This window comes from Poecilia mexicana, unplaced genomic scaffold (assembly GCF_051168715.1).
Source record: "Poecilia mexicana isolate PSO_F unplaced genomic scaffold, ASM5116871v1 scaffold_22, whole genome shotgun sequence".
NCBI lineage: Eukaryota > Metazoa > Chordata > Actinopteri > Cyprinodontiformes > Poeciliidae > Poecilia > Poecilia mexicana.
The window spans coordinates 23,047,280-23,119,368 of record NW_028263391.1 but is presented as its reverse complement, the minus strand read 5'-3'; the positions used below and the strand labels follow the sequence as shown (position 1 = coordinate 23,119,368).

The window sequence follows — 72,089 nt, the reverse complement described above, 5'->3', positions numbered from 1 at the left end:
TACAAAAAACATCAATATTCAATTATTTGTAAGCATCTACATCTTTATGATGCACTAGAAAATAAAGAGAAATACTTGGTAAGACTTTGTGTTTTTGCAGTGAGGTGTGCAGCTTAAGAGAGACATATGGACAACCTTCTGTCAAAATTTAATCGGACGATTGATGGATGGTGATTAATTGATATTAAACCCCTCCCCACTTCCTGTGACCGGGCCAGGTGTCAGAAGATGTAAGTAAGTCTCTGTGAGAGGGGCTACTTGAGAAAAAAAAGCAAAGATTCACTGATTGAATTGTTGGTTGATAGGCAGTATATATTTGAATTTTTGCAACAAACATTGAAAGAAAAGAAAGAAACTATATAAAACCTGAATGGCCATTCAGTTTGATAAATATTTACATCATTCAATAAATCGATAGAAATCCAAGTGCTCACATCAAAACATCAAATCTAAATAAATAATACAAATTGTATTAAATATTTTAATACAGACTGATGGTTGACATTGGTCATTTATAAGTTTTAGTAACAACTACAGGTGAACTATATTTTGTTAGTGAACACACTTAAGTGTGTACGATAATGGATGGAGACAAAGAATCATTAGGGCCAAGAAACATGCAGCATTTAGGTCAGAGACAAAAGCTGTAGATAATTTTAAAGGTAACAAAACAATTTACCATGTTGGAGCAACTCTTGGAGCCTGAATATGCAATGAAAAAACTTTCAACTTTGGGGAAAACTGAAAGATAAAGATGAGCAGTAGCCTCACCTGTTTAGTCCCCGTCACCTGTTCTTAAGAAATAAATTTACAGATGAGGAACATTTACTGAAATGTATCACACTAGCAGGTGTTACGGAAATGTATCTATCAGAGTTTAAAATTTAAGTGACTGTTTTCGTAACGGATGAAGGAAATTACAAACTCAGTCAGCACTGACTAGTCGAGCTACCATAAATAAAGCAGTAAAACAGTTAAACTTGTTTTCCGTCAGAGGTATCTACCCGCTCTTACGCAGGGACACACACAAATGCTTTGGTGTGCAGGGCAAAGGTCAGTCCTCTTCCCTTATGAGGTTCTTCTTGCTGTGCTGGTCAAAAGCAGAGTTTTTTTTTATTTAACTATAAATAATGCACCGGGAGCTTTTTAACATCCCTCACATAAGTATCTTCGTTCGAGGACGGTCATATCCTCCTCACACAAATGGTGTGGTGAGCAGGGCAAAGGTCAGTCCTGTGCTAGTCAATGTGGTTAATCCATTAATTTTCTCATGCAGGGACACACACACACGCACAAATGCTTTGGTGTGCAGGGCCAGGGTCACTCCGTTTATCGCTGTGTATCAAGAAGATAATCTGTTTAAAACCAGAGGCAGTTACAACATTCCTAATCTATTTCAACTTCTCTGGGTGTAGTACTACATGTCAAATTAAAACAGTAAATGGTACACTTTGAATGTTTTCACCATCTCCACCCAACCGGCACGCACCTCGAAAAGAATCAAGCGCACTCATCCCTTTCACCTGTCAAGCTCAGCAGCCAACATTGTTTGGAATATATTTATTTATTTATTCACTGCTAACTTACAAGTAAATTATTCTGATTTTCTATTGGCTAATTCAAAGAGGTAGGGAGGAGTTTATGGAGAGCAGATGTTAAAGTTCACCTGAACTTTTGCAGCAGATGGGGGGTATCCGGTCACAGGAAGGGGGGGCGGGAGGGGCATCCGGTCACGGGAAGGGGGGGCGGGAGGGGCATCCGGTCACAGGAAGGGGGGGAGGGGCATCCAGTCACATGAAGGGGGGGAGTGGTACCCGGTCACAGGAAGGGGGGGAGGGGCATCCAGTCACATGAAGGGGGGGAGTGGTACCCGGTCACAGGAAGGTGGGGGGGAGGGGCATCCGGTCACAGGAAGGGGGGGCGGGAGGGGCATCCGGTCACAGGAAGGGGGGGAGTGGTACCCGGTCACAGGAAGGTGGGGGGGAGGGGCATCCGGTCACAGGAAGTGGGGGGAGGAGCATCCAGTCACATGAAGGGGGGGAGGGGCATCCGGTCACAGGAAGTGGGGGGAGGAGCATCCAGTCACATGAAGGGGGGGAGGGGCATCCGGTCACAGGAAGGGGGGGAGGAGCATCTGGTCACATGAAGGGGGGGGAGTGGTACCCGGTCACAGGAAGGGGGGGAGGAGCATCTGGTCACATGAAGGGGGGGGAGGGGCATCCGGTCACAGGAAGGGGAGGGGGGAGGTAGTGGTATCCGGGCACAGGAGGGGGGGGGGGGGGTTAATATGAATTAATCACAATTAATTTTTAAACCTGCATTTTGTAGCTTTTTTATGTTGTAAATTCTCTTTTACTCAGATTTTTATATGAAGTTCTTTCTTTCTGTAACTTGTTGCTGTGACTCCTGAATTTCCTCACTGTGAAACAATAAAAGATAGTTTTCCTCTTCTTCTTTATTTCCAATCCCATACTGAGCATCCGGTCCAGTTCAACCTTTAATGTGGATTTTCCAGAGACCAGTGTTTAAGCAACTTAGATAAATTGCCTGCAAATCAACTACAATGTAATTATCTGGTATTGTACCATTGTTTAAATCTGTGTTGTTTAAAGTGGAATATGCTGCGGTTCCCCACATAGTTTTCTCATAAATGTTGATTTACAAAGAGAACCTCTCAGTGAGTAATTGTGCGGCAAAGCTAATAATGTATGAGGACCGCACTGGGGTAACTCGGGGGATTTTCATACTGTCCGACGCGTGCTTCAAATAACTCCAGGCCGCTTCTTTGTTGATGCAATCATCTATTTATTCCACTTTGATTGTCTTACTTTACACTGACTGACCAGGACAAAACCGTTCAGTACTACCAACAAATAACGGCATTAAACACGGTCAACAGAAATTATGACCACCCCGGCGCACCCGCTTCCTCAAACATAATAAACCAGCACGCCAGTGTGGCTCCCATTCATACCTTCAGTGACAGCCACGCCCACCTAGACACACCCACCACCTAAGTGTCAAAGGCATGCGCTCCCGTCACCTCAATAATCATTAATTTCATTCATATGGCTCTTACATTCCGGCCCCTAATTATTACAAAATAATTATCAGAAATGTTAACATGTAAGAGACAATCCTAAGAAACAAACAATCATAAATTGCTCAATATTAATTTATCTAAATCTATCCTTTTGAATAAGCAGTCAACTAGAAACGGAAGTTACTGGTAATGAGAAAGCAGAGAACAAAGGTTGTTAAAATATTCATGTTGTCTCCGCCTCCTGAAGCAAGCACAACTTGGTAATGGGTCTTTCCAGGTAGTTTGTCTTTGTCTTGATGCGAACTGACCGCACCAATCCTCCTTTATCAGGAACAATGTTCACAACTCTACCCATTAACCAAGAGTTGCGTGGAGCTGAGTCGTCCACAATGAGGACGACATCTCCTGGAAGAAAGTTCCGTCTTGTTCTTTGCCACTTCTGCCGCTCTTGTAGTTGAGGTAAGTACTCCTTTAGCCAACGCTTCCAGAAGAGATCCGCCATATATTGCACTTGTCTCCATCTTCGCCGAGCGTAGATATCACTCTTGGAAAACACTCCTGGTGGAAATGAAGGCATGGTCTTTAACAGAAGGAGATGATTTGGAGTTAGTGCTTCCAGGTCATGGATATCAGTAGAGGCTTTGGTTATAGGTCGACTATTGATGATGGCCTCAACTTCACAGAAAACTGTGTTAAGACTTTCTTCATCAAGACTCTGTGTTCTCAGAACAGAATTTAACACTTTCCGAACAGACTTAACAAGGCTTTCCCATGCACCTCCATGGTGTGAACCAGTAGGGGGATTGAAAGACCATTTTATTCCTTTCTGAAGAAGAGTGTTACTGATGAGAGTTTGATTCCATCTTCCAATTTCTTCTCTTAACTCTCGTTCAGCTCCCACAAAGTTGGTTCCATTGTCCGAACGTAGCTCCAGCACTTGACCACGTCTGGCAATAAATCTTCGGAGACCATTGATGAAGGAATCAGTATCCAATGATGACAACATCTCCAGGTGAACTGCTCTTATTGCCATGCAGGTAAAGATGACTCCATATCGTTTCAACAGGCTCCTGCCACGTTTTATTTCAAAGGGACCAAAACAATCCACACCCACACAAGTAAATGGGGGTTTGTCTGGATACACTCGTTCCTGTGGAAGGTCTGCCATCCTTTGACATCCTGGTGCAGCATGGAGTCGTCGACAAGTTATGCATGTAGATAGGATCTTCCTAATTGCAACACTGGCACCAGGGATCCAATACCTTTGATGCAGTTCAGCAAGCATGTGATTACGTCCACCATGGCCTGTCTGATGATGTATGTTACGCAGTAGGATTTCAGAGATGTGAAGGTCTTTAGCCAATATGGCTGGATATTTAGCTTCAGCAGGCATAGCTGCTTTACTTAGCCTTCCACCAACTCTTAGTACACCACCATCAAGAATCGGATCAAGCTTATAGAGCTGGCTTGTTTTCTTCACACATTCATGTTTCTGTAAACTCATCATTTCCTCTGGATATCGCTTTCCTTGACAATAGCAGATGATGGCACTCTCAGCCTTTCCAAACTCCTCCACTGATAAGGCTCCGAATGCAACCTTTTTCTTGTACATATTCATTTCTTTCTTCAGCCTTTCTTGAAGTGTAACATCATCAAGATCAGAGTCGGCAAAATCCATCTTTAGTTGTGCTCTTTTTTGAGCTAGTTTGGACAGCAATTGCTTAAACCTGAGTAGCCACCCAACCATTGTTTTCAGTTTATCCCAAGAGGAAAATGAATGAATGAAGTCCATAATTGGATCCACTTGTTCATCGGTGCATGTCGCATTAACAGAAACTAACGTCTTGACCTCTGGATCTTCTGTATCCTCTAGAGCAAAATGACTTATGTCCTCAGGATTTTCAGGCCATTTCCATTCAGGGTCATGAAGAAACTTTGGTCCAGACACCCAGGTGTCAGCCTTCAAAAAAGACTTCACACTTGTTCCTCTGGATGCCAAATCTGCTGGATTAATACTGGTAGCAACGTGCCTCCACTGTGAGGGATTTGACAAATTGAGTATCTCTCCAACTCTATTTGTCACAAAGGTCTTAAACCTCAATCTTTCATTCTTGAGGTACTTCAAAACTGAAGTACTATCAGTCCAAAATACTGAGTCTTGTAGTTCCATCCTTAACTCCTTCTTCAACAACTTATCCATTCGGCTGGCAACCACTGCAGCTGTCAGCTCCATGCGAGGGATGGTGGTGGATTTCAGTGGAGCTACACGCGCTTTACCCATTACAAATGCACAATGCACTTGTCCATCAATATTACACTGCAACAGGTAGCTCACGGTTCCATATCCATTCTCGCTTGCATCACTGAAATGATGAAGCTGCGAACTTGTGGCTTGTCCAAAGTCCTGTGGTTTCAGACATCTGCTAACTCCAAACCGTTCAAGCTGATGAAGTCCTTCCAACCAGTTTTTCCACTTCTGGGAAGCATCATGTGGCAAAGGATCATCCCAGCCAATATGTCTTCTGCTTAGATCTTGTAGAATCCCCTTTGCGACCAAAACAACTGGTGCCAGAAATCCAAGAGGATCATAGATCGAACTTATGATGGACAAGACTCCTCGTCTTGTCAGAGGTCTGTCTTTGAGGATGATCTTGAATTTCAGCAGGTCTGATTGTACACACCACTGTACACCCAACACACGTTCCATTGGTAGCTCATCATTATCCATATCCAGGTTCTTCACCTCAATGGACCTTTCATGCTGTGGTATTGCAGTAAGAACACTGCGTCGGTTACTTATCCATTTGAGAAGTTGAAATCCGCCTTTTTTACACAAAGCACGAAGTCCTTGGTATAATGACACAGCTTCCTCTTCTGTGCTTACAGAGACCAAACAGTCATCCACATAAAAGTTGTGGAGCACAGCATCTATGACATTTGGTGTAAACAACTGTTGATTGTCCTCTGCACACCTTCTCAGTGCAAAACATGCACAGTTTGGAGATGATGTAGCTCCAAAAAGGTGTGCAACCATTCGGTACTCCACCAGATGCTGCTCATACTCTCCATTTGGCCACCAGAGGAATCGCAACAAATCAGAGTCAGATGGTGGTACTTGGACCTGATGAAACATGGCCTCAATGTCCGCTGTGATGACAACAGGTTCCTTTCTGAATCTGGTGATGACACCAACCAATGAACTGGTGAGGTTTGGACCTTGTAAGAGTTGAGTGTTTAAAGATTTTCCTCCAAATGTTGCACCACAGTCAAACACGACTCTTATCTTCTTCTTATGAGGATGATATACTCCATGGTGTGGTATATACCAAACTTTCCCATCACACCGTTCAAGATTTTCAACTGAGACTCTCTCTGCGTAGCCCTTGGAAATGATGTCATTCATGAAGTTAGTATAGTCAGAATGGAATTGAGGGTTCTTGATAAACTTCCTTCTGAGATTCAACACCCGCTGTTCAGCTACTTTCTTATTGTTGGGCATTTTCAGATCTTTATGTCTCAGAGGTAAAGCAATGGTGTAATGACCATCTTTCAACTTAACTGATTCTGTAACCAGCTCCATGAACTGATTGTCTTCTCTGGACCATCCAGGTTGTTCATCTTGAGAACATTCAGGAAAATCAACCTTCATTTGTTGTTGCCACAAGTCTTCAAGTCTTGACATAGAAATCCTGTTGACAGTAACAGTTGATTGTAGCTCTCTTGTGTCGACATCACAGTCTCCTCTGAGAGGTCCATTCACTGTCCATCCAAGGATCGTCTTAACTGCGTAGGGGCCTCCATTTTGACTTCGGATTACATCCCATGGCTCCAGCGCTTTAGGCACATTGGTCCCAATGAGCAAATCAACTCCTGAATTGATTTCGACAATCTTCAAATTTTTCAGATGTGACCATCTTTCAAGGTCTTCTTGATGTGGAATGTTGCTGTAATGAACAGGCATGCTTCTCTGTGTGAATACGTCAGGTAATTCACAAAAGATGTCTTCATTTAGCCCAGCAATCTCCAAATCTGACACAATGTTGCTTCCAACCACCTTCTCTTGACCCATTGTCCGTAGAAGGATGCTTGTATGTCTCCCAGTGACATTTAATCTGTTCATCAATTCTTCAGTACAAAATGATGCAGAACTTCCAGGGTCTAAAAAGGCATACGTTACTATTGTCTTTTGACTCTTTGTAGACTTCACTCTGACTGGTAAAATAGAGAGAGTACAGCCATGCTCACCGGCCCCAGTTAGACCACTGGACTGAGCAGAGATGGAGGCACTTCCACTTGTCGTCTCCACTTCCTTCCTCTTATGGACTGGAGCATTTTCCTTTTCTTTGGAGAAGACATGAAGCATAGTGGGATGTCTTAAGCTACACACTTTACAGTTATGTCGCCTTTTACAGTCTTTGCTGATGTGCCCAGTGCATAAACAGCCAAAACACACCCCAATTTCTTTCAGAAATGTCATCTTCTCCCCATGTGTCCTCCTTTCCAATAGAGGGCATGTGTCCAAGGAATGTCCAGCTCCACAAAATAAACAACTCTTTATAACAGCTGTCTCTCTTCCTTTCTTTACTACAGGATCAGCTTTCTTCTGCATATCTCCAACAACAGTAGCAAAACTACTTCCTTTTATCTTTAATCGCTGCTGTGATTTATAGATTCCAAAATCCTTCTTTGGTCTAGATGAAGAATCTTGGATATCACCAAAAAGTGGATCACTGGCGATCTTCACTTGTCTTTCTACAAACCGAACAATGTCACTGAAAGTGGCTCTTCTTTTGAACTTCTCCTGTAAATCACACACATCATTTCTCCACCTGTCTCGCAGTTTAAAAGGCAGTTTTTTGATAATTGTTTGCATATTGGCAGGAACATCCAACTCATGCATACAGCCATTGTTTTCCATCACATTACAGCATTCCCTGAGCAGAAAGCTGAATGCTTGTAAAGCCTTTACATCTTCTGCCTGCAAAGCAGGCCAGGATAAAACTTTATTCATGTATGCAGCAATTATTTTCAATGAACAACCAAAATGTTCTTGAAGCAAAGATTTAGCTTTAGCATATCCAGAATCATTAGGCATATGAACACAGCTTCTCACTAGGTCACGAGGCTGACCTCTAGTGAACTGCTCCAGAAAGTATAGACAGTTTTTGGCACTGTGAGCCTTTGTTTCAATGCTGTGTTCAAACGCTATGATGAATGTTTTAAACTGGAGTGGATCACCATCAAATATTGGTATGTCCCGTTTTGGCAGAAAAAATAAAGATTGTTGATTTACAAGCAAGCTTGTAATTTCATTCTGTCTTTCCAACACACTTAACAGCTGCTTATTTTCATCAGCTGACAATGAATGTTTATGATGGAATGATTGTGGCTGTGATTGATGAATCATTTGGTCTGTTGGAACTTCAACTTGTGTTATTTTTGTCTTCACCTGGTCAGTCAATGTATCTGGAATTTTAACCTTTGTGTCTTTAGGTCGTGCTCCCAAATGAGAATAAAACTGAAAAGTTGGAGCTTTATCATGGCATTCAGTTCCAGCTGCTGTAGGTACAAATGTCTCTGCATCAACATTCAATATTTGAGATCTTTTATTTTCACGCTCAAAATATGAATTCATGCCATCAGACCTAATCTGTGCAGCACTGCTTACTTGAGAACAGACTGAGCCCTGGAACACTTTAACTTTAGCCATTGAAGCTGCAATTTCAATCTCCAAATCCAGTTCTTCTTTCCTTTTTCTTAGTTGTTCCTCCTGCTCCTCCAAAGCATGTTTTTGTTTCAACAACTTGTATCGTGCCTTTAATGCAGCCATGTCTGCTTCTGCTTTAACATGAGCAGAAGATGTAGAAGACAAAGAGGACTTAGTTCTTGATGAACGACTTCCTCTACACCTTCTGCTGTCAACATTAGAAACACTGTCACTTGGCTTAACATCATCCTGAACATCAGCATTTTCATCACACTCTGAATGCTGAGAAACAAAAGGTGCATTGAGCTCTTTATTGACACAGGATTCAGCATTGGACATTTGAGCCTGATTAAAATCAGCTTCTAAAACCATTTGAGCTTCATTATTGAGTTGCTCTGCATCTGCAAGCCATTTTTCAACTTCTTGTATAAATTCAGAATTATATTTACACAAGCTTGAAAACCAAGTGGTTTGTCTTTCTTGTTCTTCAGTAGGAAACAGAGGAATAACAGACTCAAACAGCTGATTTGCATTTTCAAGCAATGATTTTAAATCGTCACAATGCGACTGAACACTCTTAAGATTTCCTTCATTTTTCATAAGCTCTTTAATAATGTTTATCTCTCCTTTAATCTTATGAACCTTTACTTTGAGATCCTTTTGAAGCTTCTCAATTTTATTTTGTAATGCTTTAACAGTTAATTTTGATTGTCGTTTTTCTTCTTTACCGCTTACAACGGAGCTTGATTTAGATCCAGCTGACTCCATTTGCCGTTGTTGTCCTTAACAATTCCTCTTCAGACAAAGCGAGTCAGTGTGCGTGTGTATGTTTCCATACCTCAGTTCCAGCGGACTTGATTGAGTTGCAGTGAAGGAATCTCATTCAATTAACTGATGACGCTGCGATGCGCTCCATGCGCCATTGCCGCTTCCAAAACTGTTCCAAACAGCAGCAAAGAATCCAGACTTGCCTTTCCAGTGAGCCGCTCATTCGATTGTCATTTCTGTTGACGATAATTGTGCGGCAAAGCTAATAATGTATGAGGACCGCACTGGGGTAACTCGGGGGATTTTCATACTGTCCGACGCGTGCTTCAAATAACTCCAGGCCGCTTCTTTGTTGATGCAATCATCTATTTATTCCACTTTGATTGTCTTACTTTACACTGACTGACCAGGACAAAACCGTTCAGTACTACCAACAAATAACGGCATTAAACACGGTCAACAGAAATTATGACCACCCCGGCGCACCCGCTTCCTCAAACATAATAAACCAGCACGCCAGTGTGGCTCCCATTCATACCTTCAGTGACAGCCACGCCCACCTAGACACACCCACCACCTAAGTGTCAAAGGCATGCGCTCCCGTCACCTCAATAATCATTAATTTCATTCATATGGCTCTTACAGTGAGTAATAAATTGCATGCATAATACACACCGCAAGTCATTCTTCCACAAAGCCAGAGCGAGAAGCCAGGAACTCCCAGAAAAACTTCAAAAATAGCAGCCCTGACAGACAGCTGCCAATAATGTTGCATAACGTTTAAAAAGACAAGAGATTAAAGGATTAATGCTGTTAAAAGTGATTATTTATGTTGTGTTACCAGCTGGGGGGAGGTGTATGGAGCTAAAATGGAGCCAAAAACTTTGTTTAAAATAAATTAAACTGAAAAAAAAAAAGATTTGTAACTGAATAAGTCATAGCCAGACCTCCAAGTGTTTTAAGTATTTTTTAACTGCAGATGCGTTTTTTGCTGCAAATGATCAAACTTTTCTGCTTAAGGTAATAAAATGTTTGTTTTCTTTTTAAAAAAATGATTTAATCATTTGTTTATGTGCATTTTTATGGGTTTTTAATATTGTACAAAATGGTCTTAGATGGTAATATGACAAACCTGCCGAATGTGTCAATTTATTTGTCCAATTACACTGCAAAAAATACAAATTCTCACTGAGTATTTTAGTCTAGTTTCTAGTGCTAATACCTTTAGTGCACTTGAAATAAGACAAATCTATAAGTTTTCAGATATAGAAGCTTGTTTGAAGTAAATTATTTCTTAATATTGATGAAAAACTACTAGATCCAATGGCAGATTATTTCACTTGTAACATGTTGAGTCACATTCCATGGGCAATGCACCGTTACCTAGCAACCCCAGCTGAGCCCGACCCGTTACCTAGCAACCCAAGAAGAGCTCCAGCATGTTTGGTCAGCTGGTTTTTCACTGCATGTAAGTTGGAAGAGACCAAGTATTTTTGGTTTAGTTTCTTTGTTTTTAAGCTGTTATGGAATTATTGACCTAAAATAAATTCTTATGGGTATAGGTGCTGAAGTACCCAAACACTGTAATCAAGTAAGATCAGCACTACTTCACTACATATTTTCACTGAAGTAAAAATTAAAAGTAGACATCCAAGAAATGACTAAACTAAGAGTAAAAAGGTATTTGGTAAAATGACTACTCAAGTACTGAGTATCAGGATGGTAACACTTTATTTGAAGGGGGGTGAATAAGACTGTCATGACACTGTCATAAACATGACATAACACATATGTAATGACATAACATTACTGCTTAAACTTTATCTTTAATAACATAAAGTTACCTAATTTTTAAAGTACAATCAGTAATACTTTTATAACAAATTCATATCAGTAATGATTTCTTGGTTAATGTCAAGTTATAACAAAGACATTTTGAATAATGTCAACTTTGTATTAAAAGTGTCATAATTTACCGAATGACGCTTTATGACAACAGTCATAAATATTCATGAAGGCTTATTCATGTTCATGACAGGTGTTATGTCATGTTTATGACAGTGTCATGACAGTCTTATTCAACCCCCTTCAAATAAAGTGTTACCCATTCATTTATTACTTAAGATTTACTACATCAGATGAACCAAAATATAAATTTAAGAGGAAATTTTGGTATTTTAAGGCCAAAAATGACAATAATCCATATAAGTAACAAAAAAAGGAAGTTTCTTAAAATGAAAAACTTATGAGACTAACAAAAACTACAGGTGTGTGTCTGGTGAATTTTTGGTTAAAACATGTTTTTTTTTATTTTACTCAAGTAAGAGTAGCAATACTTCATGATAATATTACTCAAGTAAAAGTAAAAAGTAAAGCATAGTAAAAATTTATAAACTTTTGTCAAAAAAGTTACTCCAGCTCCTGTAACTATAGTTACTACCCAACGTATAAGTTAGTTTTCTCTTATTTCCAGCGTACTAAGATATTTGCAATAGAAACTAGAGAAAAGACTTAGTAAGATTTTGTGTTTTTACTCGAGTACTAAAATACTCGGTAGTTGCAGGCCTAGTTTTTCACACACGCACCATGAGAATCTCATATCCGCCTGTTAAGTGATTCCTGTGACCTGACCTGAAAGAGCTGATCTGTAATCTTCTCAAAGCATCACTAACTCGGATATCTTCATGGTCACAGCTACAATCAAATGCACCAGGAAGGCATTAAATCAATCACATTAAATCAATGATTTCCACAGACAGAACTTAAACTTCTTTCTCCCCAATATGGCTGCTGGCTCTCTGGACAGAAGAGTCCTATCAGCCAATGATATTGTATAACATCTAAGCTGTGGCGTATCCGTGTAAATCAGGTTGACCCTTTGAAACTGAAGCTCTAGTAAACAAACAATTAAGTCAAAACCAAAGCACTAACACTGAACCAACCTCAGTTAAGAGTTATGGACTGTGGTTGATTATTTCCTCCGGAAATCCTGGAAGGATTTAACCAACTCGCACATGTGTTTGCTGCAATCATCCTTTTTTGCCTTTCTGCTTGTCTGCCTTGCTTCACGTCGGCAAAGCGAGTCCAGAGCAGTGTGTGCGCGGTGTTGTGGTGGAAAAGCTTAGGAAGGATTTAAACACTACTACTTAGAAACTCCTAACCTTACTGACCCTTTTCAGACTAATACAAATCCTGTTGAACTTGAGAATTACACTAAGCCTTTGCTTTGACCGCGAGGTCCAGAATGCACATGGACCAGGACTTTAACAGAAGAGTTTCAGTTTTCAGCTGACTGGGAAGGTTAACCAAACTTCCCATCGGGAGATTACACATTTTCTCTAATACACACATTTCTAGGAGGAAATGCATTTTGGCAGCAATTTGGACCTTAACTCACACTGCAAAAACACAAAATCTTCCCAAGAGTTGGTCTAGTTTCTAATGCCAATAAGGTAAAACCAACTACAAAGTAACGTTTTGGCAGGAGCTTGTTTTAAGTCAATAATTCATTAATATTAAGGAAAAAGTACCAGTTATAAGAGAAGTAACCAAATCAAGACATGAGTAATTTTGCTATGTTTTGTTCACATTTTTAACTGTTACTATTATTATTAATGATGTGCATTTTAGCTATGTTTAATCTTACAACTGCTAGCTGTTGCTAAATGTTGGAAGCTGTTGCTCTGTAGTTTGTTTAGGGATATTTATTGTATCTGTAAGAAGCTGCTGGACTGATGTTAACCACCAACTTGATTTCATCTCTGGTAAAAATAAATCAGTCAACCTGCCGGACATGAGACGAACAAAGAAGGGCTAAAGCTACACATGCTAACCAGACTAAAAAGGTAATAATGTTGGACTGTAAGGTTTTCTTTTAGCAGACTCAGCTTCTTACCAGAAAGAAGAATTAATTTTGAGGAACTGACTCACTTTGTCGGGAACCATTTTTCGGGGTTCTTCCCGTAACAAAAACATCTTGACTGGAAATGTGTCACATCTTCTGGATAGTAAGCTGAGACGTGACTGAGCGCAGTAACAAATCACAAAGGCATCCTTTCCCCCACAATTAGTCATGAATTAGATCGTCAAAAGAGAGATGTCCAGCGCTAGAACCAAACAGCTAAGGATCTTTATGAAGGCATATTTTGATTTAATGCGCACACTTTATTTATTTCCCTTTATCTGACAGATCAGATCTCTTCTGGAGAGCTTCCACATTACAGCTGTAACTTGTATTTTTTTTCATGTCACTGCACAAATCACTGCCTATGCTTGTGAGTCAGCCACGGGTTCTTTGAGTCGTCGAACTGACATTTATAAGTTATTCTACTTTATATTTTTCTTCTTTCCAAGGGATGTTTCAAGTTACCAGATCTAAAACTCCTGGAGAGGCTTCCCTTGACGGCCTTAAGAGGCCCTTCCTGCATAGTTTAGAAAGACATCACTAAAAATATAACGGAGAAAACACAGTGTGGAAGACAGAAGAGCACATTTTAGTCTTTAACATCGTGGAAAATTGAACTTTTTTTAGTCAGGTTTGAAATGTTGGGAGCAGACATGCATGCTAAGCACGTACTCCACATACGTTCTGCTTCTCATTACGCGTTAATGATTCAGGCCACCATCGCCCCCCAGGCCTATAGCCTTGAAGCCATTTATGTGTCAACCAAATTACCACGGTTAACCTTTTTTGTTTCAGATTTGTGTCTTGTTTTTCTTTTTTCGTCCCTCCCCTCATCTTTGATGTGCCTCAAAAATCCCCACACAAGCAATACAAACAGTAAATGAGGAGAACTGGAAATATGAGGTGAAATTTTCTTCAAATCTCCGTGTTTTGGTCTGCTGTGAAAGACCGTGGCTAAGAAACTGTGGCTAATCTTGAGGCAGAGAGCGTCCTCATCTGAACTTTTGAGTCGATGAAACAGCGAAGTCCCACCGCTGCGCGGCTTCTCTGCTTCTCTCTCTTTTCTCCCCCTCCTCGCTCCGCGTTAGAAAGCTACCCGCCTGCTCACAGCATGTCAACAAGTAACATCTGCGATGAGAAGGTGTAAATTTGGACTAAATTCAGGTCTAAATCTGTGAGAAAAACACTCCTTGCGATAAACAGCAGAAGAAGGCAAACGGTTATTTTAGACGTTGCATTATTTTTCCACCCTGTTGAAAAGAGCTGTGACAATTAGAGCAGAAAACTGAATTTAAATATTTTATAAATTGCTTGCAAATGAACAGAAATCATATTTATAACAATAAAACTAAGTTTTAAATTATACATATTGTCTTGATCTAGTAGCATAATTGCAACAATAGTGAATATTAGGAATGCAAACAAATCAGAATTAACTTTACATTTACTCAATTTTATTTGAGTAACTTTTTTGAAAAAATGTATTTTTCCTACGCTGTACTCTTTACTTCTGAGCAATTTTACTATGAAGTATTTATTCTCTTTCTACCCACTGACTGAAAAACAAACATGTTCCAACCAGGAATTCACCAGATTTTACTGTTATATTTGTTGCTGTTATATGAATTATTGATATTTTGGTCCTTAAAATACCCAACTTTCTATCTAAATTCTGATCCGTCTGATTATGTAATTTTAAAATATTAAATCATTGATAATTTGATCAGTTACTCAGTACTTGAGTAGACGTTTTACCAAATACTTTTTTCTTTTACTTCAGTAAAAATAACCTGAAGTAGTACTACTCTTACTTCAGTAAAATCTTTGGGTACTTTTACGAATGATTGTCGAATAACGTTTTACTAGATTAAAATTCATTGTATTTGATCTAATAACATACACAAACTGTCTAGTGTTGTAATTTGGCCGCCATCCAGCAGAGGGCGCCGCTGTGACGGATCCAGTTATACAGAAACTAAAATGGCGGCGGTGCATTATCATAAGAAAGAGAAACGCTCAATAGAGTCCGCTTCGGGACGCAAAATGCCCTTTAGTGGTTTTGTTTTTAAAAATAGACCGTTGAAAACTTCCTAAAGTTTCATCTTAATGGCGCTTATTCAGAAAACGGTTACTTAACGCAGTTAATGGAGGAAAGTTTAAACATTTTTAAAGAGCAGCTGTAACTGTTTAGATGAGGGGTCCCCAAACTTTTTGCTGTGAGGGCCACATAACTTTTCCCTTCTTTGGTGGGGGCCGGAGTCAGTTTGTAACAGAAAAAGTGAGACAAACTGAGTGCCTAAATGTAAAAATTTACTGTTTTCCAGAAAGCACGATCAAATAGCCCTCTCTGGGTTCTTTACAGAATAAAAGTCAGGAAATAAATAATAACGCTATTAGTGAAATAAATAATAACCAAATAACCCTCTCTGGGTTTTTCACAGAAAAAATCCAGGAAATAACACAGTATTTTCTGGACTAAAAGCCGCAGATATCTCTGCCGCTCCAGGTTTTCCACAACGATGCAGCAGCAGCAGAGGGGGCGGACAGCCAAAATTTGAGTCATAACAGGTCAATTGAATATCACATTTATTATGGTTGAAAAAGAAAAAGTTGCCAAGTTTAGATTTAACTGAATTGACTATGAGGGCGTATGAGTTTGAAGAGAAAAATCTCCTTACTGTCGTCGTCTTCTTCTTCTTCTTCTTCTTCTTCTTCTTCTCCTTTAGATTACAACAGCAGCTTGCATCCATTATTGTTGCACTACTGCCATCTACCTGATCCTAATATCTATACCTCAAATTCTCATAATGATCCCAGTATTATTTAAAAAAACAAAAAATCTTCTTTATCCCCTCAATGATATTTAACAACATTCTCAAATTTCAATTCCCTATTAAAACCTAATTCCATTTTCTTCTTTTATTTCCAATTTTGACTTCCAATGATTCACTTCCTGCTAAAGAGCCCCCTGGTGGTTGAAGAAAAATTCACATATACGCTGCACCAGGCTATAAGCCGTATGGTTCAAAGCATAGGAAAAAAGTAGCGGCTTATTGTCCGGAAAATACAGTATATGAAAATAAATCTAAATGCTCTCTGGTATTGTTGTGGGGCTCGGACCAAATGTGAAGGCGGGCCGGATCTGGCCCGCGGGCCGTAGTTTGGGGACCACTGGTTTAGATGCAACAAGAAGCTAACCTAAAAGGTTCCGGTTTTGTTATATTTTCTAAATATAACAAAATTTTTAATAACATAAAAAAATACCATTTGTGTTGATTCGGTCAGCATTTAATGAAGTTGAGAATTTTTTTTTAAATATATAAATTCTGCATACTATGAAAATATAGCCTTTCATGTGTTGAAAAAAACCGTTCATAGAAGAGAAAAATCAAGATTTTAAGAAACTAGCTACTTATCAACTAATCATTAACTAATTAATCAAAAAGCTGCATCTCCATTAAATATATTCTGTAGTACAGCCGTCAGTGACAACACAGCTTTCTGAATCCCTTGATTATCACTGAATTAGAGCCCCAGAAATCACGTAAAAATAATTGTATTTTTCCAAATCATTTCAAACTGCTTTTTATCACTGCTACACAGCTGATTAATCTGCAACACCAACATTGCAGCAATAATGCATAACAATAACTTAATCTCATGGTAAGCCATTTCAACTCACCTCAGCATGCTAAATGCTTGGAACTGAAAACGAAACTGACAACATGACCGTCTTTCTAGTTATTTTATGTATTAATTGTAATTCAGTCATAGAGAACTGAAACGCATTTACAAAATACACATTTGAAGCTTTAAAAATATTTTTAAAATTAAGATGGTGACTAGAAAAAGTGACATACCTGGTCCTGACACAGCAGAACATTGTGAATTTCACACTTTCAATGTCACTATTCCAGACATCTTGATTTAAGACACAAAAGTTTAACAGAAAAATAGAAAACAGTCTGATCTGTTTAACTGGTGCAAGTTTGAATGATACATTTCTTGATTAAATATAATTTTTGATTAGATTCTTGTAGATTAGTGGTCATATGTTTTTGTTTTGTTTAGCTAAACAATGGTGAATAATCTAAACCAATCTTGACAAATATACAGAAATGTGAAGATTACTTTTTCAATATGTGCCTGGAAAATGATTCAGCCTACAGATATGTTTTATTCAAAGAATTAAAAGATGTATTCACATTAACATAATAGTGTATAACTGCAATATTGTTAAATCGTGTTTAATTCATATAATTTCTCCTTCTGGTTGTTTTTCTTTCTAAACACCTACTTACTTACCACACGCCGGACGATAAGTAAGTAGGTGTTTTTAGTTCCTAAAAAACATCTCACCACCCCCACAAATACATTAAAAATGGAAACACAAATTAAAAGCGCCTCGTTATGCAACCAAACTGTCAAGTTGTGATTATTTGAACAAAAGTTTCTCAGTTCTATGTGGGAGGTGGAGAACATTAATAAAAGCTTTTTGTGAGACTGAAACTTATGTTGAGGAAGCTTTTCTTGTGTTTTCTCTCAGATATGTTGTTTTTATCTCTCTTTCCAAAACATGAAGTTTAGTTGAAGAGAATAAAACCCTTTATTCTGGCATTTCTTTTAACTTTGTGTTTGACTTTTTGTTAGAAATGCAAATGATTCTGACACAAACAAGCACTTCCTGCTTTTTCAAATTGTTTAGATTTGATTTGAATGTTTTATAAGAGATGTTTTATTTATTTATTAAAATTACATTTTAAGGGCAAATTAGCATGTCCAGTTCCTGGTTAGGATTTCAGAAGTTAAGCTTTAAAACTGATAATATAAAGAAATTAACAGTAAAATTAGACAGCAGCATGATCAACAGTAAATAAATTAAATTATTACAAATTGTAAAGTTTAAATTTAGAGGAACATGTAAGTAAAATGCCAGTAATAGTCACCATTGTTGTTAATTACAATCTGATGATATCAGTTTAAAATCTGAGCCCAGCTTGTTACCTAGCAACCCCTGTAATCAGGGGGTTGTACTGCTGTATGTGCTGTACTATGGCTGCTGGAAAAGGCAAGTGTTTTGTTGTTCACCATAAACTACTTGCTGCATTCTTGTTGGTTGTGCAGAAGGCTCCACTTATGCTTTTCAGAGATGTACAGTTGTATAATTGCACATCCGTTTGCGGCCAGCAGCAGTTTATTTGGATTTAAAGTGAAAGATGCCCTAAAAAAGCTCAAAATAGGCAGAACTGACCAGACTAAAATCTCATTATCTAAGAGTAATTTTGTGCAAAAAATGTGATGAACAAGTTTGGTGTAGACCACAGACCTGTCCTAACCTGCTTAAGGAAACCTAATAGGTCACCTTTAAGACATTCAGGAAAGGAAAGAGGGATCATAAAGGGTTTTTAACCACCAATGTTGACAGGATTTTATTTGCATTTTGTGTTTAAAAGAGGAACAAAAAAGAAAATAAGCGTAAAATAAAAAATACTGTTGGAAATAAAAGTAACAAAATTATGATGCACCAATATAATTGCCATCCTTTCACATGCGAATGCTTGGTTTGAAAAAAAAAGTAATTGCATGGGATTCTTCAAAGACATAAGGATGAAGATTACATTTAGTTTCTGTAAGTGTTTTTAAAACAATTCTGAATTTTTTTACACATTAAAGTTCCATGTTCTTTGCTGCATTTATTATCCTCAGACAAACTTGTACCATTAACCATCTGAAAATGTGTTTAAAAGTTTTACTATGACTGTATTTTGTGACATTTGTAGCTTATTTTTAGAGTAAGGAACTAAAATATTTTGTAACTCAGTGCTGACCAAACCCAGAGCTGACGGATGCCAATCACTGGCTGTCACGCTAGTTACTTTGTTAACCTCCTCTGCCCTCGGCTGGCCTCATGATCTCAGCCATTAGTGTTTGGCTTCCCCTTCCTGTCCAGCGTTTGTGAGGCTGCCAGTTGATGCTTGTCCCACTGCTTTAATGGTATCCTGCAGAGAAGACCCTGGGCAGCAAACACATCCTATTAAACAGTGGTGAGTTCACAATAACCTAATGAGCACCGAAGAAGTGCTTTGATTCCTCTTCCAAGATGGAAACACTTAAACCTTATGTTAAAAGATGACCCACTATGCTTCCTTGAACAGGTTAGGATTGGTCTATAAGCGATACAAAACATGTTCATTACATTTTTTTGGACAAAATTACGATTTTAGTTGGTTCAGTTTGAGGTCCTTCCAGAATGAGCTGTTTTAGGGCGTCTTGTCACTTTAAATCCAAATAAGCTGCTGCTGGCTGCGCCCCCCAACTCAACATTTACACTCACATGTGAAAACAGATGAAAACAGATGCGCAATTACAAAACCGGCGCTCTTTGAAAAGCATTAACAGAGCATCCTGCACAACCAACAACAATACAGCAAGTGGTTTCTGGATGGTAAGTCAACAACAAAACACTTATTTTTTTCCAGTAGCCACTGTACAGCACATACAATGGCAAACTGAAAAAACGTGCTGGAATTCAGCTTGGGTTGCTAGGTAACAAAAGAAATTCAGCTTGGGTTGCTAGGTAACGGGCGGAACTTGGCCAAGGTTGCTAGGTAACAACAGAATTCAGCTTGGGTTGCTAGGTAACGGGCAGTGCCTGCTGTTTTGTGACATTCTTTTCTGAAGGTTTTTGAAACTGATCGTTTTCAAGAAATAAAAAAACTTTAACTTATTGCCAAAAAGTGGCTGGGTGTTTTTAAATACAGTTTTATAAGAGCTTAAGAGGCAGTTGAGACCTAAATGGAAGCACAAAAACTAGCAAAGTGTGACTTTTGCCTAATATCCCCCTTTAAAGAAGGGTCAGATGATAAAACAGTATCTCAGCATTTTATTTTTCACCCCTCCTGTTTTATGGTTATGCTCTTTTTCTTAATTTGCTATGTATGTAAGTCTTGTCCTTTTATGGTTTTGTTTGATGTTCTGTTTGTAATTTTACATGATCCCTGTAAAGTGGTTTAGAGTGTTTACAAAAGCACTATGCAAATAAAAGGTATTATAATTATCATTATAATACAGATATAAAACCAGCTTGAACTCAGTTCACAGATCTAACAGGCAGTAGGAACCCAAATAGAAGGACAAAAACATGCAAAAGGTAAATTTTGCATTATTTTACTTTTAATAGAGTCAAATTTGGAAATAAATCTGGTTATGTGCAGTTTTTCTTAGTAAGTTATCAAAAATAGAGACAAAAACATGAGAACACCCCTGCTTTGTTGTAAAAAATCACTCAAATTGTAAAGGTACGTTTCACCAACTTTTAGCAACTTATCAAAATGACGTCTCTAAAACAGATTATTATTCACATAATAACGGCCGCCTTGGAGGTCTAACAATGTGAGAGAAAGAGGGAGAAGAAAAGAGAGAGAAAGTATGTCAAAGGTTTCCCGTTCTTACCCTCTGTGGTCACCATCTGTCTGGCTCCGGCGAGAGCACAGACGGACGCTCGCTAAGCTCAAACAGGCAAGTCATCTGAGGACAGCTCACCATCGCTGGGACGAGGGGAGCGAAAATGAGGGCAGCTGAAGATGTGAGCTTAAATAAGATGACGTGTGTCCTCTATTCTAAATAATAACATAATTAGAAAGATGACAGAACAAATGAAATATCCGCATCAGGAAATTTGTTTTGAAGATAAGTGAGAGAGAAACAAAATGGTGCTCAATCTAAATACACTTTTTAAAATTGTGTCAGAAGAAACCATAAAAATGGATGAATTTTGGAAGGATTTCAGGTGCAAAGAGGTGCATGCACCGCAAAAACACAAAATCCTTAAAAGTAGTTTTAGTACACTTTAAATACTTATAAGTAACTTTCAGCAAGATGTAGAAGATTGTTTCTACATCTTGTAGAAACAATCTTATAGTAATATAATAATGTAATATAGTTATAACTAGTAACTATATTACTAGTTATTAATATAAAATAACTAGTACTTATTTTATATTAATTAAAATAAGTACTAGTTCCACTGGTAGATTATTTCACTTATAACACATTTTATAAGTGAATTAATCTGGACAGTGGAACTAGTACTTTTCTATTAATATTAAGGAATTATCAGTTAATGAATCAATAAGTTTATTCACTCAACAAAACACATTTCATCACCAATGTACAAAAATATTGGAAGGGAGCAGGAAGAAGAAAAAATTATAAAACTTTTATTGATTGTGGAATTATTGACTTAAAACAAGAAAACCAGCTCCTACAAGTTACTTATTAGTTTTATTTTATTTCAAATGTACTAAGATATTGGCACTAAAAGCTAAACCAAAGATACTGGGTAAGATTTTGTGTTTTTGAAGTATGAAAAACAGTTTTTCTGCCTGGTTTGTCTTTTATTTATTCATTCATCTTCACTTCAGCTGTTCCTGTCAAAGGATCCCCTTACATGATGCTGCCACCACCATGTTCTGATATAGTTCACACTGGTGGAGCATTTACTAATAAGTTACTTTCTAAAGTAAGCTGCAGTGGATTTTATTTTGGGTAAATAAACCAATGTTTCCTGCAGGATCTGTAGTCACTTCTTTACGTTTTGATAAATAATTTATCACCAATATTGGATAGGAAATGAGGGTCTCTGTGAGAGACTCTGTAAACATTTATTCAGACAAACTGTTCTGTTAACTTGGCAAAACAGATGTTTTATATATCAAGTTTTATTTATATCAGAGGCTACTAAAACATATTTTTACTCAAGTAAAAAGTTTTTGTTGAAAAGGCAACTCAAGTTTTGACTAACTGATTTAATATTTAAAAATTACATCATTAACTGAACCACAATATATAGATGTTGTGGAAATTCTGGTGTTTTAAAGACCAACATGAAAATGATTTATACAAATAAAATAATTACTAAATAAAATTAGGCAAAAAGAAACAGTTTTCCAAATTAAACTTAAAACTTTAATATTTAAAAATGACATGATGAGACGGACCAAGAAGTGGAAATTTTGGTATTTTAAGAATGAAAAATACCATAATTCATATAAGTAACAGAAAGTAAAATTAGGTAAAAGAAATTTATCCAAATCTGTTTCTTTCACTAAAAAACTTATGAAACTTTAACAAAAACTGCAGGTCTGTGTCTGGTGAACTTTTGGTTAAAACATGTTTGTTTTTCATTTAGTGGAGCTATCCAGAAATTTTACTCAAACAAGAGTATAAATACTTCATAAAAACATTACTCAAGTAAAAGTAAAAAGTAATTTTTTTAAATAAAGTTACTATCAAACGTTTTTTTGTGGACAGGTCTGATTACAGCGCACAAAACCCAAAGTAATTTCATGTTTTTCTATGGATTCAGTTTGATACCTGCGACAAGAAGGCCATGAATCCTGCAGAAAAGCGTTCAGTAACTCGACCCGTCATGGCAGCTTTTGTCCGTTCTTAAACTTTCCCACCATCTTTCCAAGAGATTACTGGTCTTGATGAAGTGGAAATTGTAAATCTGCTTGAACAAATGAAGAACAGACTTTCAGAGCAGTAAAAGCAGTACATTTCTGAGCATGTGCAGGTTCTGAATAAAATCAGGGCTTTAAAAACTGATTCTATTCAAACTGTAGAGGATATAGAAAACATTACACACCTCATTTCAAATGCTGAGGTTTTGTAATGCAAACAATGCAACTCAAATGAAAATCTGAGGATAACAGATTAGAAAACTTTCCCTGTTCTGATGAGTCTCGGTTTGAGATGCAGTATTCACATGCTGGACCAGAAATTAGTGTAAACAACATAAAAACATAGATCCATCCCAGTTTTCATCAAGATTTTAGCCTGGCGGTGGGGGTGTAATGTTGAGCGGAATACTGTCTTCACATCCTCTTCTTTCTATAATTATAGTGAATCTGATTAACCTAAAATTAGGTCAAACTGTAATTTTTTTTTTTTTTTTTACATTTTCTCATTTGAAACCTTTCGCTAAAACTACTTTGCAGACAGGTAAAAAAATGATTATGCAAACATATCTTTCTGGAGAAGAATACTATGACAGAAAATTAAGCCATTGTACATAGAAAAAGAGAGAGAAGTAGTTTCTGCAAAAAACTTTCTAGAAAAAACATAGAAATTTCTGTTTGAAAAGTTAAGATCTTGGTAGAAAAAAATCTGAAATTTTGAGATAAATCTCAGAAATCTTGAATAAACATGAAGATTTCTGAGTTTGAGTGTGAAAAAAATTAGAAGAGAAAAATGCAGAAATTTTTAGATTACTCAGAAATTTTCTAGAAAAAAAATATTTTCTGAGTTCAAAAAGTCAAAATATTTGCAAGATTTTTTTTTTTTAGATTAGTCTGTGAGCATTTCATGGACATTTCTCCCTCTACCACGTTTGTTTTGGTTGTGTTTACCCAGAATGCCTTTCGCCGTAGTCCATTTCCTGGTTTTGGAGCGGTCTCTGGTCCTCTTAGTGTTAGCTGCTCTCGAACGTCGTCAGTTCACTTCTGCCGAACCGAGACTGAAGCTTGTAGAGTAAAACCGACACAGAGCGAGGAAAAGCAGAATATTAGTGGGTTGTTTTTCACCCGTTTATCAGCATTAGTTTCCCTTTGGTGTGGCGCTCTACAGCTAATATTTAAACCTTCAATAAACAACTGGACTAATTGTCTCGTTAGTTCGTAGATCATGGCAAAATTCATAATAATCAAACAGGATGAAATATTTCATGAAGTATAGGAGCCATGGTTTGTTAAATTTTAAACTAATTTTAACAGCGGCATATTGGTCCATAATATTAAATTATTGACCATTGTAAAAGAGAAATTTGCTTAGTCCTCTCTTGCATCTTGACAGGATCCAAACTGTTTATAGATTTATATAGAGAGAAAACAGGCGATGTATAAACCATAGATATTAATACAGTGATTCTTAACCTGGGTTTGATCGAACCCCAGGGGTTCGGCGGAGCCTCTGCCGCGGAGGTAAAGACACACTTGTGTAAAGTCGTGATGACGCCCCGCTTTGCCATGACTTGCTGCAGAGGATCACGTTACATTGCTTCGCCAATCAGTGCTGCGGAAGAGCACTGATTGAAGGAGCCCCACTCTCAGAATGGATTTGAACTTGTGTCTTTAGGCGCTTTCGCACTGCACGGAACGGTACGGAACGGTTCCGAGCGTGTTCGCATTACAACTTGCGACCGGTTCCACCCGGCCCCATGGAACCACAAGAGCTGTGGTTCCGAAAGCGCCTTTCAGCAAAGCTCACCGTTTTTACCAAATTCCGTAGCTTTTGGTGTACTTCTAAATCTGCTCCTTAGTTGCATCTTTTCGGGGTTGGTACTGCCTCTAGTGGTATGGAGGTGGTAACACACTAATATAATTACATTATTAAATCAGAATACCGCAAAGTCTTTATTATTTATTATTAATTTTTCATTCTCTTAAGAATATAGAGCTAATTAAATGATCTTAACAAGACCTTAAAGTGGTTCCAGTTTCTCTCGATGGCCAACCTGTTGAAACTGTGGCAAATTTTAAATACCTTGGGTCGTTCCTGGACAGTCAGCTCAACTTTGCTGAAAACACTGACTATATTTTGAAGAACTGTTCTCAGAAACTTTACCTTTTAAGAAGACTTAGTGATTTTGGGGTGACCCAACTTGACTCTAGTTGGGTCAACCCTATGTCTTGAATTTGGGGGGGGGAATTATATTTTATTTATCACCACAGACGGGTTCAGTGAATGCGCATATGAAACTGGTGGGTTCGGTACCTCAAAAAAGGTTAAGAACCACTGCATTGGTCGTAGACGCTTCACTGAGCGCTGTGTCCTACGTTACGTCACCGCCATTTTACGAAACAAACTGGATTCATTGGCATTACCTTTCACAAGTAAGGATGAAAGATCAGAATTACTTGACTTTGCAGCCAGAAATTCGCTTCTAAACAACCGAAAAATATTTCCTAAGTAGCTAAATTGGCCCGAAGTAACCGCTGATTGTTAGCGTAGCAGCTAACTTTTTCACACTGTTTTCTAATGAGAGAGCTGATGAGAAACCGCTGTTAGAGGAGAAGTTCATTAAAGACCAGAGGATTTAGTGAGGAAAGATCAGTCAGGATCAGAGCTGGAGCTGCTGTTATTCAGTCTGTTTCCAGCTCAGCTTCACCATGTCGGTATTTAGCTATAAAGATGCTACGAGTCAGAGCCCAACATGCTGAAAATGTCTTTTTCTGAATGTGAAGGAAATATATATGTATTTTCTATTACACTTTTGGATAATTTCTCTTTTATCCTTGGCTTTAGCCTGTGAACCAGGACGTCTCAGAAGTCATTGAGTTCTCCCAGTGTGACCACCAGACTGAAGCCTGTGACCAGCGTTCCCAGTACAATAAAATGTTTTATTCTTTCACTTTTTGTGTATTTTTAAATATCTCAATCTGAAGTATTAGTGTATTAATACAGCTTATGTAATGAAATAAAAATTATTTACTGTTAGAATTATTTTCACTCTTTGCTGTCAATAGCAGAGTTGGCATACTGTGATAAATATTTTTTCTCTGGAAAAAGTAAGAAAAATATAGTTTAATGTTTGACAATGACTGATTTATAAATCAAAAGTCATTTCTCAATAATGTATAAAAAATAAATACAATAATTAAAATACAAAAATTATTTGTTTCTTGTCTTGAAACGTTAATTCAATCTGGAAAGACTCAGACGAAGAAAAAGGAACAATTAAAAGATTTAATGACAGCAATGAATAACAGTTCTTTGGCGCTCGGGCCCCGGCAGCTGATCTGAGCTGAGATTTGATGTGATCTCGATGAACATCCCGATAACCGATTAGGGATGCTCTCCCCCAGGGCCCGACACTGGTGGTGGAGGTCTGGAAAGGGTGCCATCCTGGAGAGCCGAAGAATGTGGGTGGAGATGGGGAGGTGGTGGGTTGAACGCAGCTGGGAAGCGGCTGACGGCTTCGGTGTGGATCCTTTTATGCAGAGCTTGACTGATGATTGGACACGCCGGGTGAGGTCCAGAGCTGAGGTCGGAGATGAGCATAACGCCGATGGGCGAACGGAGGTGATGGAGTCTTCCAGGTTGAATTTTCGCTATCAGTTACATACCTACATTGAATTATGGAATTGTGTAAATATGTTCTTTAATTAAACACTGTGAAAGTGTGTCTGTTCATCAATGTCATTACAAAAATGATCAGAATAATTTCTATCAAATAAAAACATTGTGCTTTTTATTCAGAAATGCCCCAAAACAATTAAATAATCACATCAAAAGTTATAAACTCTGTCTTTAGTCATTTCTTTGATTGCCAAATATATTAATGTGTGTGAGAAAATGTGGGAATAATAGGTATTAATTTAAAATACTTTGTTGAACAGCACTTTATAAAGTTAGGTCATTTTACTTGTATTAGCTTACTGGCACATATTCCACATTCAATATGGCGGACGCTGTTACGTATCGCAGCAACGGGCCGACCCGCTCCATGAGGCGTCTACGTGTTTATGTCTATGGTATAAACCAGTAAAGTGCATCTGTGGAGAAATTCTACAACAGCTCAAATCTCAGAGACATAATATATTAAGTCAAATCTGATGCCACTTTTCTCTACGCTGGTCTTCTTCAGAGGTTTTTGTGTTGTTTCTTCGGTGGGTCTTGGTACAGCGCCCCCACAGGCGAAGTGGGGAACAGGTTTTTCAGTTTGATTATTAGACAGATTGCAGTGAGAAAGCGAACTGCACCAGCTAAAAATGTAAGAAATGTTGCAAATGTTGCAATTTTGATCCCAAATCATACCGAGCCTATCGGATTATCACATGTGAAAACACTCTAAGCTTTAACCTTAGTTGGTTGTTCCTCTGTCCATGTTCAGATAAATGAGCAAAGCTTGTGAGATGTTTAAAACTTGGGATATTGTTTTATCAACTTTCAGCTTTTCCACAATTGGTTCCCTAACCTCTCCTGCCTCCACTTTGGTTTCCACAGTGTTGAAAAGACGCATACCACACAGATTTGTATTTGTAAACCGAGCTTCCCTTTTCTATATCACTCTGTGCACTACAAAAACACAAAATCTTACCAAGTATTTTTGATCTAGTTTCTAGACCAAATATCTTACTACACTTGAAATAAAACAAAACTAACTTAAAAGTAACTTTTCAGCAAGCTAAACAACCTTGTTTTTGTAAATAATTCCTTAATATTGACTTTTAAAAAAAATTATAGTTCTATTGGCAGATTATTTAACTTATAAGATAGGAGAAAATGTCTTGTTCTAAGTAAAATCTGTTCTAAGTGAAGTTGGTCAGAAAAACCAAATGTGCTGGAACTCTGCTGGGGTTGCTAGGTAACGGGCTGAGGTTGCTAGGTAACGGCCCAATATGACTCAACATGTTAAAACTGCCAATGAAACTAGAACTTTCTCATCAATATTAAGGAATTATTTACTTAAAACAAGCTTCTATATCTCACAATAAAGTTGCTTGTAAGTTAATTTTCTCTAATTTCGGGTGTAATAAGATATTTGTACTAGAATATAGGCAGAAATACTTGTTTTTTTCAGTGTGTTGGTCTATGACATAAAAATCTCAGTAAATATTTGTGTCTGTAATGTGGGGAAAAAAGACGCTGTGGAGAGATTTTGTTTGTTGAACAGCCAGAGGGGGGAAAAAAAGATGATGTGACCAGAAAAATAAAACTGAATTTTATACAATTTTGTTTTTCCACTAGCAATAAAAACAGCCTTAGGGAGAGTCATTCAGCATGAAGGCTGGAGCTGTTTGATTTAGACGAGGTCATGGAAGGTAAATCAGAATAAACTCTGTTCTCCGTGAAGACAGAGATATCAGAGACTTGAAAGCAAGTGGGCCAGCGCTGGCTGTAACTTATCATTCTGATCTGTTCTGTGCTTCAGTCTTTTTTGATTTTCCATCAGCTGTGGTTTCTGGAAGCTCAGAGTCTCAATAAACAAGCCCTTAAAAAAAGAAGAAGAAAGAAAGAGGCTGCTTTCCTAGATCTGTGCTATCCTCAGATAAACCTGGTGCTGCTGCCAGGAGTCCAGGAAAGTTTAAAGGAGGTAGATGTGAGAGTTTGCAGCCACAACAACCAGTGAGTAATTTTTATGCAAAAGGCACAGCAGGTGAGCTTCTGTTTCTCACCAAAACGCCTCGGAGATTTGGATTGTTATTCCAGCTCATCTGTGGGGGAGGAAAGTGGGCAGAGAGTGGCGAGAAATAAGCTGTTTTTAAGAAATAAGCTGCTTTTAAGAACTGAAAAGCAGATTTGTCTGCTAAATAGTTAATGAGACTGCAAAGTTCTCGTTACATCACAAACAAGAGTCACATCTTTAATCTAATATAGATTATTAGTCCAAATTTTTTGGTATGTGGGACAGATTAATTGAGTCAGAAATACTCGTGGGCAAAGAAAGTTAAAACTAAAATAAAGCAAATAACTGTTTACTATAGAGAACAGAAGTATTTTTTATCATAGATCTAAAACGTGAAAAGGATTTTGTTTGACTGAAAGAAAAAAAAATCTACTTTTCCAATTATTATTGGCTCACTTGATCCATTTTATTATTTGTGTCACTTTTTTTCCAATAAATTAAATAAAAGCTAATACTTTGGTGTTGTTCTGAACTTTTTCCATTCTAACAAAATTGCTAATAATTATTTTTTAAAAGTAAAAAATAATTTACTTTTAAAGTAATAGCCAATCTACACTTTGGCTATTACTTTGGCTTAATCAAAAATGTTGGGCTTTCTGGGGTTGCTAGGTAACGGCTGGGCTTACTGGGGTTGCTAGGTAATGGCTGGGGTTGCTAGGTAATGGCTGGGGTTGCTAGGTAACGGCTGGGGTTGCTAGGTAATGGCTGGGCTAGGCTGGGGTTGCTAGGTAACGGGTGGGGTTGCTAGGTAATGGCTGGGCTAGGCTGGGGTTGCTAGGAAAAGGCGCAGTGCCCGGGTTTGTGACTCAACATGTTATTTGTGAAATAATCTGCTCATATTAGTACTTTTAAAAAAAAATCAATATTAAGGAGTTATTCACGCAGGTTATTTTAAGGATGAAAATGACAATAATTGGGATAAGTTACAAAAAAATAAAATACATATTTTTCCAAATCAGTTCCTTTCAATATAAAACTCACCAAACTTTAACAATAACTGCGGGTGTGTCTGTGTCTGGTGAATCGGTCAGTGGGTAGAAAATCCAGAAATATTACTCAAGTAAAAGTAAGAAGTACAGCACAGTAAAAATACTCCTAAAAGTAATTTCATTCAGAAGAGTTACTCATGTTAATGTAATAGGGTAAATCAGGGGTGCCCAAACTTTTTGCCATGGTAAAATCAAGCCTTTCAAATGTTTTAGATCCAAATCTTGAAACGGATTTTTACGATGATCTATTAGGTCTTTTGTGGATAGAAAAAAGTACTACATTTCTGCCAAAAACTCAGAAATTTTATGATTATTCTCAAAAATGTTCAGAAGAAAATTTTCAACATTTGAAATTCAGAAATTTCTAAGCTTTTTGAAAAAAAAAAAAACTATGGTATTAATCTAAAATGTTATTCTTTTTTCTAGCAACTTTCCTTGTTTTTTCAAGAATTTTTCTGAGATTACTCTCAAACTTTCTGAGTTTTCTTTGGCAGAAATTTACTACTTTAATTTTGCATGTTTGCTGTATTAAAACAGATTTCCAGTCTTCAGTTTCTTTTGGGCTTGATTGAATAAATTTATTTTCAGTAATAAAAACAGGATTTTGGTCATTTTGTTTAAACATTTTTTCTGTATTTAGCCAAGTTTAATAAAGAATAAAAGCTGATTTGGGAGCAGCAGAGTCGGCTTTTCAGTAAAAATTTTTGTTAAACTTGGTTATAAAAACACAAATACTTTGTGGTGTACTTCACTTTTTCCTGTGTAAGTAAATTATGTTGGTAACAGTTTTTTACCCTGATTGCAAGTTAAAAGTCTCCATCTCCATCTACAGGCCAAATTTGTATTATGTTTGAATTGCAGTTGGTGGCCACACAAAATCAATCCAACAGCCACAAATGGCCCCCGGGCCGCACTTTGGACACCCCTGGAGTAAGTAGAACTAGTTACTTCACAGCTCTGCTCTACCTTTCACTTCCAAAGTAACATGAATTGATTTTTCCTGTTAGTTTGTTTAATTTGGGGTCGGTGACGCAGCGGCGCATCCGCTCCATCCCGCCCGGACGACAGCAGGTAATCCCCGCCATGTGAGGCCTCGGCCCCGGTTTGGAGGCGGGCTGTGATCCATTCAAATGTGCCAAAGCTATAAAAAGGGGTGGGAGACGCAAGTAACCTAACTTCAACTCAGAAGCCCGTGGCACAGCGCGCAGGGCCGTGCAGGTTACCATCAGAAAGGGATGATGAATACAGTCAAAGCTGTGAAAAACGCGGCGGTTTGTTTCGTCCTGCTGCCCCGCTTCCTCATGGCAGCTGTAGTTTTCTGGCTGCTGGACTTCTTGTGCATCAGGAAGAGGTTTTTCTTCAGGATGAAGGAGCAGGAAGGCGATGCCACTGATCCTCCAGTGTGCATTTCGGACTCTAACCGGCTCTTCAGCTTGGAGTCGCTGAAGGCCGTCTGGCACGGCCAGAAGCTGGACTTCCTGAAAGCGGCGCACCTCGGACGCGGAGCGCCCAACACCGAAGTTGTGCGCCTGGAGGACCGGCGGCACTCCCGCATCCTGGACTTTGCGCACGGCGACCGGCCGCTCATCCTCAACTTCGGCAGCTGCACCTGACCGCCGTTCATGGCGCGCCTGAAGGCTTTCCAGGAGGTCGCGCAGCTGAACGCGGACATTGCGGACACCATTGTGGTGTACATCGAGGAGGCACATCCGTCCGACGGCTGGACGAGCACCGACGCGCCCTACCAGATCCCGAAGCACCGGAGTCTGGAGGAGCGGCTGAGCGCGGCGCACCTGATCCACCTGGAGGTGCCCGGCTGCCGGGTGGTGGCGGACAACATGGAGGACTCCTCCAGCGCCGCGTACGGAGCGTATTTCAACAGACTCTACGTCCTCCACCGGGGCACGGTGGCGTACCAGGGCGGCCGGGGACCGGAGGGTTACCGGATCTCAGAGCTCAGAGACTGGCTGGACCAACACCGGAAAGCACTGCAAAAAACTGAGAGCATGGCTTTAAACGTGTAAAATAACTCTGTTTTTCTATTTACATCTATAGTTAAAGCGTATTTATTGTTATTTTTGTATTATTAGAGTTCTGTGAAGACTCGGAGCGGCGCGCTTCTCTCGGTATTGTTGTGAAGTTCGGTTTTTAAATGGCTCCAGTCCAGGAAACCGGTGCTGATGTTTCTATACCAGTGGATCAGCTGCTCTGCTCTCAGTCTTGCATGCGTATTTCTCTAAAAATATTTTTGTTTTATTGATATATTTTTTTAGTTTTCTGTTTCTTTTTTCACACAGATTTAATTATTGTTGCCTATCTTGTATTTTGATGTTTATGCAAAAGACAAAGGATCAGATTTCCTCTAAAATAAAGCACAACTTACCCGGATTTAGTAGTTTATTTCCTGTAATTGATTTTCTGGAGGATATTAAATCCTTCCAACGTGGAAAACTATATATTTCTAAAAAGATTGCAATATTTTCTGTATAATTTGAGCCAATTTACAAGGTGAAGAGCAACGCACACTGCAAAAACACAAAATCTTACCAATTATTTCTGTCGAGTTTGTTGTGCAAATATCTTATTACAATTAAAATAAGACAAAACTGACTTAAAAGTAACTTTTCAAGATACATTTTGATGAAAAAAATCACTTATTACTAGCAGATTATTTCACATTTTTCACATATTTTAGGTGAAATAATCTGCAAATGAAACAAATATGTTTTTAGATTAATATTAAGAAATTATCGACTTAAAACAAGCTCATATATCCTACTGAAAAGTTACTTATAAGTCAGAGTTTTGTCTCATTTCAAGTGTTTTAACATATTTACAGCAGAAACTAGACCAAAAATACTTGGTAATATTTTGTGTTTTTGCAGTGAAGTTCTCTTTCTGTCACATTTGTCAGGATAAAACATTGAATGACTCTTTGTTTTTAACTATATGCATTATTAGATTTGTTCTGTTTCAGTAAAATTCATATTTTAATAAGTTATCACCTGAAGGAACAAATCGCCTAAAGATTTAAAAAGATTGAAGAAAAAAAACTGGTTTTAAGGAAAATATTAAAGAACAAAGAAAGAGATTCTGTAACATAAATGTTAAAAACTTTGAACAGTTGAAGCATAAAATGTCCAGAGTTTCAAACAAAATGTGGATTTTAACTCTAAATCGAACAAATCATGTAAATCTTGTTCTGTATATGTTAAAGTCAGTTGTAAATCAATTTTAATTCAAAACTTCCAAACAGATTTTGACAAAAAGGTTCATTTAAAGCTTAAAATAAAGCCTGAAAGATTCAAAGAAATGACCAGAAAAAGGTTGGATAATAATGAAAGGAGGTGAAGGTTTTACAAAATGCACCAAAAATGGGAGATATTCAAGAAATGAGGCAGATTTAAAAGCTGTAAATCAGAAGGAGAAAATGGTTTTACAGTAAAGATTATTAGATTAAATATGTGCATTAAAACTGAATATTTAGCATCAGGATAAAAATGTTGGACTTTAAATTCAGGTTTAGTGCCCAGGTCCGCTGTGCTTCTAGCAGTGCCCCTGTTCTCCAACACTTCTCAAACTCTGCTGTGTTTTTATATTCACCTCCACAGGAGGATAATCTCACTTTACCAGATTAATCTGGATTATATTTCTGTTCATAAAGGTCTAATTTTCTCACATCCATCACACAGCAGAGGTTTCTCAGTCTAATACATTTTTATTTGTGTTTTTTCTGATGAATATTAACAATAATTCCCACTAAAAACACATGAAATTTTATTTTCCCCTAGAAAAATATTTCATTCAGCTTTTCTGAAGCTGGAGGGAAAATTCCTTCCTAAAGCTTCAGATGAGACATAAATAAAACTCAGCAGAGGAAAATGTTCAGGAAAAACTCATAAAATTGAAGATAAAACCCAAATAATGACAATGAACATATAAAATTATGACCAAAACTGTTTTTATTTATCTCTGTCCAACTTTCGCCAACAGAAATGCTCTTTAGTTCGTGATGCTGCAAAGGAAATGTTTCCTCAGAAGTTAATAAAAAAACAATTGAATATCAAATTTTATCTGTAATAAAAGATGTTTTGTTCAACAGTTTAAGCTGCTGCTACCATCATGAACATTTTAATGGTTTAGAGCTGAAGTATTCATGAATTTTCATTAGAAATCAAGATTAATGTCAGTTCAAACAGGAGGTTTACAAAAACTTCTTTACTTATACATATCTTTCTATCGTCAGATTATTTCATTTATAACATTTTCCTATGAAGAGTTATCGACTTAAAATAGGCTCCTATCTGGATGAAAAGGTAAATACAGGTTAGTTTTGTCTAATTTCAAGTGTACTAAGATATTTGTGCTAGAAAAGAGACTAAAACACTTGGTAAGATTTCTTTTTTTTTGCAGTGTTCTGGTAAATGCAGCTTGTTATGGTTACACAGCAACAGTCACTGAGTCGACTTCCTCCAAAATCTCAAATTTTTAAATCAAACCTGGACATTTTCTAGAAAAAACAAGAACATTTTTGAGTTTGAAAATTCTAAAATTTCCTAGAAAATAATAGGAAATTTCTAATTTCAAAAGTTGAACATTTTCTAGAAAAGAATTGAGAAAATATGAGATTAATCAAAGAAATTTTATGCAAAAAACAAGAATTTTTTAACTTGAAAAGTTAAAAAATGTTTTAGTTTAAATATTTTCTAGAAAAAACAATTTTTTTTATTTTCAAAGTAAATTTTGTTTTATGTTTTGAAACGCAAAAAATACCATTTATTTCCTAGAAAATTTCTGAGTTTAATCTAAAACTTTCAGTTTTTCCTAGTAAGTTTTTGACTTTTGAATTTCTGTTTTTCATCTGGCATTTCTGGGATTTTGTTTTGCAAATTATAAACCTTTTAAACTCAGAAAATTTGCATTTTTTTCTACAAAGCTTCTGAGATTAAGCTAAAAATCTCTGAGTTTTTCTCTTCCAAATTTTTTAATTTCAAATTGCCATTTTTCTTTCTAGAAAACTTTTGAGATAAATCTAAAAATTTCTGAGATTTTTTCTTAAAAAGTTTTGACTCTGGAAATCAGAAATTCCCAACATTTTTCTCAAATTTTCTGAGTTTTGTGATGGAAATTTACTCCATAAATTACCCTAAAACACTTGGTTGTACCTTAAGAGTATTTCTCTGAATATTTAGCCAACATTTTGTGTTTGTGTTTGCAGGTAGATAAATCCTGGTTTGACCCGCCTGCGGTGAATTTTGTCGCCCTGAGCGGGAGCGTTTTGCTGCTGCTCCGCTGCTGTTAGCGGACATGTTACCGGTCTTACTTTCAGGTCTTCCAAGTGACCTGAGTTTACGGCCCATCTGGAACAGATTTAAGGCAGAAACACGGAGTATTTATGTGGAGCTGACAGCTGACCGAGGGGTACCTGCCTGGATGAAATATCGCCTGCGCCCCTGAAAACGAACCCAACAGGAATTCTTTGGATCTGGATTCCTTCCATGTGTGATTTTCCATGGATGTTGAGTCTCATCTGTCTGCGGAGAGCCGATAGGAACAAAGGGTTAAAGGGTCTGCAGCTCGGGGGGAGCTTTAACTTTTGCTGTTCTGTTTTGTTTTATGACTCCGGGTCTGCTGAGGTGTTTTTTTTCCTTCCTTCTCAGCCTCTCTGGTCAGCTTTGAAGGTGAGGGCCCCTCTCTCCCCAGGGTCATAACTCCACAAATGAATGTCTGGTGGTGGGGAGCCTGTGGGCCTCTGCACACAAAAAAGGCTTCATTGGAGCTGGCATGTTAACATTTAACCACGCTCAAAACAATCTTCTTTCTGTTGGGAAAAATAAAGCCGTTGTGTGATCCAGGATGAACGTCTCCAGAGAGTTTTAATGCAGCTTTAGTTTCAATATCAGAGGAAATCAATAAATATTACCGCCAATATTGTGATTAGAAAATATTCTAAAAGGAATTAATGATGTAGGAGGAAAAGTTAGTGGAAATAACAAAAGAAAAACATTTATTTTTCTTTCAAAATGCTTAAAATGAGATGAAACTTTCAAAGACAAAGTAAACAACTTGGCTGCAGTTTTAGGAGGGCGCCATCTTGTGGTTGAACGTTGTAATATTTTTATTAGGTTTAGAAAAAGCTTAAAAATAAACAATTATCTTTTCTGGCCACTATATTAGGAACACGGCGATTTTCTTGTTTCTGTAAGAAAAGTTTGAACATTTTAATAATATACCCAGATTTAAAAATAAACATAAAAAGTTTCTTGCCAACCCTTTTTTAAACTTTACCACCTGAGTATTTATTTGCTCTTATAAAATCAGCTGTTTTTCTTCTTTGTTTTTTGTTTATTTTTGTTTTAAACGGAAAACAAACATAATTTCATGTCACTTTGTTTATTATTAATTTCTCTTGTTTTTTGAAAAATTTGTGCATAACTGCTCAAAAGTCTGAAAAGTTTGGTTTAAATATGATTTTATCCCTTTTATTCTAAGAATCATCCACATATTTATAATCAGTAGATTTCAGTTTTTAGATTTACCAGGTTTGTGTCGTATTAGTTTAAAAAAACAAAAAACAAAAAAACAAAAAACAAATTGAAAACCGTGTGAAAATCATAATTTACCAAATTAAACAACGTGTTTCGGTCTGTTACATTGAATCCAATGAGAATACGCTACGGTTTATGGTTGTGATGTCATAAAAATAACTAAAAGAAAAAGTTGGATCAGGAAATATTTTGGTGTGTTGATTTGCGAAGAAGCCACAAGATGGCGGCACAGATCGTTAGAGATTTCTCTCCCTGTCGGCTGAAATGGCTTTTGGGATAACGGGGTGAATTAGATTTTATTTTAAAATTTAAACTGAAAGATTAAAATTAGCACAATGTTCAGACAATATTCTTGACTAAATAGATACAGTTTAATAAAGGTGTATGAATTAGAATGTGATCAAAAATGTAATTTATTTACATAAATTCAATTAAAAATGCTGCAGATTATTCATTTTATTTCTGTTGATTCTGATGATTTCTGATCAGAACAACATCCGGGCCCAAACACAGAACTGTGAATGCTCTAAAGGTTCGGTCAGGGCTCCTTTGGCATGAATTACTGCATCAGTACAACGCAGCATGGAGGAAACGTTCAGGAAGCCTGGGTTTCATCTACATGGCAGCTGAGTGAAACACCTTGTTTCGCTTGCCTTCAATACGCAGCTCCTGTGAGGAACCAGCCTAGAGAGAGTAGCGCGTACATGAGCATTACTGACAGCGCTAAGACCCTCTTCCTGGTTCTGATTGCTTTCTTTTTTTCTGAGTGTTTATTTTATTCTTTTTACAGATTATCTGTTTTATCGTTTTATTTTGACTTTTCAATGTTTGGCAGAAATTCACTCTTTTTTCTCTCTATAATGTCCTAATATAGTCATAGATGTAATATTCCAATAATAAAAAAACACCTGATATACATTAAGAATCTTATTTTCATGCTATGAACCAAATTATTGAAATAAATTAACTTTTCAATCAAATTCTAATTTACTAAAAAGGTGTGGAAGAAAAACACTAAGCAGATTATTGATGGGAAGTTAAAGGCTTTAAAGACAGGTTTTACCACAGCAGAGTGTTGTAAAGTGGACACGATGCATTTTACTGAAAACTATGTTTTCTGTCTTAAACAGCACATAACTTGATAAACAAACAGATGACTTCATATTTTAAGAAGGTTTTCAAAGTGCAAATCAAACCTGAAGTACAATTTACTCTAGAAAGAAAAATAAACACCACCTACCGACGAATATTTGCAGAGGTCACACATTTCAAATTTCACCAGTTGTTCACGAAAAAATTTACCACACATTCAAAATATTTTGCAAGAACTTGATTAATAAATTAAACTGAATTAATCAAAAGATTATTTTCCGCTTAGAAGGGGTGTTGATCCAATTTCACAAAGCAATATACAAAGCAGGTCAGAGTTAATAGATGTTTGTTAAATTGACTGTGAAACTGGAACACAGACAGGAAAATTAAATCTTAGTAAAACTGTCAATAAATGTACAGGCTGTCAACTAATGGAGAAAAATAATTAGCATTTATACAAATAGACTGAGTCAGGACATTTCTCAAAAATCTGAAAAATGTCAGTTGAGTCACTGTGTAAACAAACCAACATGAAACAAACATCTAAAGTTAGCAAGAGAAGTAAGAAATTTTAATTCTGATTATTTCTTTGTTTTAACAACACTTCTTTGCAGTAAATTTCATAATGTTGGAAAGCTTGTTAATTTGTGCCACATTTCTAAAAATCAAAATGCATCAGTGGATTGCAGTGGCGATGCTAATTTTTTGATTAGCTCTGTAGCGTTTTTGCGTGCCTAGCTTTCCCTAAATTAATTTTCCTGATAAATTCCAAAGAGCTACTTTACTTGACCGTTGTGTAAACTTTCAGTTGAATAAATTGAAGTTTTTGTTACGGGCTGTTTTGAATTCTTCAAGCAGAAGCCGTTTATATTCACGCTCTTATTTTGAAGTGGATGAAGTAGTTCCGCTTTGTCTCCTTACGCGACGCTGCAAATTACCCAGAATGCATCAGTTCGACCGTAAACACTTTAAAACTGCTGTGCTTTCTGATCGAAGCCGTACCGTGATCAATCAGGCAAATTACCAAAAGAGTTAGCAAAACTAAACAACTATAAACCTGAAATCATGAGTGAAGAATCCGTTCCAAAAACTCACTTCCGGAAGCGCCTACAATACAAATAGGTGCGCATTTATTTATTAATAACGGGTATTTCACTTGAGAAGAATTTATACTCATTAGCATAATGCTAAATACAATGTTAACATAGTTCGTCAGTGGATTTAATGTTTATGATTCGTGGTTTAGGGCTAGCAATGCTCCTTGCTGATTGTATCGCTGGCTGCATCTCCTTTACAAATGTGTGCAAAACTTTGCCAATATTCCGCTTATGAAAAAATAAATTTGCAATTTAGGTGTTTCTGTTAAATAACATAATTAGTCTCACGTGAAAAGGTCTGCTGCATTTTCCAACACTTCGTGGTTTAAATTAGTGGCAACATCCTGTTGATCATGTGACTTGATCCTCATCGTTTCCAAAATAAACCAATTTTGATGCAGCCAAAAACAAAAAAACTCATCCTAAAAAGAACTTGGTTTTGCAAAATTGCTTTAAGCAAATTTATTTTTTAATTGTCAAATTGTCTAGTTATGTGGAAATGCATCTTATTATGGGCTTACTAAATCTAAACAGCTTTTGGTGGAGGAAGTGTGATGGTGTGGTAAAAGTAAGTTCGGTTTATTCTGCCCACTCTTATCCAAACAAACTTTAATCATCCAACCAAATGAATCAATAATCCATTTTAAATTGAAGTTTTAAATGGGTGCAACCCTCCCAATCCACTTTCCTTAACAATGTGGCACCATTTAAACAGAAATAAAGGTTTTCCAATAATTTTACAGTTGCCAAGAAACTTTGTTTTAAAGAAATAAACATTTCCTTACTTTCTGTGCATAAAAACTGGACTAATATCCAACAAAGAACCGACTTATTGGTACATTTACAACAAGGTAATGTTTGTTCTGTAAATTTATAAGCAAGAAAAACCATAATACACATCGACTGCACATTACTGTACAAACTCACCAATTATTAGTAAATTAAAACTCATAAGTCCCACATAGGTTGTCATGTAACAGAATTTTTTACAGTTTTTGTCTGGAATGATCACTACCAGTTTACAACTAGACTATTCTGAAATAAAACTGTTTTGTTTATAAATTTGTACATAATTATAAACAAAGTAAAATAGCTTACAAAAAAATCTAATTAGAAGCACAAAAGAAACGAGTAATTAGTAGAGGAGTAAAGATAAGCCACACAATGACATCTTTTGATTTTCTGCACAATTTCAGTGGATTTTAATAGCATGACTGATGAACATTTACAGCCTCACGTACATTCGTCCTGTTGGTCCACAGCAGGATACGTTCAGCCCAGTCTGCGCTGCACGACAGTGCTTCATTCTGGGTTACACGTTCGTTGGGGCTCCCTCCGCAGGGAGCCGGTAACAGGAGGAGACGTTTTGATCAGATGGAGGTGTAGTGTCTCCCGAAGCTGGAGAGTCTAATCTTTTCTGGCAGGATGATGTTTACAGAGTGCTCCGGTTCTTCCTGGCTCGTGCTGCCAGCTTCCCTCAGCAGGTGTTCCCGCTGCTGCCGAACAAGCTGGCTGTACTTGGCGTTGGCCAGCCACGTCTCGCAGCGGCCAAAGAAGACTATTCCTGTGGTGCCCAAGATAACCAGACAGGTGAGCAAGGCCAGCATGCCGAAACAGATGAGCTGGCCGTGGGTGACGAGGACGCCAGAGGAGTGGACCGACTCCTTCAGGGTGATCTTCAGCAAGTCCCTCTCCGGCGGTCTGAGCAGCTTGTGAAAGGCGTGGGCAGGGAGGGAGTAGTGCTGCGGAGTGAGGGCAAATCCTCTGTGCTCCACTGGTCTGGTACTGGCAGGCCTGGTCCTGGATCTCTGTCTGTGATGGAGGGAACAGGTGGGACCCGTGAACAATTTCTGACAAATGCAGCGGAAGGTTCCGTCTGACTGACCGACGCACGTTCCGTCGTTGGCGCAAGGCGCACCCGTGCAGGCGGAGAGGCTGCTGGTGTCGTTGCACGTGAAGCCGGTGAAACCGGGCGGACAGGCGCATGTGAAGGCCAGGCCGTGGTCCGTGCAGTTGCCCCCGTTGAGGCAAGGGTTCGGCTGGCAGCTGCCGACGCTGATGTCACAGAGGGCGCCGGAAAATCCAGGAGGACATAGACAGGAAGGGTCGGCTGCTGAGCCGCTGGCCTCCACACAAGTGCCTCTATTTTGACAAGGAGAGCTGAGGGACACAACAGGACAAAATCAACGTATTTCAGAGAGGAAGAAGGTCTAGCATTTATTATTTAAAGATGACCTATTATGCTTCCATGAACAGGTTAGGATTTGGGCGATACAAAACATGTTCATTACAGTTTTTGCACAAAGCCGTTCGTAGATAATGAGAGTGTAGTCTGATCAGTTCTGCCTGTTGGCGCCTTGTCACTTTAAATCCAAATAATCTGCTGCTGGCCACACCTCCCTGCTCAACATTTACACTCCCTTGTGAAAATGGCTGCAAACAGACGTGCAGATAGCAGAAGTGGAGCCTTCTGCAAAAACATGAATCCAGCAAGTGGTTCCTAAATGGTAAATTAACTAAAACTGTTGGAGTTCCATTTGGGTTGCTAGGTAACGGGCTGGGCTCAGCTGGGGTTGCTAGGTAACGGGCTGGGCTCAGCTGGGGTTGCTAGGTAACAGTGCAGTGCCAATGAAACGTTTCATTTTCCAGACACCAAAATACATTCACTGATTACCAAACAGTGGGTAGTGGTGTTTTTTTTGTTGTTTGTTTTGTTGTTTTTTAAGCACTTGGGCTGGTTTTAGAAGTAGTAGAAACCCAAATGCAAGTACAAAAATATGCAAAAAATGAATTTGTTCAGTCTATCCACGTTTTATTCATGTAGTTATGAAAGAGGAGGTAATGAAGATGAGAATTTAATCGGAAAGGTTAGAGCTTGTCTGGAGGTCATTTTAATTAATCTGCCTCTTCCTTTCAGACATGGTTCCATTTTATTTCCCAGAAAAATAAAGAAGATGGTTCTCAGCAAACTCACTAATTTACCACAGACTGAGTCATCAAGCTGAAAAAGCCTCATAAGCCGTCCTTGGAGGTTTTACCAAATCTACCGCATACTTAAAGCTCTTTCACTTATGAAGAGCAGCCCAGGCTTTCTAAACAGAAATCAGGAAGATCTGCAGGCTTCACAATGTTTATTCTAATATTTTACAGCCAAAATAATTTGCCTTTTTCCCATAAAATGGTCACAGCAACCAAAACATACATTAGCTGTCAACTTGAAAACTGGTCATTAATCACCAACAGAAACTGGTAGAAATTTAACAAGAATTATAGTTGAATTATAAAAATCAGTCTGTGGCACCTACTAGTACTAGGGACAAGCTAAGAGAAATGGTCTTAATTATGAGAATAAAACGTCATAATCCAAAAATGAGGTCAAAAGATCACCACAATAACGTAACAGTCATAAGACGACAAAAAGGTCATAACAAAGTTGTCTTATCAGGATAAATCATAAGATTAACCCAGTAATATTCCCAGAATAAAGTTGTAATCTCATGATTACATCTTGTGAATTTACACTTTGGTATCAGAGAAATAAGGAAATATTTCATTCTTTAAACACATTAGCATCAAATCTTCAGCAGTAGCAGAACTTTGAAACAATTGTTCATAAAAAAAAAATACTTCTCTTTAACTATCAAAGTTTTTTCATTAAAATTACTTTTTCTCATAAATCTATGACTTTTTTCCCCATCATCTTTATTCTGCTAATGTAATTACTAGATTCTCATAATTAAAGTTTTTTTTTTTACTCTGGTCCCAATGTGCCGTCAAACAAAAACATATCGCAACTTTATCTGAATGAAGGACTTTAAATTTGACATGTTGGGCATACCGTACAAAGAAGACGTTTACCTGCTTTTGTCAGAGAAGCTTAACATTAAATTACTGAATTACCTCCTTTACAGACCAAACTCTGACCGTCTGGCTACGTTTATTAAACCTACGACCTGCAGAAATGGGATATTTATTTGGTTTTCCTAATCTCAGGAATGGGTTTTACTTCACGATCCTCTCAAGGCGGTGGTTAACGATCCTGTTTGTGCTTCTGTTTCCTCTTCCACTGAACAGCTAGCTTCAGTGACCTTTTCTGGCTTTTACTCCTGGAGGGTTTCAGTGACCGTCTGCAAGACACCCGTCAGGTCAGCCGTCTCCTCCATGACTGTGCAGACCATAACGTGATATTTCTGACTTAAAGGTGACTTATTCTGCTTCTTTGAACAGGTTAGGATGTTCATTACATTTTTTACATGAAATCATTTGTGGATAATGAGATTTTAGTCTTGAGTTGCTGTTATAAGATGTTTTAGGGCGTCTTGACACTTTAAATCCAAATAAGTTGCTGCTGGCCATGCCCGCCAACTCTACATTTTACACTCGCACATCAAAATGGCTGCAAACAGATGCACAATTCTACCGTACATCTTTGAAAAGCAGAAGTGGAGCCTCCTGCACAACCATAAGAACACAGCAAGAGGTTTCTGGATGGCAAGTCAACAGCAAAACACTTGTCTTTTCCAGCAGCCATTGTACACCACACAAAGCAGAAAAAACCAGCTGACCAAAGGCAACAGAACTCTGCCTGGGTTGCTAGGTAACATGCTGGGGTTGCTAGGCAACAGTGCAGCGCCCATGGAGTGTGGCTCGGCAATCAGGAGTGTTTTGAAAAGGCTTGTTTTCCAGACACCAAAAAACACGAACTAATTGCCAAAAACCAGTTGGGTATTGGTTTGTTTTTTTAAGTGCTTTATCTGTTTTTAGAAGCAGTGGAAATCCACATGGAAACACAGAAATTGATGAATGTCAATTTTGCGTAATAAGTCCCATTTAAATGTTAATTTTAATTTGCCTTTTGTAATTTAACTTGAGAAATTGGGTTTTGGGTTTCTACTTGCTGCAAGTCAATCAGAAATCAATTAAATTCTTGAAACATAACACTTATTACTCAGAAACGTTTGAGTGATCCTCTAATTTACCAAGCTGCACCTGCGATGCTCATTGGTATTTTACTGCTGTGAGCAATTCTTCCCCTTCACACTAATAAGAAACAGTATGCCTCATTTTCTGCAAATTAAAAATCTGAACCCATTACGGGACATAAATAAAAGAAACCTCGGCTGTGCCTGTGAAATAATCCGCCGGCGCCGACTTGTGCGATGGCGTATCTGATCAATGCGGTCATGCTCAACAGGACGCAGACAGATGAAAGCCCAGATAGAAACCAATCAATACTTCCAGCAGTACTTTGGGTAATTACACGAGCCTCCAACACCTTGTCTGAGTGAGTGTGAAGAAATGCGGTTCTTTTCCAGACATCCCTGCCTCGTAGCGCAGCTGATTAATGTTAGAACCACAGGCAGGGATCTGGGTTTTCCACCGTGAATAACGGCCGAGCAGTTTATTTTGTAAGGCAGTTCGGTGTTGGTTAAGAGTAAGTCGGTTTGTTCTGGTCAGTGCTGGCTGGCAGCACAAACACAGAGAGGTTGAGGGTCCAGGCAGCCGCCTGTAGTCTTTAACAGCCTGATGGGCAGATTGAGGATTCCTGCCGGAAAACAGCAGCAAAGCTCTTCAGCTTTTCCTCAGATGTCGTTCAGAAATACAGAGAACTTTGTTCAACTTACTTTTTAGCTTCATGGCGCTGATTTATCTAGTTTGTTGTGTTTCTGAATGAGACTGACAAACCTGACAAAGGAACGAACCTGGACTTTACATCAACCAGACAAGTGATTTTTTATTTACTTTAAATTCGCCAGCAAAACTTTTACCTGCAGAAATTCACCTGCAGACGTGACCTGAACCAAAACCATCAGAACTGGAGCGAATCGAGCCGCTCTTAGCCAATCAAATTACGCACCTCTGATCACATGTCAAGAACTTGGACTTTTGATCTCAGAAGATTAAAGTCGGAATTTCGAGAAAAATGACAGAATTCAGAAAGAACAACAATTTCTCTAAGAAATGTCAGAAATCTGAGAAAAACTGTAAAAATTACAAAAAAGTGATAGAATTCTGAGCAAAAGACAGCAATATAAGAGAAACTATAGAATCCATCTAAGAAATGTCAGAAATCTGAGAAATAAAAAACATCAGGAGTTTGAGATAAAGACAGCAATCCGAAAAAAACATCAGAAATCCAAAAAACCCCAAGAGGAGTCTCTAAGTCTCCTGACAGAAATCCAAGAAAAATGACAGAATTCTTCTGTGAAATGTCAGAAATCTGTGAAAAACATCAGAAACTGTCAGCTCACTCAGAGTTTGGAAAGCTACATGTTTTATTCTCTATGAGTTCAGGGTATAAAAAGTTTAAATTATCTTCATCAGCATTAATAGCAGCCTGTTAAAATCCAAGGTCAGACGTTGCAGTTTTTATCACCGTTTGTCAAAGCGAACGAGCTGGAGCTCCGAATCTGTGGATGTTGGCACCTCAGAGACCAAATATTCTCCATGTAAAGGCAATATAATATTTTCCCAATGAAACTGCAGAGTCGAGGCCTTTTGAATGCACAACAGAGACGCAGGAAGGAGGCACTGACGTCGTCCTGCAAGCTAAGCAAGGAAATCAGGTCACAGGCAGCTCTGAAATGTGACAGCCTGTTAAGAGCATTTTGATTTATTTGATCTTGAAGTATTGACATGAAAGGTTGAGTGCTTTGAAGTGGCCTAAAGAAAGCTCAGAATCTGTGGAAATGTCACATTTTCTCCAAGACAGGAGCATATTTATACTCATATTTATAGCACGAGGAAATAACTGCAGTTTGACATGAAAACTACAGAATCCTGTAAAATAAATCACTACTTTAAAGGAAAGCGTTGCTACTACTGATTTAAAATTGAGAAATGTTCAAACATTTAGATTTAATTTGACTATAAAGTTATTCTCTCAGTTGGAAATTCAAATAAACACTGAATAAAATTTACACTTCATTGTAAAGATTACAGTTTAAAATCTGAAAAGTGTGGCATTGCACTAGCATTCAGGGCTAAATCAATACGTTAAGCAATCTTTCATTGTATTTACAGATGTAATTCAGTTAAAGTGTTTCTCTCCCAGCTGTGCACATCAACAAACTGAAATACTTTGAGCTTAGCTTCTTTTCTGACTGGCTCCAAAAACAGGAAGTGGACTACAACGCAGGGCATTCTGGGTAAATACAATCAAAACAAACAAGTTAGCTTAGCGTTAGCGTCTTATACAAATGACTAAATAAATCCTACTACTACTAATATCTGATGCCACTCCATTTTTATTTCCATCTTCAGACATGTTTTTTCCTTCAGTGGTTCTTGGTGCAGCGCCCCCATAGCTGAGGAGGGGAAAGGTTTTTCAATTAGTTTGAATTGGTTGACAGTGCAGTGTGAAAGAGAACAGCAGCAGCTGGAAATGTAACAAATGATGCAACGTTTGGTCCCAAATTGAACCTGAATCTACCGGAGTATCAGGTGTGATGTTTAGCTGCTGCAGTTTGTAAAATAAACCTTTTGAACAACCTGTTCTCCTCCTCGACAGGAAAACCTCTGAAGACGACACTGAGCGCAACTTCCTTCTTCACAAAATGGAAACAAAAGTGGAGCAGCGACATTTTTTAGCAGTTGGAGGATTTCTCTCTCATCTTTGGCAAAAAAACCACAAGCCATTTCTCTCGCTAGCGCTAGCCTAGTGTGTTTGTTTTGGTTTCATCTACACAGAATGTCCTGCTCTGTGTGCTTCTAGAGCAGTGATCCAGAGTGCAGTTTGCACCAGATTTCACTTCAACCAAATCGAGATCGAGGATTGTAGAGAAACCAGAGTTTACTTTTCTTGACTGATTGCACATTCAGACCTCCCCAAACCAACCAGAGTTCGATCCGAACCAACCAGAGTTCGATCCGAACCAACCAGAGTTCGATCCGAACCAACCAGAGTTCGATCCGAACCAACCAGAGTTCTATCGGAACCAACCAGAGTTCGATCGGAACCAACCAGAGTTCGATCCGAACCAACCAGAGTTCCATCCGAACCAACCAGAGTTCCATCCGAACCAACCAGAGTTCCATCCGAACCAACCAGAGTTCTATCGGAACCAACCAGAGTTCGATCGGAACCAACCAGAGTTCGATCGGAACCAACCAGAGTTCGATCCGAACCAACCAGAGTTCCATCCGAACCAACCAGAGTTCGATCCGAACCAACCAGAGTTCCATTCGAACCAACCAGAGTTCTATCGGAACCAACCAGAGTTCTATCGGAACCAACCAGAGTTCTATCGGAACCAACCAGAGTTCGATCGGAACCAACCAGAGTTCGATCCGAACCAACCAGAGTTCCATCCGAACCAACCAGAGTTCCATCCGAACCAACCAGAGTTCCATCCGAACCAACCAGAGTTCTATCGGAACCAACCAGAGTTCGATCGGAACCAACCAGAGTTCGATCCGAACCAACCAGAGTTCCATCCGAACCAACCAGAGTTCGATCCGAACCAACCAGAGTTCCATTCGAACCAACCAGAGTTCCATCCGAACCAACCAGAGTTCCATCCGAACCAACCAGAGTTCGATTAAATCAGAATAAACAGGCTGGTGGGAATGCACTCATGGCTCTGTTTTAAGAACTCAAAATAAACCCAGTTACAGACAAGATTTAAATGGAAAGTATTGAGACCAATTATTAGAGCAACAAAACTGAATAAAATGCAACAAGAAAACTATAAATAATATTTTCCTTAGTAGTGGCTGCAGATAAACAAATACCTCCTCAAGCAGTATAAATAAGTGTTCCTATTGATAAATAAAAACAGGTTGTGGTACCCGTTCAGAAGGCAGAGTCTCTGCTTCATCTGGCAGTTTTCTCCAGCATAGCCCTGGGGACAGACACACAGGTAGCCGCCCTCTCCTCTCTCTATGCAGGTGGCGTTACTGGGACAAGGCTTGGACGAGCACAGGCGAGTATCTGGTGCAGAAAAACAGAAAATCACATCATCATGTGGTTTTTCAGATCACTGAGTGTCTCTTCTAACGTCTTTGTTGCTACTCTCGCTCTGTCTCTGCGGCCGCATGGCAGCAGCTTCGCGTCATCAAAAAGACAGAGCCCAGTGCAAAACACAGGCGATGCGAACATATGCTCAGGCAGAATATGAAAGGCAGCGTGAACACTCGGATAACTGGGTCAAACTGTGCTCAAAATACCTCATCCAAAAAAAATAAAGCAGAAACTCCTTTGAATTATTCCTCTTTGTTCCTCACTTTGCTCGAGGGATCAACAGATTCCGTATTAATTATTCGGTTTTGTTTAAAAATGTCATCCTTAGGACACCAGTGAATACATTTTCAAAGGTAAGGTGGTAAATTTCTGTCTGCAGGGCCGGCCCAAATGTTTTTGGGGCCCAAAGCAGATTTTAATTTGGGGCCCCACATACCAACATGTCAACACCAGATGGTTTATCATTGCTAAGCTATTCTATGTTAGCTTTATTCATAATTAGCTTGCGTCATAGCAGTGTTATGACTGATTTCAGCCTTGCATGACAAGCAAACTAGGACAAAACAAAAAAAAAGTGGATTTTGAAATGAAAAATTATGTTCAAGTTATGGCTGGACAGTAAATCAATAATATATATCATGATAAGTGATCAATAACAGGTAATACATCTTATAGAATGTTCAATAATTTCACTGAACTCCGATCCAGAACCAGAAAGTTGGTGGAATAAACTCACTCACTCGCTCTTTGGTTACCTAGCAACTCACTCACTCACTTGCACTTTGGTTACCTAGCAACTCACTCGCTCACTCTTTGGTTATCTGGCAAGTCACTCATTCTACGGTTGCCTGGCAACAACCTGCTGAGAAACTGGCACAGTACCAGTTTCATGTTTTGCTACTACGCCTTATAACTGCTTAAAAATAAAACCAACGGTGTGGAGTGAAAACTGTGGATAAAACAGGAAAGGTCACGGCAGTAGTTTGGCAGTATTTCAGATATTTAAGCACTAATCAATATCGACTGATCTGAAACAGCCATAGTTTGTGTGTTATGCGATTTTAACTATTAAACAGTGACAATAAAAAACTGCCAGCCTACAACGACTACCAATGGTCAACATAATGTGCTAGATCTTAAATGCATGCATAATTTATAGAAGTAAAGGGGACGCAGTGCTTTTCTATTAATTGTCAACAAGGTCAGGTAAACCTTTTAATTAAAAAACAGCAAGAGGGAAGAAGCAGGTCAGGCATCCTAGCTTGACTTTGACTATCTTAACATGTAGATGAGATATGAAATTTGCTGTTTCGGTTCAGTTACAAAAAAAAAAAAAAAAACGATCTAAACACCAACTCCAACATATTATCAGCAGAGCAGGTGTTTAAATTAGCTGTGTTAGCTTAGCTACTAGCGGCAGTAGCTAATCGACCACTTATTAATGATTGCAAGATAAATATCAAGCCTAAAGCAAAATACTGTAACAGACTGAATGTTCTGTTCTTGGTGTGGGAAATGTTTACATGTTTTCTTGGTGTTGAATCCTGAAACAAAGTGGCGGCGGCATCAATTGCTATGGCAACGAGACCGTCTATAGCATAGCCGACAGAGCGAGGAAAATAAAAGTGGTTTTGTTCTTCAACGATTTTTCTTTGATATTTTTCCTCTGCTGTGGTTCACTGCACTACATCAATAATACCTACACCTCCAGGTCTCTTTACTTAACGGGATCGTTAGAACTCAGCAGCGCGGACATCAACAACACATCAAAGAATCGTCTTCCAGCAATGCACAAAGGCACAAAACTTCCAGTTGTAAACAATAACATGTCTATAAAAATGTTTCTTTCCATGTTTAAAAGCATTCAGTTTGTATTATTCAGTGTTAATTTAAATATTTATCATGCTTTCTTGATGCTTTTGGGGGGCCCCCAGTGGTGTGGAGGCTCAAAGCAGCCGCTAGACTCGCACATCCCTCGGGCCGGTTCTGTCCCGTTCACTCTAATTAATTTCATATCCTTTTTTCTGGGCAGCGGTGACTCAGTCTCACGTCTGCAGTGGAACTGGCGGAGCGGTTGATGCGACTCACCTTGGTCGCACAGGCTGCCCACCCAGCCCTCTTTGCAGACGCACTGCCACGCTTTCTCACACACGCCGTGCAAACAGCCGGGGAACGGGATGCAGCGGTCGCAGTTCTCCCCTTCCCACCCGGGTTTGCACCTAAAGGGGAACAGGAAGGAGAAAAAAAACTAAAAATTAAAGCAATTTGAAACCATTTATACACCAACCCACACATCGCTTTTTGTACTCCTGTCCTCAAAACATATAAAGCATCCAGACGACTTAAACTGTAAAGTTTTATTGGGATTTCTGTGGAAGGGTAAATGGAAACTAAAGAAAAACCCTTTAAGTAAATTTATAAAAACTTATTTCTGCAGCAGTTAGAGCTGGATAACCATTTGGAGATTAAAATGTTAGCACAGTATTTTTAAAATTTGATTAAATGTGGTTTTAAAACAAGTTTTCTATAGATTCTAATTCTAGATTTTCTGTGGCAAGATACATAATAAGGTAATCTGCATATCAATTTGCAGATTAATTAGATTCTTTTTAAAATGTAGTTGAAACTAAGACAGATTTGATCAAATATGGTTTTAAATTAAGTTCTTTATAGATTTTAGTTCTGGATGTTCTGTTAAGAGTAAATAGAAATTAAAGAAACACTCTCTAATTAGTAAAACCAATTTCCGCAGCAGTTAGAGCACCACATCAATACATTCCTTATAAAATATAGCTAACACTGAGACAGATGCGATGAAATCTGGCCTTAAATGTTAAGTTGTTACAGTTTCCAGATCTGGATGCATGCATATGTTTTGATCTAAACCATTCAAATTAATTATAAATGAGCAGAAAACACTTCTTTAATCCATAATTTAGATACCCAGGAAGTAAAATGTGACAAATGACAGCTTACAGTGGGTAAACTTTGCCAAACTCAAAGTTTGAAAAGATTTATTTTTCAAATCAAAGCTGTGAAACCTCGTGATTGCGGCTGGATTTCCCTGAGTGAGGAATATTTACTGAGTCAGTTTATGAAAATGGGTTGAAAAAGCCCGCAGGATGTGAGCCATCATCTGCTCAGGAATCCGAGGTAATTTTAGCAACCCACCTGCACTTCCCCGGCTTCTCACAAAACCCATTTTCTGAGCTGCACGCCGCGCTGCATTCCCAGCCTGAAACGGAAACAGCCGCATTTTCACCCTCCACCCGTCAGCAGTCACAAAACATTCAAAACAGTAAAATATTCAGCCGTTTCACTTTATTTGACGGGGAAAACAGCAAAACACCATTTAATCTCGGATTAAATTAACATAATTCCTTTAGGGATGCTTAAAATGTCTCAGAGGAATGTTGGAAATCACGGATTACCTTTTGCTATTCCCGTCACGACCAGAATTAAGACCACCCCGATGAGATGCATCGTAATTTGAAGGAAGGCGACCCTCTTTGTCCTGCAGAGCCGCTGCAAAAATAAAAACGAGCCGTTTCTCCACTAAAATAATCCCAATTCCTACGAGTTTGTTATCAGAGAAACAACCGTTCTTTAATTGCATAATTCTCTCAAATTTACAATTTGGCAGAATTTTTCTAATTTGAATCAGTTAAAATTAAAGTTATTATGAAATAATTAGTAGTAATTTGCGTCTTCGACGCACCTGAGTCGCCTGCTCCCGTGGAGCATGCGGGAAGCAGAAAGGGGAGAGATTTCTCCAAAGCGCCAATTTCATGCCAAAAATTATCTAAATGTAACAAAGACCGTCTCACCTATGGCATCCAGACGCCGCGCCGCCGAACAGCGTCGCTCATACTTGACCGGTTTGCCTGGTTGTTGTTGTTTTTCGGAACCAGGCGGCTGGAGGTGAACAGGTGAACCGGCGCTCTGATTGCTCCGAGGCGGACCTGCAGGTTTGGACGGGACTGCTGGTGCTGCTGCGGCGCGGTGCGTCCCGGCGCCGCTCGCTCCTCCCACTCACCAGAACCCCCGCTGGGAGGAGGCGGGACACAGAACCGAACCTCAGGTTAGGTCTGTTTTACTGGAAATATGGAAATATGAGGTTTCTGTAGATCAACGTCACTCAGATATGACACATCAGGGCGATACCTGGGAAAAATAAGAGACAGATTAATTACAGAGATTTTCTAGGAAAAAACTTGTAAATTTCAGAGTTTGAAAAGTCAAAAATGTGCTACAAAAAATCTGAAATTTAAAATTTCAGAAAATTTCTAGAATTTTTCCCAAATTCAAAGATTTTTCTTGTAAATTTTTTAAAAAAAATTTGAATGTAGAAATTCGAGTTTGAAAAGTCAAAAATTTACTAGAAAAGAAACTAAAAATTTTTTTGCTTAATCTCAGAAAATGTCCAAAGACTAAAAGTTTTTTTTTTTTTTTTTTCTCCAAAAATTTTTATTTTTTTGACTCAGAAATTTGAGGCTTAAAATTTGAGAATTTACGAGAAAAACCTCCCCTCAAAATTTTAGGTTAACTCGGATGCTTCTAGAAAAAAACAGACGTTTCTGAGTTTGTAAAATCAAAAAATCCCTACAAAAAAAAAACTCAGAAAATTTTAGATTCATTTCAGAAATTTTTTTTTTTTTAAAAAGTGAAGATTTCAGAAAATTTCAAACAGTTGAAAAGTTTTTTCCTTTCAAAATTCTTAAATTTGGAACTCAGAAATTCAAGTTTTAAAAACAGAAGATTTATTATAAAAAAAAAACCCAGAAATCTCAGAAATGTTTGAGAAAAATAAGAAAATTTCCAAGTTAAAAAAACGCTGACATTTGAAATTAATCTCAGAAATTTTCTACAAAAACAAAAGTATTTCAGAGAAAATTTTCTGATTTATTTCTAGGAAATTTTGGGGACTTTTATAATTGAAATTTCCAAGTTTTCTAATCTAAAAATGTTGGAGCTCCACCTGTGCTTCACAGATTGGCTGCTGCTTTGTAACCCACGGCTCACATTAAGTTTTTACTCTGATTTCTTTGCATTCACTTGTGTAAACCTACAAACATTTTTAAATTGAGCATTCTTGGTTGTCATTTATTTCATGTAAAGGAATGTATTTTTAATATTTTATAGAATAACCTTAATTGGTTTAATGAAAAATCTGCAGAGAATAGAATAATCAATCACTGAAATGATCGTTAGTTGTTAGTCTCTGCATGTTTCTTCTGTCTTAAATGTTTAATATTTGCAAATTACTTTTATAAAATATTCCAGAAGACAAAAAGAAAACAGTGAAATTAAAATAAGTGACAAAAGAGTTTCATTTTTCAGTGATACAACAGATTAGAGTGATAAAACAGCAGAAACACAAGAAATAATTTATAGTTCTTCACTTCTGACGCCTCCAACACCGGAGGGCAAAAATTCATCTTCCTTCAGTCTCATTTTAAAATGATCTGGCAGGAAAAACAATCCGGTCCTATTTCAATGTCTGTATATTTAATGCTGCCACAAGTTTCCAGAAAGAAAATGTTTTCAATCTTATCAAGTAAAGAACTCAGTTAAGGTCCAATCATGAGCTTCACATGAACATTATTAGAACCAAAGATCCTGGAAACAGAAGTAAATCTCTATAATGTTTATCTTTTCTTTATATATATATATATATATATATATATATATATATATATATATATATATATATATATATATATAAATTTAAAAAATTAGCTAAGTAAATATTTAGTTCTAAACTAAATATGTAGTTTATAGCTTATATATTTATATTATGTAAATTATGTAAATATATAATTTTGAGACAAATATTTAGCCTACAAACAAGATATTTACCTCTAAAAAATAATCACTGAATTTCCAAAATAATGGCTTTTTTTGCCACTTTTGTTGCTCTATATATACTTTATTTAGATTTGTGTTTGTTGCTTTTTACAACTAAATCAAATAAAATAATTAGCTTTCCGCCCCATTAGCCTGATGAAGCAGCACAGCGTAAACGTTTCCCTCTGTTTTCATTTCTGACGTATTTCCCCTTGGAGAAAAATCTTTTTATTGGGACAATAATTGGAAATTTGCAGAGTCCCAAAAGAAATTAACCTTGAACAGATTTTGATCAATGTGCCCGAGTGTGTCTTTCAGAAAGGTCGGCGGCCATGATGAATGAGGAGACTGCGGGGGCGCCGTCGGGTCGCAGCGGGTGAAGCTCTTTTATTTGTCTTCCTGTTTGTTTTTAGCCTCATGGTTCTGATGTAGCAGTTTTCATTTAAGATTTAAAACACAATGAGAACAGAATCATGGTTTTGGTTCATGTAAAACCAAAGTCTGAGACATCGAAAACTGAATTTTTTCACCTCTGTCGCATCATGACAGATAGAAATTTTCTTTTTTTTTCTGTCAGAGCAACACATTTTCAATGGGAGTTTGTTAAGCGGTGATGTGTTAACTTCCTGGTGTGAAAGAAAAATGATGCAGAGAACAGAAATCATCCATGCAGCAAACGTTGGTGAGCTCTGTGGAAATACACAGGTAGGGAGGATTGATTTATGCCACTCCACAAAAACAGAATTTCTCTGTCAGAAATATTTTTTCTCCCTGGATTAAAAAATAATTTGAACTTTTGATTTATGTGATGGAAACAGGACAAACAGTTTTTTCCACAGCTACGAAAATGCTGAAGCAGGGAGTAAAATTAAAGTTTATCAGGTAACAAAATGCTCTCTTATTGTAGCTCATTTGTCATGTTTGAGTCAAATAAACCAAATTAAAGAAAGTATTTTAAACTGTTTTAACTTTTCTTTCACTACTAGCAATAGCTTGAAGTGAATTTAAAGTTTAATTGGGAACCAAAGTCGCAACATTTGTTGCATGTTGAAAAACATGTTCCCCTCCTTGCCTGAGGGGGCGCTGCACCAAGAACCTCTGAAGAAGAGACTGAGCACAACTTCCTTTTTTTTATGAAACGTAAACAAAGTGGAATAGCATCAGATTTTAGCATTTGTAGGATTTCTCTTTGTCTGGTTAAAGACTACAAACCATTTCTAGAGCTAACTAGCATGTTTGTTTTGGTTGTTTTTACCCAGAATGCCCTGCGCTGTAGTCCACTTCCTGTTTTTGGAGCAGTTTCCAGTCCGCTTGGCGTTCCCATATGCATTCAAATCGAACCAGAGTTCGCTTCAACTGAACTGAGACCGAGGATTGTACGTTTTTTAGGCGACCAGAGTTCGATTCACAACCAAAACAAACGAACTGGAGTTTGAATGAACCAAACTAAACAGAGCTGGTGTGAATTTGTGACTGGTTATTTTAACAGTTATGTTACTGTACACTTAAACCGTCACAAAGAAAACTGACAAATTATGTGTAGAAAAGAGAGACTTGATAAATATCTGCATGGCTCCTAAAATTGTTTTGCTTTAATTCAGAATTTTTCAGTTTTCTTCCCACATTCTGCTCATTCCCTAGTTTTAAGATCTTGTATGTATTTATTTTCTGCTCTGAGTTACAGGTTTTATTGAAGGTTTCCTTCAGGTCTATTCTTTTACATCATGTTTTGCTATGGGTTCTGTTTCAGTCTGGATTTATTTGTTGGGTTTAGTTCAGTTTCCAGACTGAGTGTCTTTGATTCCCTTGCTCTCTGTGTTTTCTGTCTATCAGCTATTTTCATTTCCACAGTTTAACCTTCTTTCTCTTACAGCTGCTCTCTGTTACTAATCCTCCACCTGCTTCTCCTTTAGTAATTGCCTCTCCAGCTTTTCTCTCAGTTCGTCAGATCCTGATGCTTTTGCCACCAGACTGCTTTTCTTGTATAATTTTACTTTTCCTCTTTTTATTTTTACTAAAATAGCTTAAGCAATTCCTTAGTAAGACCTTTTCATTTCAGGCAATCAAAGTGGGCTTAGTCAGTTATCCACCCGGTAAATCTCCATGTATACAAACTCATGCTCATAATATGAATTCCCTAGAGACTTTTTTGCGCATTTTTGTTTTTCCATTTGGGTTTCTACTGCTTCTAAAAACAGCCAGAGTACTTAAAAAACCCACAAAGCCGTTTTTGTTGTTACTACAATGATGTTCTTTTAGTGTCAGTATGTAATGTAGCAAATCAGCAGGTACCGACCGTTACCTAGCAACCCCAGCGGAACGCTGCCTGTTACCTAGCAACCCCAGCAGAATGCCGCCTGTTACCTAGCAACCCCAGAACTCCAGCACGTTTGGTCAGCTGGCTTTACCGCTGTATGCACTGTACAATGGCTACTGGAAAAGAGGAGTGTTCTGTTGTTAACTTACCATCCAGATACGACTTGTTGTATTCTAGTTGTTGTGCAGGAGCCTCCACTTCTGCTTTTCAAACATGCACGGTTGTATGACTGCACATCTGACTGCTGTCGTTTTCACATGCGTTGAGTTGGAGGGCGTGACCAGCAGCAGCTTAATTGGATTTAAAGTGACAAGACACCCTAAAACAGCTCATTCTGAAAGGAGCTCAAGATTAAAATTTTATTATCAAAGAATGATTTTGTGCAAAAAATGTGATGAACATGTTCGTTATCTTAATGCACCTGGAATAAGACAAAACTAACAAGTAACTTTTCAGCAAAATATGGGATCTTGTTTCTATTAATTTTTTTGTCATCGGCAGGATATTTCACTTATAACAAGACATTTTTTCTATGTTATAAATTAAATAATCTGCCAATGGAACCAGAACTTTTTCACAAATAGTAAGGAATTATTGACTTAAAACAAGCTCATATTTCTTGCTGAAAAGTTTCTGTAAGTTAGTTTTGTCTCATCTAAAGTGAACTAAGATATTTATGGTAGGAACTAGACCAAAAATAACTGGTAAGATTTTGTGTTTTTGCATTGTAACCTGATCAAGGAAGCGTAATAAGTCACGTTTAATCTGAAATGTGTTTCTGGTTGTTGTATTAGCAGCTTCAGGTAAAACGACTTACCTTCTTATTACAGTCTGAGTGAAGGTAAGATGCAGCGTTTGTTTTAGTTACTTTGTTCAAAGTTTGCATCCTTGACTGTAAAACATCACTAATGAGCATAAGACAGCAGCAAAGAGGTGAGGAGATCTGTGTGAGATATATCTACTTCTGTTTCTGTAATGAGGAGCAGAAGAGAAACCTTTGTTTCCCTTTGGGGGTGAGAAGCTTTTTTTATCTTTAGGAGAAAGGTGAAAAGAGACACAATTAGTGATCCAACCCTTCATTTTCTGCGCTCAGTTCTCCCCGTAGGGAGAACTCCAGTTGCTTATCTCCAGCTGTCACTGGGTGAGTGACGGGAAACCCTCTGGACAGGTCAGCAGTCCCTCTTAGGCCAACTCAGACACTCACTGGACCAACAGCCAGGCATGCAAACACTCTAATGGGTATTTATGTTTCCAGCAGGCAAATCAAGCCCACTGTATCCAACTATTTCACTGTATCAGGGCTTTTGTAGATAGGAAAAGATGAGTACATTTCTAGATTTTTAGGTTAATCTCAGAAATTTTGTAGACAAAGCTTGGTAATTACTGAAACATTTTCTTTAATTTCTAATTTTTGTCCAGAAAATGTCTGAAATTTGGAGTATTAGAGGATGTTGCTGTGTTGACTTCACACAGTTGTCTCCCAGCCCAATCAACAGAATATGACTCTCCCATGTGACGCTGTGTGAAATCTTCTGAGACAAATGTTTGTCATTTGTCAATAGATTATAAATCGATTCCTCCTCTGGGAGAAAGGAAGGGATTTCTGTCACTACATGTATCCCGTAATTCCTGTAAACAAATGAGGAATCTTGCATCTTGCAGATGTGTTGCGTCTGGTTTCTCCCTCTGCAGAGGTCTTTAAACAGTCAAGGACTTTAGGCAGCTAATTTGGGATTATCACTCCGGTGTTGGAACAGTCTTGGACTTTAGGCAGCTAATTTGGGATTATCACTCCGGTGTTGGAACAGTCTTGGATTTTAGGCAGCTAATTTGGGATTATCACTCCGGTGTTGGAACAGTCTTGGATTTAAGGCAGCTAATTTGGGATCATCACGGATCCAGAGGAGGCACTCGGCTTGGGGCTGAAGCAATCTGGTTGAGGACCAGCTTCTTTACTATGTTTAATGTTACAAAATTAATCCCAAAATTTCAGAGATCTTTGACTTTTCAAATTCTGAAATTTTCAAGTTTTTTCCAGAAAATTTCTGAGACGTGTTTCGGCACAAGGTGGATTCTCTTCTTGTTAAACATTAAAGCCCTGCAGGATTTCCTGATGTCTTTGGAATAATATCCACAAACCTAATTTAGTTTTTCTCATCAATTAAAGCTATTTTGAGAAATAAACTCCATCAGAACTGTGAGTTTCTCAGCAGCTGCTATAGTTTCAGATAAATTGAGGACGGAGGAGAAAATAATTATAAAGCTACAAACGCATCACCTGATGCAGCAAACAGAAACTGAAGAAAATTTAGAGGTTTTAGTAAAAATCTACAAACCCTTCGTGCTGCAAACCAACGCTGACCTGCTGTGCACACAATCCTCTGCGATGAGGATCCATATTTCTTTTACAGTTTTTCTTGTAGCTGCAGCCGCCTTTCGCCTTTCGCCTTTAGCATCACAACAGTACGACTTTTAGGCAGATCAATAAAAGCAATAAGGGTTAGAAGAACAAATCCTAATAAACTGGAGCATGTCTCCAGTGTGGAGACATGAAAAAGCACAAAGATGTGAAATATTTTTACCTTTGTGGTCGAATCTCTAAAATATGGAGCAACATTAGAGCTGAACTCAGAAAAGAATAAAATAAAATGACTAGAACAAAGTCGTTTGAGAATGATGTTGAAATAATTTGACAGTAAATGGTATTATGTGAATAAAGTCGCAGTGTTATGAAAATAAAGCCGGAATAATACAAGAATAAAGTCATGATATGAGAATAAAGTTTTAGTATTACAAGAAAAACATTTTTAAAAATCTTGTAATATTGACTTTTCTTAAAATACTATGACCCTATTCTCATAATATTTTCACTTTATTCTTGTAATATAATGGCTTTATTTTAGTATTTTTTTTATTTTATTCTTGTGGTATTATTTTTCTACTTTCTTTGCATCAGTGTTAAACTCTGTCGTTGATGTAAACATTAACAGAAATGTTATAAATAAAAAAAACATGTCACATCCATCAGGTTAAGTGATTTTAAACACTTTTAAAAACATAAAACTGTGGTCGTTCCCCCTTCCATGGATCAGTAAAACAATCCTTAACGGATGAAAGTGGAAAAAGCCTCACCACCTTAACTTGGATTCAGCAGCAGTTTGGGCTCAGCTCTGTTCCTCTCCAGTGGCAGAGGAAGATACTTTCTGTTTTTAGCCGCAGGGCTTCTGCCAAAATCTGAGCTAGCTTAGAGAAGTGAAGAGCCCACATCTCTCTTTCAAATATGCCAATTATAAAAAAGGAGGAGCGCGCGCTGCCCGTCTCCAGCTGACTGACGGCACACCGTGTGTTTGTCTGGCGCGGCGCCGGAGGCTGGCTGCTTCGCTCTCCCCTCCGCGGGGGGTGGGAGGCTATCAGAATCTCAAACTGCATCCACTGGGGCTTTAACGCCGGCACAAAAACCGACTCTGGAATATTCTCAGCTGAGGAAAAGGACGGACGGCATCAGGAAGTCTGCAAGTGTGGGAGGAGAGGCCAATAAAACATGAAGGCTCACCAAAACGTTTGGTGGAAAAAGGAAAAGAAGTATGACTTTAACCAATTAGCTACTTCTTGCATCATTTGTCAGTGAGTTTCTGCAACATTTTTCATTGAATGGTGAACTTTACTTCCTCAGCTAAAAACACTGCAGAACGTTGACGACTAAATGTGGGCAAACCTGAGATTTTACATCCTTTTAATTTAAAAACACAACAGGAAAAGCCAAACCTGCAAACAAAATGGCTTTTATTAAAGTTTCTGCACTGTCCAGTTTAAACGAGGAACTTTGTTATTCCTGTCGCGATGATAACGTTTTCTGGATGATAAATTATCCCAGACGTTATTGCAGTAAATTGTTCTTTTGAGACCGTTTTCCAGGAGTGAAATAGTATATTAAAGCAAGAACACGTTCTCAAAGGTCAATAAAATATAAAATATAATAAAAATTTAACACTGGAACTGGAAGATATTTTAAATATTCAAAACAAACAAAATTTTTTGTCTTATTTTAAGTGTATTAGGATATTTAAACTAGAAATACTTTGTAAGATTTTCTGTTTTTGCTAATTTGTTGTTTCTTTGGCCCTCGACAGAAAACACATTTTACACAGAAAACCTCCATATTTGTGGCGTAAATCCACTTTCTGAGTGGAAACAAGTCACCAGTTTGGGAGCCTGTTTTTATCATTTATCAGTGTTCTCAACTGAAAATCCTTATTTTTTATTTAAAGCCTCCAGATTAAAGCAAATGTTGTTTTTCCATGTGAGGCGAGAATTTCACAGATCAGTGAAAGAAATCAAGACTGCCGGCACTAATTAGCTGATCGTGGCTAAATATAGTTAATTCAAACAAGGGTAGATATATATTTATGTGAAACACTGCTTCAGTGTTAGACAATGCAAACCCAAAATTATGTTCTGCTTTGGTTTTCGAACAGCATCAGTTTAGGATCTGTCCGTTTCTCTACCAATAATGACGCAGTGCATTAAAAAAGCATAAACACTCACTGCGATCTGCGGGGGGCGGAAAGTGAGGGATGATATTTGCGGATTTTGCCATCTGCTCCGGAGGGAGCGAGCATGTGGAGATGTTAACTAAATTTCAGTGGAGACGATAGCGTGGCCCCGTCTCCATGGCAACAGCAGCCTCTCATTATCCGCACCGAGGTCGTGGGAAGAGGCTGATGGACAGAGCTGATAGACTGAGAGAGGAAGAAACAGAGGAACACTGCGGAGAAAAATCTCAATCTGGAGAAAACAAAGTGGTTCGCATGTCCTCCCCTCCTGAAGTTATTCCTGTCTCGTTTCCTTGGGAACAGGAACAAAACGGTGCCGTTCAGACTGTGTCGCACCTTGCAGTGACATTGCATCACTGGACTACAGCGGATAACCTTTTTACTCTGACAGAAACAACGCGTGCTTTCCAAAAGTTGTCCAAACACAGAAGGTCATCAAAAAGTTGAATCTAAACTGAACCAGAGCAGAAAAACCAACGGATGTCTGATTAACTCTGATTCAGCACTTCACTGGCTAATAAACGGAAACGCCTGAGCGCAGCGTCAGGTGTTAACACTCATCTCTGCTGCTAATTGGTCCATCTGTTTAAAACTCTCACCTATTGCAGAGACTGTGATACTTTCAAGAGAAGAAAATGAAGGGATTTATTTTTATAAACTGTGATCTGACATCCTATGATGTGAACATAAAGTTTTATAAGTTTATGGCTACGTTCACACTACAGCCGGAAGTAACCCAAATCTGACCTTTTGCCTTAATGCGACCTCTATCTGATCTTTTCATGACACCCTGAACAACTCAGATCGGATCTTTGGATTGGATATGTGGTTCTAAATCATACTTATCTGATCAGGTCGCATCCACCCGACCAGAACGTCAATGATACGCGACAAACGTCACTATCTACTTCCTGATATTCGCAAACGGAAAGAAAAAACAACCATGGCGAACTTAAGTTAACTGCTTAAGCTTAACTTAAACTTAAACTTAACTTAATTATGTTGTTAATGTGCTGGCTCCGGTCGGATAACAACTTAAGCTACAACGTTAGCATCCGTGTTTACTTCTGCAAACACTGAGCACTTCTTCTTTGTTATGGCGATCGACGAAACATTGAGCGCCATTGCGCCCTCTACTGCGCATGCGGGACTTTAATCTCAAAATTCTGAAAAAAGTCATAATTCTGAGAAAAAGTTAGAATTCTGAGATTAAAGTCAGAATTCTGCGATTACAGTGAAAAATTATGAGAAAAGTCAGAATTATGAAATAACAGTAAAAATATCTGAGAAAGTTGGAACTCTGAGAAAAAGTCAGAATTGACTTAAAGTCAGAATTACAATCTTAAAATCACAATTCTGAAATTACAGTGAAAATGTTGAAAAAAGTCAGAATTCTGAGAAAAAGTCAGAATTCTGAAATTAAATTTAGAATTCTCAAAATACAGTGAAAATTCCTGAAAAAACTGAATTCTGAGAAACGTAATAATTTTGAAGTTAAATTTAGAATTTTGTGATTAAGGTCAGAATTCTGAAATTACAATAAAAAATTCTGATATTAAAGTCAAAATTCTGAGATTAAAATCATAATTTTGAAATATAGTCAGAAGAAAAAAAGGCCACAGTTCGTTTTTGTTTTCAGTTCTCAATCTTCTTTATGACATAATATCATTCTTTTTCATGCAAAAACTTCATCCTCATACTCATGTCTTCATAATATATTCCAGATTACTGCCCTAATCCCCTCTGAAACAATTACTTGGATTTATTCATCTCAGACCTTCAGTAAAACCTTTTCTCATCCTGCAGCGTACCATGTGACCTGATAAAAACATTAAAGCTTTTTCTTGTTGTGGTCGTTGTAGTTTATTAGAGCGAAGTCGTTTCATTTGCCCTTGCTGTACCCAGATGTTTGCCTCAGCATATAATAGAGATAAATGATGGCAGATCCAGAGCAAAGCAGAGAGACGGGAAGCAACGGGCGACTATAATCTGCTACGATGCTAAAAGCACAGATTACTCATCTGGGCTCTTCAGCTGTGTGACTCATCGTCTTATAAAGAAATCATCCTGAAGGAGAGAAACAGATATTTCAAGCTGCGGGGCTCGACTTCTGGCAGGAAACACTCTTTCTACCTGCAATAAAAAAAATAAAAAAAGAAAGGGATATAATATTTATCTTAGCTCGCTCACTCTTCTTTTATCAAACTGAAGGCCAAACAGCTATCAGTCACTCTGACGGCATAAACACATTACAGCCAGCTCTACAGAAACCTGCAGGCTCCTCAAGAAGCAGGCTATAAAAATGAAATCTGGAGTCAGAGAAGCTTTAAAGTGGACGCAGGTCACTGGTTCTTTTGGGAAACATTCAAGCTGCCCCACACTGCAAAAACACAAAATAAGACCATAAACCAAAAAAAGAGAAAAAGACTAAACTAATTTAAAAGTAACTTTTTATCAAAATATAGAAGATTGTATAGAAAGTACTATTTCCACTGGCAGATTATTTCAAAAAGTGAGCTGCATGATGAAAACGTAAAACAAAATAAAACATTTAAAGAAGGAATACGATGTTAATCGAAGCTGATTGGATTTTTAACCTTGACTTGAAGGAGTTCAGAGTTTCATCTTTTCACAGGCATCAAACTTCATTACTTGGAAAGAGCTGAGTCGTTATTTTTTGCTTTTTCAAACAACTGAGGTCCAAAACATGGCTGTAGTTATACATTCTGAATCTAAAAATCTAAAAATAAATGATTTAATCCAGTAAATGGTGGAAACTGCAGATCCAGTTGCTCATATCTGCATCTGTCTGTAAAACTTCGACCTTGTGTTTCAATGTGGTGATGAAGCAGAGATCCAACAAAGATGGAAATCCTGCTATGTGCAGAAGTGATTTGTTTTTTTATTTGTTTTCTGACAGCTTCCACTGTGTCAGGCATAGCAGTTCAGGGTAAAATTGATGTGGCGTCAAATAAAAGAAGCATTTGCTCCACTATCCAGCTTCAGGTGTTCACTGCAGTAAAAAAAAAAAAAACGCATCAATACACTGATGCTAATGCACACATGCTGAATCGATTTGCATCATTAGAGCAGCATTTAATTAAGAGATACTCAACGCTGTTATTAAGCAGCATGATCCAAATCCCAATTATTGGATTTTCTGGGTTATTCAACTATACTAGACACTCAGATTTTGTTAGAAAGCAAATAAAAACAGTTGCCAAAGAGAATAAATCATATGAAATTGTGATAAAGCCTGTTGCTCACAAATAAAACATGTTCCTCAAACATTGCACACACATAAAACAGCCTTTACAAATTGGCTTAGAGTACAAAATTATCTTATCTCGTATACAAAACAGCCTCTCCGGCCTCGTGTACGAAACAAGTTACATGAAATGACGCTGTTTCCCTCCCCGACAGCAGGTGGTGCCATTGGGACATTTGAGATTTATTCCGTCAAAGAAACTCATAATAGTTATCCAGAAAATATTGGGTTAATGTGTGTTATTTGTCTCAGTTTTGGGATTTAAAACGAGACAAATCAATTTGAAGGACAGGTCTGACCTCATTTATTTTTTGTAACAATGGCGGACAAAGTTGGAGAGGATTACAGTTTTAAATACGGAAGTGATTAAATCTCAGCCTGAGATCATGTTAAAATGTATGTGACTCTTTAAGGATCAAATAACTGATTAAAAGTCAAGATTTAGAAATCTGTTTTTTCCAGATTCTGTTTAGAGCACGGTTGCCAGGCAACAGGACCGGTAGGACGTTGATGGATGTTATCAGTGAAATTTTCATCAGTATCATGAAATTATTTACTCAAAATCTTGCTGAAAAGTTTGTTTTGTCTTAGGTGTACTAAGATATTTGCACTAGAAACTAGACAAAAATTACTTGGTAAAATTTGGTGTTTTTGCAGTGAAGCATCTGGTATTTTGTGGGAATGCGGGGGCCCCAAATAGTAATTAGCTTGGGGCCCCAAAAGGCGTGGGTCGTCTCTGTGCGCAACGTTTCAGGACAGTTTTCAACATTTTATTTGTTTGCAACGTTTTGGCAGGAAATTAACTCCAAATAATTGTTAGTAAATCTCCTAATATCCTCACTTTTGATGATTTTTTATGAATAATACATCACAGCTTTTACCACAAAAGGTTTGAGCGAACTGCTGGGCAACAGCTGGAAGGATATCAGTCGGGATTAGCCGCTCCTCTCCTCGTCTAATTGAATTTCACCTCAACAGGAACCTGTGGCAGCCAGCCCAAGGTTAAGACAGTGTTGATATTGGCTTCCTGTACCCTCCAACTCACCAAAGTCCCTTCGTATGAATTATTCAGTCGGAGCTGAAAAGAGGCCAGACCAAAGGGAGATAACCTCAGCCGTCCAGATCATCCAGTCATTGTAAATAAAACATATTTTAAAGTAAGCTTCAGGCTTTTATTGCGTTCGTCGGGGTGCTCTGTGGCTTATCGGCGACATCTTATGAATGATATCATTTCCAGTCCGGACAGGTTTGTGCTGTCGGGGGTTCTGGTTCGCCGGTGTTTAAAGATCATTGTCATGACCTCGCTGAAATTTCCCATCAGTTTCAGCCTCACACAGACTGAGAGGCAGGTAATGAAAACGTCGCTGCTCCTCCAGCTGTATCCAAAATGATGGAGCTCATTTCCCCGCTTGTTTCCTCGTCCTCCGTGATGCAGAAGTACAATCTCGCTGTCAGGAGCGCCGATTGGGTTTTATGCTGTAAATAAAACTGAGTTTGGGAAACCTTTGTGGAATAGATGTCACACTTTGTCCCGGCGAACCGTAAAACTAATAACAGAAAACAGCAGCACAAACGGTCAGGTGATTTTCTTTAGAAGTATTCTACGTTTTCTCACAATACAATACATCAGTTTGTTTTGTTGGGATTTTATGTGATAAAGTCCAAAGAAAATGATGTTTTCAATCTTTTTTACACAAATCAGAAGTCTGTAGAAGACCATTTCATTTCAGCCATTTTTACTCTAATAAAAGTTAGATTAACTCTTTTAATTTCCCTCAATTCAAAAATACTTAATTAACTTAAATAACTTAAAATCTAGTGTCATTGTGCAATGAAGGATCTCCAGTAGCAGTCACTGTTGCAGTTAACCTGCAACACTGACTGAAGACTGAACTTAGCAAATTCATCCAGTAGCTAACAAACAGATGAAAGCATCAGTTGTTAGCAAGCGCAGCTAATCCACCTCATTTGTTTTTGCCACTCCTCTTTAAAGGGGCAGTTCTATAAATGTTCCAGGCACGTAGCGTCATTTTACATGAAACTGTTACCTTCAGTGGCTTTAACAATATACATCAAACAGAACCTAAAAGAAATTTAATTTTACAATTTAAAACCTTGAAATTGGGCTTCAAATATGCTATGCTAATACTAATTCTCCCCTGACATTTAGCACAACATTTTATGCTAACACTATGCTATTAGCATACCTGTAAAATGTGCAAAATAAATTAAGTTTACTTACTTACTTATATGAGTAAATTAAAATACATTTGAGTGCTTGTGATTTAATTATATAGTTTCTGCAACTTCTTACAGCTTTTTATTGGCAGAGCTTTTAGTTATCTGTCTGGTTTAGGAATAATGTTTAATGTTGTTGAGTTATTTAACTTATTATTAATGAATCACTTATTTATTTGTATATTTTCCCTTAACATCCAACATTTTTTTGTGTGTTTCTACTACATTTTCTATATTTATTGAAATATGCTTTTTTTTTTCTTGCTGTCAGGAGCGCCGATTGGGTTTTATGTTGTAAATAAAACTGCTGTTGCTATTTTTTTAAAATAAAAATGAATTCTGACGATGAAATAAACTGCTTTACTTTTCTCATTTTGAGTTCTCCTCATGATTCTTGTGGGTCAGGAAACTGCAGAAACGTGACCAATCCACGGTGACAGGCTTACAGGCCCCTTCATGACAGACCGAAGCAGGAAACTAATTCTGCCCTGACATTTAGCTTCAACCTCAAACCTGCAATTAGGCCTGTGGATCTCTGTGACTAACATGATACACATCTCTGTACACCGTGAACCAGACACAAAGATGGAATAAACTGATTAAACTGACCTCTTTACCCAGAATGCAGCTTGATTCAAAGATAATAACATATCATTCAGCTGAGTATGTCTAAGTAGAAACCTTAATAAAATGGCATTTCATAAACAGATTAACTTTTGTAACATCTGATATGTATTGAACAAAAACATGTTTAGTGAAAAATAATTGAAAAAACAAACTCTATGTCACATGTGTCAAACTGGAGGCCCGGGGGCCAAATCCGGCTCGCCCTAGCTTTCTATGTGGCCTCCCGAGGAACACAGTTATGTGCTTAATTATTATCTTATCAATCAAATTAAAGCTGCTTTTATCCTTTTGGTGCCAATTTACATTAATCAGTCCCTCCACTTTTTCATGTTTTTTGCATCTTTATTGCAAATATTCCACAAAAAATGTACAAAAACAATTGGTTTTATTGTGTTTTCCAGACACACAGACCAATTTTATAGCACAGTCAAGTAACTATGTTACCTTAAGCTGCTAAAAAATGCTCTACATGTGAAATATGATTTCAAATTTGTAATTTAACAGGTTGAAATTGGGCCTCTGTCTCTTTAAGAAGCTTCTGCTCTTTCTGAAACTCTGCCTTCAGGAAGTCATCCCAACATGGCTCCTCTATTAAACCTTTAGCAACTTTTTTAGCAGCGTTTCACTGAGAAGTAGCTCCTATAATCAACTCAGCAGATGTTTGATAATTGCTGCTGGCTCGTCTTCAGGAGCTGCTCTGTGAGGCAGAAGCTCAGAAACTGCAGTTTGGAGGAGGAGCTGTGTCCCAAAGGCGGGGCTAGGTCCAACCAGGCGTTTGCACGGCCGGATGGTTGCCATGGCGGCTAAAAGATTTCTCAAACATCTATGAAAGAATCAAAGCAACAATTCAAACATGGTTTTGATGAGTTAATAACTTTATAAAAACAGTAAATTTTACATAATACTGCGCCTTTAAATTACCTGCAGTATTTCTTATTTCTGTCTTACTTGATGTCAAGTTAAAACAGCAACAAAAAGTCACATTTACTGTCATAGATGCAAATATTTATAAATTAGCAACACAAAATCAGAAAAAAACCACATTGCGAAGAAATGTTCAATATTATTTAATTTTAAAAAGTATCAAATACAGCTATTTATTAATATTTTTGACAATTTGTTAATTGCCCTTATCAATACATTCTTTGAAAATAATCATGATCTTGATATGGCTTTAAATGAAAATGAGGTTGATATGGCTGCTATGAAGAAAAAAATAAAGTATTCGCTTACAAAGAGTTTTAATTTAAAACATAAAAATCTTTATTATGTGTTAATTATTCAAAGCTGCTGCAAGCATCACTCATGAAAGCTACCTGAGCTGAAAATTTAATTTGTCTGCTCCGGGACATTGAAGAGGTAATAAAAAAAGTAATAATAATGGAGGACGTATTGAAAGCTCTGCTCTCAGTAGCACTGAGGGGTGAATGTATTTAATGCAGATCAGAGCATCTGGTCACGATAAAAAGGAGATAATTATGTAGATTTTTGGAGCTCCTTGCCAGAAAAAAGAATGATGTCCTGCCTTTCATAGAAAGTTTAGTGGAAGGAAAAAGTGTAGTAGGGAAAGGCATCAAAGAGAACAAATAATTGCAGCCTTTAGTGGACTGTCGAACAAAATTTATTCAAAAATTTGGGGGAAGTTAAGAAGGACAGAGGCTGGAGTCAGGAACGAACACGAGCAGATAAACCGTAAACATGGGATAAACATGTTGCCAGAGACATCAGACACGTCTTACTGAAGACCATTGCTCTTTCTGGTTATCTGTAATCTATAATGAATCAGAATTACAACAAATAAAGAAATTTAATAAAAACTAATGTTGAACTTTTTTATAATATTAAAATTTTTAGTAAGTATTTGTGTTACTGAATAGGTTTTCATTGTTTTTTGATTTGTTCATGTTTGAGACATTCGCTGTAGTCATTCTCTGCCTCCATATCATTCCAAGTCATCATCCACTTTCCTAAAAACGACACGTTGCAAAGTGACGTCACACCTGCAAGATTAACGGTGAGAGAGAGCGAAGCAGCTCAGTTGTGTTTCTGTTCAGGTAAAGAGAAAAAAGGTAGCCCACAAATCAACTTTCTCATCAGATTATGTTTCCCAACAATGGCAGCAGGAAGAGATCTGTGTAAATACAGATTTTACTGTGTAAATATGGTAAAATTATGGCAACCAGCCCAGCATATTGCATATCATGTAAATCTTGGGTAAGTATGAAGATGTTTTTCTCTTAAAAGTGTCTGAACTTGTCCTAAAGATAAACTATAATCACTTTTGCTTTGTGAGAAATCTGCACAAAATAAGAAGCAACACACAAGAATGAAGCTTCATAAGGAAATGGTTAATGTTTGACCTTGTGGTTCTTCTGTTCGGTGCTCTGTGATTTTCTTCTTCTAATAATTTCTGTCACTTCTGCAGAAAGGGACAGAACCGACAAAGGGACCCAAATGGACCTGCAGTGAATAGACTGAAAATGAAAAGAGGATGAGTCGGCAGACAAGAAAGAAAGTCCTCTTCCTTAACAATGCAAGGAAGTGATGGCAAAGAAAAAGTGTGGAAAGAAACGAATGAAGACGGGTGGATGCAGAGAGTTTCATGAAGTTTGTTTAGAGAATAAACCAAAACGACAAACCAGGGACTTCAGTCCAGAGAGGAAAACTCTGCTCCAACACGGCCTTGGTGTAGCAGAAAAACAAGACCTGAGCAGAAACTGGATTATTATAACTTACAATTTTGTCATTTTAATTAGTATTTTATGTTTTATGCGGCAGAGCTGGAATAGTTGGTAGCATTTCTGCCTTTCAGCAAGAAGGTTCTGGGTTCAAATCCCAACCTGCACTGCAAAAACACAAAATCTTACCAACTGTTTTTGGTCTGTTTTATAGTGCAAATATATTAGTGCACTTAAAATAAAACAAAACTAACTTATAAGAATCTTTTCAGCAAGATAAAGGAGTTTGTTTTAAGTCAATGATTCATTAATACTGACAAAAAAAGATTATTTTATTTATAACATGGGGAAAATTATATAATTAAAATAATCTGCCAGTGAATCTACTGTTTTTTTCATCAATATTAAGGAATTACTAACTTTACAAAAAGCTCATATTACACTTGAGATAATTTCTTCACAGCCTCCACTCTACTTTAAATCAACTGGGTTGTGTGCCGGTTTATTAAGTCTCCACAAACTAGAAGAAATGTGATTAAAATCTAGTTTTGTTTTGATTTTGTCATTTTTTGCATTGATGCCAAAGTTTTCTAGGCTAAATAAAGACTTATTATTCTAAATTATACTGTTGTTTACTAATAAAACCAATATTATTTGGATAAGTTTGCGTATTTATAATATTTAAAATAGAAAAGGTAAAGTGAAGAGAGCTGGATTGGGTCCATATATAATGTGAAAATGTAAAACACTGCAAAAAAAAAAAATCTTATGAAGAATATTTAGTTTCTAGTGCAAATATCTTATTACACCTAAAATAAGACAAAACTGACTTATAAGTAGCTTGTTTTAAGTAAATAATTCCTTAATATTGATTAAAATATGTATTTGGTAATAAGGTATTGTATTTACACTTAGAAATAAAAAAGTCTTACTTGTTTTATTATGTTTTGTTGGTGAAATGTCTGCCAGAAATAAATGATCATAATCAATAATCAATCAAAATGTTCTTGTTTCATTGGCAGATTATTTCACTTATGAAATTTTGCTCATCTTTCAATGGAACCAATATATTTTTATTGATATTAAATAATTATTGACATAAAACAAGCTCTTAGACTTGGTTGAAAATATATTTATGAGTTAGTTTTGTCTTATTTCAAGTGTAATAAGGTATTTGCACTAAAAACTGGATCAAAATACTTGGTGCTTCGCAAGTTTTTGGAGTAATACATTAAAAAACAACATGGCCGCCCAGCTGAATGACAAGAGAAACCCTTAATATTTCTCCAGAGTGCCAACAAACTTTAAAGACCCCCACTGCGAACGGTTAGATTATCATAATTTAAAATATCATTAAATCTTTGCAGGCAAAATTTGCTTTGACATAAATGACAAGTTAAATGTCAGTTTGAAACCCAAAGGAGCTGAAGTTATGCTAAAAAAGTCCCACTTACTGTCAAAATGCTCCCAATTATAATGTGCGGTGTCAGAGCAGTCCTGTGTTTCGTGGCGTTAACGTCGATACCAGCGGCCTTCTGGGAACAAAGGAGCTCATTCAGGAGGAAAGCTTCAAATCTCCTGCTTCTCCTCGATACAGCGGTGTTAACGAGAGTCAGTCAGAAATAAGCTTGTTCTGTGGTTTTCTCTCAATAAGTGGTGAAGAAATCGCATGAACTGACAATTAAAAACAAACAGAAAAATGTGTGTTTTTAAAGTATTCCCTTGTTAGTTTTTAAAATGCAGAATGTATTTATTTATTTTAAAATGCAGAATTTATTTATTTATTTTAAAATGCAAAATTTATTTATTTATTAGATTGGAACCAGAGTTGTAATAGTTTTATCCAGTAGTTTTGTTTTATTTCATTGTAACTTTTTGTCTAATTTAGTTGGATTTAATTAGTTGTTAAGAATGCTGATTTAATTATTATTATCTAAATACTGTTTTGTTTTAGTTTAGTAGTTGTAGTAGTTTTCAACGTTGTGTAGTTGCATTTACTTGAGTAACTTTTCTGACAAAATAAATTATTTTAGGAATATTTTTACGACACTGTACTTTTTACTTTTACTTGAGTAATTTGATTGTGAAGTATCGCTACTCTTACTTGAGTAAAGTTTCTGGATTCCCTACCGAACAGAACCAAAACCCATCAAATTCCGCAGCACATCTACATGCTCAAATTGTCATAGTCAAGCTAGCATGACTGATCTACTTCCTTTGCTATTTTTTCTTAATTAAAACTTTTTCCTGACCTTGTTGTCGAGTCATCATTGTGTAGCAAAGCACTGCGTCCCTTTTCCTTTAACATATCATTGTACATTTAAGATTTAGTGTATTATGTTAATAACATAACAGCTAAAACCAATGCTAGTCATCGTCAGCTGGCAGCTTTTTGCCCTCCAGCAGGGAGATGGAGGCAGGACAAAAGTGTTTTCTCAGTTTAAGTTTTCATTATTTTGTTAGTTTTAGTTTCTTAATTGGAGCAGCGTATTACATCAGTAACACAGACGGAGAACAAAAGCACGTCAGTCTGTTGATTTTCCTTTAAACAAATCGTAAGCGACAACAGAAGAGCTCAGCAGCAAGGTGTAAAATGCTAATGAACTCTACAAAGTCTGATTTCCTTCCTCAAGTTGATGAGCTTTGACGGTAATGAAAAGCTGTGCTGATTGACACCGAATCTAATTGTAATCACAGTAAAGTTAGAAGCGTCTCCCCTTGTTGCTTAGAAACAGAGAGCCTTGTGCGCCACGCACACCTTGTCAAGCTCAATAAAAATAAACAGTCGCTGAGAAAACTTTGAACGCGCTCCGGTGAGGAAAGCAGAGGCATCAAAACAAATGCTGCTCAGGTCTAATATGCTGTCCATACTTTTAAATTACTTCCTTTTCACTAAAGAGATAATTACAGCCTGCTTATAGATGTGGAAACGTCTCATAGCGTTTATATGTCACCTTTCCAAGAAGTTATGTAATCAAGTAGATTTTTAAAATTAAAGAATGAAGACTTTAAGAGAACATTTATTTTATCTCCCACCATAAAAAGACCTGAAATATCAACACACGAGCAAATAAAACAGAAACGTTAAAGAATAAGCTGAACAGATAATCTTTATGATTGTTAATCCTGCTGGTTTTATGATGTTTGAGGTTTTAGTCCAGCTAATTAAAAAGTGTCATGCAAGGCCATTTGAAATGACAGTAAATAAAATTTAACAACAAAGCCAGCAATCAGAGGATTCACGCTGTTTCTTTATTTGGC

At 37.6% G+C, this 72,089-nt stretch overlaps 2 protein-coding genes across 3 annotated transcripts; one reads left to right on the top strand and one right to left on the bottom strand.

Annotated features, from left to right (window-relative positions):
- The first annotated feature begins 30,722 nt into the window (after positions 1-30,722).
- On the top strand, positions 30,723-31,989 carry dio3a (iodothyronine deiodinase 3a). The gene has a single exon (XM_014983426.2). It carries the CDS (start codon positions 30,837-30,839, stop codon positions 31,623-31,625), a length of 789 nt encoding a protein of 262 aa, XP_014838912.2. The 5' UTR covers positions 30,723-30,836; the 3' UTR covers positions 31,626-31,989.
- Positions 31,990-39,510: 7,521 nt separating this feature from the next.
- Positions 39,511-51,365, bottom strand: dlk1 (delta like non-canonical Notch ligand 1). 2 transcript variants are annotated; one of them, XM_014983429.2, is made up of 7 exons: positions 51,128-51,365; positions 50,732-50,825; positions 50,472-50,535; positions 49,389-49,519; positions 47,129-47,270; positions 40,232-40,498; positions 39,511-40,150 (listed from the first exon to the last, which is right to left on the bottom strand). In XM_014983429.2, exons 2-7 carry the CDS (start codon positions 50,781-50,783, stop codon positions 39,709-39,711), a joined length of 1,098 nt encoding a protein of 365 aa, XP_014838915.2. In that variant the 5' UTR covers positions 50,784-50,825; positions 51,128-51,365; the 3' UTR covers positions 39,511-39,708. The 2 variants fall into 2 exon arrangements, with proteins under 2 accessions (XP_014838915.2, XP_014838914.2); XM_014983428.2 differs by having other exon boundaries at positions 39,511-40,498; positions 51,128-51,363.
- Between the last annotated feature and the right edge of the window lie 20,724 nt (positions 51,366-72,089).

What these genes read in the sequence shown, in the direction of transcription:
- dlk1 (XM_014983428.2), bottom strand. Translation starts at nt 50,783, where the DNA reads ATGCATCTCATCGGGGTGGTCTTAATTCTGGTCGTGACGGGAATAGCA. An exon ending in GGGCAGCCTGTGCGACCAAG is followed by an intron (nt 47,271 to 49,388) that starts GTGAGTCGCATC and finishes TTTCTGCACCAG; the next exon opens with ATACTCGCCTGTGCTCGTCC. An exon ending in AGACTCTGCCTTCTGAACGG is followed by an intron (nt 40,499 to 47,128) that starts GTACCACAACCT and finishes TGTGTCCCTCAG; the next exon opens with CTCTCCTTGTCAAAATAGAG.